This window comes from Ammospiza caudacuta, chromosome Z (assembly GCF_027887145.1).
Source record: "Ammospiza caudacuta isolate bAmmCau1 chromosome Z, bAmmCau1.pri, whole genome shotgun sequence".
Lineage (NCBI taxonomy): Eukaryota > Metazoa > Chordata > Aves > Passeriformes > Passerellidae > Ammospiza > Ammospiza caudacuta.
Window position 1 is genome coordinate 14,639,901 of NC_080632.1, and position 72,089 is coordinate 14,711,989.

The 72,089-nt window shown below is 41.3% G+C and overlaps 2 protein-coding genes across 2 annotated transcripts; one reads left to right on the plus strand and one right to left on the minus strand.

Moving 5' to 3' along the window:
* Positions 1–4,796: 4,796 nt before the first annotated feature.
* ALDH7A1 (aldehyde dehydrogenase 7 family member A1) lies at positions 4,797–20,749 on the minus strand. Its single transcript, XM_058823374.1, has 18 exons — positions 20,540–20,749; positions 20,383–20,436; positions 19,319–19,384; positions 17,658–17,738; positions 15,226–15,349; positions 14,483–14,615; positions 13,858–13,902; positions 13,457–13,534; positions 12,489–12,586; positions 11,461–11,502; positions 9,747–9,841; positions 8,810–8,894; positions 8,424–8,530; positions 7,613–7,729; positions 7,079–7,176; positions 6,845–6,918; positions 6,023–6,098; positions 4,797–5,288 (listed from the first exon to the last, which is right to left on the minus strand). Exons 1-18 carry the CDS (start codon positions 20,717–20,719, stop codon positions 5,234–5,236), a joined length of 1,608 nt encoding a protein of 535 aa, XP_058679357.1. The 5' UTR covers positions 20,720–20,749; the 3' UTR covers positions 4,797–5,233.
* A 34,165-nt stretch (positions 20,750–54,914) lies between these two features.
* Positions 54,915–71,887, plus strand: FEM1C (fem-1 homolog C). Its single transcript, XM_058823477.1, has 2 exons — positions 54,915–55,632; positions 65,708–71,887. The coding sequence occupies exons 1-2, from the start codon at positions 55,089–55,091 to the stop codon at positions 67,015–67,017; spliced, it is 1,854 nt and encodes a 617-aa protein (XP_058679460.1). The 5' UTR covers positions 54,915–55,088; the 3' UTR covers positions 67,018–71,887.
* The last annotated feature ends 202 nt before the right edge of the window (positions 71,888–72,089 follow it).

A 72,089-nucleotide genomic window follows, 5' to 3' on the forward strand; every position in this document is an offset into this window, starting at 1 on the left:
CTAGAATCCTGCTTGTGCCTTTCTCATTTGCTTCCCCATCATCAGTATCTCATAATCTTTTCTGGTGATTTTGAATTCCTCATCCTCACTTTAAAGGCCCTTTCACTTTCTGCAGCTAATAATGAGTTGGTGTCTTCCAACATATTCTCCAGCAAAATTAAGGTGCTTTTCAGACTTTGCAGGGAGTCACTTCAGCATATCAGGCAGGGAAAAATAAATAAATCAGTAACACAGCTAACTAAAAAATATGAGAAGAAAATAAGCCATCAAAACAGAGTCACAGCAGCCAGTGTTGGTTACGCCAAACTAAAGTCCTCATGCTGGATTTTTAACCTACAAGGACTCACAACAACAGCAAATCTTCAGAGCATAGTTTGACTTACACTGTTTCATGAAACATCACCATAACTTTATTCTGCTATTTGCTCTGCTTTAAAGCAACACCATAAATCAACTGTCATCCAAGTCAAACTGAGAAGAGGAATGTGGCAAACAGATAGGCCCCATCTCTCCCACACACAATCACTAGCTCATACAGTTGTACGTGAATACAGACAAATAGGAGCTAGGAAGAGGTTTATATTCTCAGATTCTACAGGAATCCTGAACACTTCTTGTGGTACATGTGTTAAACAAAGTATCAGCAGTTGTGGTAAAAAATTTAGTTAGACAAACTACAACTCAAGGAGAGGCATGTGCTACACTTTTTAGACTTGTTTCTTGTCCAGCTGCCACATTGGACTGAGCCGTTTTATTATAGCTCAGTTTAATCAGGCCAGTGACTGAGTAGCCTTATAAATCCACAGAAGACAGGAGGCAATACCACTTAGTAACAGTTTGTGGATTAACCAAAAATCCTTAGAAGCAAGAGAGCTTATATTTATCCTGTTCCTTCTGAATCTCCCATTTTTAAACTCACCTGCTGCCATTTCATTCCCTCTGTGAGGCCGCTCAGCAAGCAGGCAGGTGATGTTAGTTGGCTTCGCTGTCACAGCTAAGGAGGTTTGGACACCTGTAGGGAGGGTGTCAGGGAAGCGTGAAACACAATTGCCACACACTGACAGCTTTTCAGACCCTAATGTAATGAAAGGATGTGCCTTTCTCTGAAATTCAGAGATCTAACTTGAGCTGTTTGTTTCCTGTAAGTCCATCTTGAAATCAGGCTGCAGGAAAACAGCTGTAATGCCAGAGAACACCAGCATTCTACTGAGTAAAGGAGGCATTAAACCATTTGTTCTTCCTGGCTGAAACACTATTATTTTTAACCTTTGGCTTTTGGAGTTAATGTTTTATATAACAATTGCACTAATCAACTGAGGCTTTTGCAGAATAGAGTGTATTTAATTACTAGCTCAGAGGCAGCAGTCCCAGATGTACTGGAACATAAAAAGCATTCAGACAAAGAGGTCTGTGTTCTACACAGCTGGCTAGCAAATGCAAAGGCTGCCCTTGGGCAGGCCTTAGCCTGGCCAACAGCGACACCGGGAGGAACACAAAAGTTTTTAAAAAGGCTCTGCTATGCAAGTCCCTGTCCAAAATGCATATGCATTTTCTTATTATTTGGAGGAAAGTAATCAGCTGTATGGAAAATCAGTGCTAATAATTTAGCAGAAATGAAAGACTGTTAACCAGTATTTACCTTTGTACCAGCTATCCATAGGGCAACCATGTCCAAAATGTGAGCCAAGACACTTACTTCAAGCAACACTTCAGTGGCAGCAGATGTTTGCACACTGAAAGCAATTAGTTTCCATTAGTTTTCAAACACCAAGCATGTACCACATGAGAGCATGGTTGCTGATTAAGGAATACCAAAGAGAAGATACTAAAAAAAAATCCTTACTAAGTCACAGTTTTGTACTCAAGAATTTGATTCTGTGTGATTAAGTCATTTTACCCCTATATTATAAGCCTTAATTATTTTTCTGCTTCCCCCTGAAAAATAAGAGGACACACTTGTGCAATACATAGCCTACACATTAGTGCAGGACCAAGAATGACAGCGATTCAAAAGAAAATCCAGGCAAAGTCTCCTTACTCTCATGTAATTTACACTTTTTCACATAGTTACTAATGAAATCAATGCAGAGACACGAACGGGTTAGTACACGTAATGAGTCTTGAATGCAGCACCTAAACACATGATTTCTCATACAGAAATATAGATGTCACAAATCAAAAGCTCTGGCAGCCATGTGGTTTTGAACTCATTCAGCAACAACACAGAATGATGAAAACACCAGATGAAAATAACGTGATATAACATGAATGGGCTGGTGTATTACTGCTGAAAGAAAATGGTGAACACTTTCCCTGTTGATTTAAATTCAACACTGCAGGACCACTTTTTGCAAAGTCCCAAGCTGGGACCCACTACTGGCAAGTAGTGTTCTTGGTTTCTGAAAATCATCACCTCTGCAAGAAGCTGTGATAGGACACAACAGGATAGAAGAAAAGCCGCCTACATCTCCCATTCTCACATTTCATTAAAAATCAATTTCTCTGTTTATCAGCAAAAATATTAATAGAATTTTCATCTTTCTTCAGGTAATAATATGGCAAGAAGAAAGGAAGTTACTTGTAAGACTGTTCCCATCAAGGTCATTTCACAGTAAGCAATACTGTGCTAACAAATGAATTATTGATCACGTGTCATTTAACACTTGTTATTCACTGGTGTTACACACTCAGTGGTAATTAAGTTTATGCAACAGTGGAAGACGCTGATAGAATTTGTATTAAAACTGCAAGTCCATTATGTTGAACATACCAGTAGCTCCAAGACACACATTTTATGAATTCTCAAAATTGCTTTCCCTGGGTGAGATAATCCACTGACAGCTAATGCAGTTCACAATCTCCTGAGTGGACTTTCCAAATTAAAGCAGAAATTGAGAAACTGTGTTCTTATAGTATCTTTAAACCTCCTTAGTTCATTACTTCATCATAACGATAACTATTTGTAGGCACCTGCATGCCTGCCAAAGCATATTACAGTCTGCTGCAGCCTTTAAAAGATGCTCTTCCCAGAGCCACTTCATAGGAAGTCATTCAGCAAACCAATTCTAGTCGGATTGTTCATCACCACATGTAAGGAATTCAAAGCTGTCTGGAAAGAGAAGCAGCACTATGATTACCTGCTCTGATGCCACATTTGCAGTCCAGTGTCAGCACAGATAACACATCTTTGGAATAGTAATTCCCATACTTTGCAAAAGTGGGGCTGAGTTTGTAACCTACTTATAGAGAGCTCATTCTCTGCCGATATAGCATGGATCTAACCCACTTACTCCTGACACACAGAAGCAGTTACACAAGCACTTCACGCCGAGTCCCTGTAAGGCTACCCTTACAAAAGCTTGCATCGAAGGAGGAATTATGTATCAAGTTGTCAAGTTAGCCTTCAGAAGTTTAGTGTGTTTGCTATGCAGCCACCTCTTGATCACATTTGTACGTTTATTCCATTCATATTAGTTTGCACATGAAGATTTGAAGACCAGTCAAACACCAGACTCACCATACCAGTTTTGTTCTTTTCATGAGCTGAATTCCCATACCTGAAGCCAGGTGGCAGAATCAACCTTATTTCTGTAAATTAAACAACTGGACTTGTGAGATAGTTTTACCCTAAAAAGAGCTTCTATTTTCAAGAAAAAAATCAGATGCAACATGAGGCTATCCAAAAACTATTATAAGCAGCAAGAAAAGAGAATTCTTGAACTAATTTCCCATTGTTAAGAGTTTCATAGTAACATTCAGTACCACAGAATAACATTAAAGAGTACAATTTTTATAAATTGGTGGTATTTGCTAAGCAATTATATTTGGGAATTGAATTGCTTCTCTGTCATATCTGCTAGTGATTATCTGCCTGTTTAGGGTACACCATTTCACTCTGTGTGCTAAGGTACAACATTCTTTAATGAAATGTTCAGACACAAAGAAGTAGAGGAGAGAATACTCCTGGTAGTAAGCGATTCAGTAAGAAAAAAAGCTTTGGCTACCTAATGTCTGATTTACAGAACACCAAAATACCTTATATTACATCTGTGTATAACACAGATGTAAAATTTAAAATACTATGCACTTTAAAATTAAACACACAGCTGAAAGGAGACCAACTAGCATTGTGGTGTGGTGGACCTTCAATCCAGTTCAAATGGCATTGTCATCAAAAGAACATCAAAATAAATCAATAGTCAAATCAGATTCCTAGAATCTGAGCCCATAATAAACAGTTCTGTCACATTCAGAGATAGTGGAAATTTGCTATATGACATTGAGAAGAAATCCCCACAAAAAATACATTATGATTCTCAGCTCTGTGGAAAGCTAAAATCAATCTAATAGCACTGTGTCTTTTCTCATCCTGAGTCCTGAGCAAGGTTCCTAAATGAGATGTTGTTGCCTGTAGTCTCCAGTGGCCAAAAGAAACTCTCATTTGAGGTGAAACACAAGTAAACAATATGTCTTTCCCTAGAAAAGTATTTCCTCCGACTGCATCTCCAGGTCTCATCTCCAGCCAGTCTGCTTGTAGGGTATCACACCCTGATATGGACAACCTGAATTGGCTGTAACCCCTTCAAGTGTTAAATGAGATTCCAAGACACTACAGTAGACCTCCATCTCCCAACATATGCTGAAAGTCTCCTTTCTGAAGGAGAGGCAGGAAAACTAAAGCAGAACTTTTAGCCCAATGATTCTTTTCCCAGCTAGAAACTTAGTGTGTGAAAATAAATAGTCCTCTGAATATTCCTGCTCAAAACCAGTGAATAAAACAAATGAGAAGCCCAAGATATTTCACAAAATGTACCTTTATTTATTCATTGAAAAATAGCCCTGTACTGCAGCCCAAATATCCCCCAGTAACAGGTACTGCAGGAAACTTGGCACACAGCTTGAAACACAGATGTAGCTGGAAATACCAGCAAAAGGTGGGGACGGGATAGAGGCAGTGTTAGTACTGAAATACAGTGTTAAGGCAACAGGTTATGCAGGCCACCTGGACCCAAGGTGGTTAGTTTTAGTCACCCTCCCTTCCTCCCAAAGACCACAGACTTCTCATCTGAAGACAAAATTAGTAAATACATTCATAGAAAGTGAAGCAACTAAAGAGCAGCTGATTTTCTGACAGAATTGGTTTCATATAATTAATTTTTATCCCCATGATGCTTAGGAGCTGCTTGATGCAGAAATTCTAGGATGGTTCATAGCACAGCCATTCATAAGGTGGTTACTGAAACTTGATTCCTTGAGCCAAGGGCAAATCTTTGCTGTAGTTGATTGTACTGAAAGAGAAACAATTTATAGACCAGACTTAATCACTGAGACAGACTGTGCAGTCCACTTGATATGTAAAAGCTGTTATATCTAAACTTCTCCAAAGCAGTATGCCTACTTAAAATTATGAACTAACTTTACTCCAGTTTTCAATATAGTAACCATGTACAGGAAAAGACAACATTTGCCATTTTCTCTTCCTTTATGGAGGATCTTACTTCTCTTTATGTATTTAATCTCTTACTAGGAGAATGTCCAGATAGAAAAATCAAGGTGGGATTTCTCACGTTCATAAGTCTTTGCATGGGAAAAAAAAAGATAGCACAGGTAAGAGCTATGGAAGTCAGCAGAGAACGCTAATGCTCATCCACTATTGGCTGTCAGGAGATTTGTGGATAGATAACCAACATATATAGCTGAATCGCCTACCAGAGGCAATAGTGGTGGCCCCTCACTGTGGTTGCAACTCAGAGTATTTCCTGACAAGTTTCAGGATGAATTTAAAATCAACCAATGGTGGGGGAACCCCAAAACCACCTAATTTTTTTCCTTTGAAAAGTTAAAAAAAATGTCTTTATAAAAACCCTCCAAATCTTCTTCGGCTATGAATGTGAAGAAAAGGCAATTACACTTAGAGATGGTTATCTCACATTCAGTAAAGATAGTAGCCTTGTAGCAAAGATTTATATGTTTTGCACTTTGGGAAGTTCATCTGTAATTTAAATTTATTTGTCTGTCTTACCAAGTAGACCGTCTCATGTAAAGTTTCCATGAATCACTTCCAGATTCTCTTCCCCCGCCAGTGTGCTTTTCACCACCTGTAGCAAAAACATTTTAAATTAAAACCTATTTTTGGATATGGCAATCTGGACTAATTCCAGAAGGTAAGACATTTTTATAAAAAAACATGGGAAAAACTATCCCTTTTCCTTGTCCCATATGTCAATTAAATTACCATCCCACACAACACACACAGTAGCTCTCTCCTCATGCTTGATGTAAAAAAAATATCTCCCTGGAGTTCAAAATCCCATCATGGTGGCACTAGAGGACCTTGTTTTAAAAACATTTCTCTTAACACAAGACAAGAGTACAAGAATGTGCTGGTTCTTGTACTGCTTAAATGATAAGGTTAATGCTTCTTCCACCCTCTTAGTTCCCTAAGTATATAAAAAAAGAGAAAAAAAGGCAAAATTTTTTATTATAAGATTTTCTCACAAAAATGCTACATGCCATACATCTTATATAAACTTACCAATGTACACAGAATTGCCCATGATTGTTTTAATTAAAACTTTTATAAAGTTTTCCACCTGGCCATATCTTTAAATACCTCCAGAATATATATCTGAGTAACATTCCTTTGATGGAGAGGAGGACAAGGAAATAACACATGGAATTTTTAAAAACCTACTACAGCTATTTTTAAAAGTTTAAATCTAACTACTGCTAGTCAATATCTGTTTTCTGCTAAAGCAGTATGATTCAAAATTAACTTTGATTTCATCACATTTAGTCATTTAAATTGACTGATTAAAACCTTGACAAAGGACAAGTAACATACCAAAAGCACCTCCAATCTCAGCTCCACTGGTTGGGATGTTAACATTCACAATGCCACAGTCAGATCCCTTTGGCCTACAAAGATAAGGTACAATTCCTCCTTAGGATCAGGAAAGGTTCCCTCCCTAAAATGAGGTCTGTAAATGCTCAACTAGCATTATGTAGATGTTTACAAAAGACATGAAAGACTAATCTTTTGTACCTCAGGAAAGTAAAAAAATAATTTAAATTATACCCTAGCCAGCGGAAAATCCTTCCCAAATCCTTGGTAAAGATACTGCTGGAAAGACCTTGTTTTACTTCATTATTCCAGGCAAAAACCTCCTCTTCCTCCTAGAAGAAGCACGTGTCAACGGTTAAGCCATGACCATCCAAAGCAAAGCAGTTACAAAGAAGCTCTGTGAGAAAAAACCCAACAATTCACAGCAATAATGCAAATGTACAGAAGGGCACTGGGCAAATACACATGTGCCACGTCAGCAATACCTGCACTGCTGCAGAACACAGTCTGCTTTTGAACAGATGTGAACAGTATCAACCATGAACACTAACAACAGAAACCTGTTCCTGTATCTCATTGTAGCTCCAGTGCTCTTCACAGAAACGGAGCTACACATTGAGTTGAACAGTGGCTCTCTCACAGCGCAGAACAAAAGCAACCACTTCTTGAGGGGCTGGGACAACTGTATAGACGTGACACATCTCTGATTTCTCTCTTGTGACTCTACTGTTACCATCCTTGACACTTGTTTCACCAGTGTTATTTTACCTTAAATTTCAGCACATACAATATGGGGGCAAACGTCTCAGTGTGGACAATGGGCGCGTTATGAGGAAGGCCAGTCACAATGGTTGGTTCCACATAGTTCCCAGGGCGATTTATAACCTTCAAAATAAATAAAAAATAACCAAGTAAGTTCCAATCAGAATCCAGCTTAACATTGGTGTAGGAAAGGAATCTTTCATGGTCTGACCACTACAGTTGAGAAATCAGAAACAGAAGGCCAGACAGGATAAATAACTTAAATTTTACTTATTTAAGTACTTAAAATATAGAAGCACAACTTATGTCCACTAAAGATATAATCAAGTTGTAATGTCTAGCAGCTGAAACTTCCTTTTTCCTGCTTGTAAGCTACTCAGAATTTTAAAGTATATAGAAGTTGCCAATGAAAGACAAGAAGCCCCAGAACAATCAGTCAATTAGAATTAAACATCCTATATGATGAAGATGTACAAGTGGTTGTCTTGTATCTCCAGTATTTCCTCAAGCTAGATATTGTGAGGGACAGAACTGCAATTTTCCTTTGTTACATGTTTGACATTCACCGTTTACATTGGCTTTTTTTTATTTTCACTATCACTTGCAATTGGGGAGTGGTGTAAGACCAGCTTCCAAGCAGAATTGCCTTTACCCTGAAGACAGGATTCCAATTCAAACAATTCTCAATCTGACTAACCTAACATCCTGTAGTGGCTGACAGGACAAGCTGAAGTACAAGTTTGGCCTAAGCCATCATGTTACTGTTTTTTTTTTCCTAGAGCACAAACTGTAGCAGTGAAAATAAAAGTTAAGTCACCTTTCCGCCACAGACCACAGAGCCACCTTGTTGTTTTGCTTGTTCTACTGCATCAAGGAACATTTTCACTGCTTCTTTGGTATGAAGAGGCCCATACAGAGTGTCAGCTGAAAAAAGATTCAGAAGCATACTTTCATCAAAACTGTGTATGTTTGCAAATATTCTTATCTTAGAATTAACTGTTTAATCTGTCCAGGATGAGCAGTATTACCCAGATTGTTCATTTTCCTTTCTGAGTCTGTATTCTAACTGAAACCAGCAATTTCCACCCCCTGGTATATTGCTAAACTTAGATAATTTGGATCTATAATCACTTCAGAATTTAAACAGAAAGAAACCAACAGCAACTTGTTTCCTAAACCCGTGAGACGGAAATAGCTACTTACAATCCCATGGATCACCGATGCGGACCTGGGCATAGGCCTTGGCAAGCTTTGCCACCACCTCATCATGGATGCTTTCATGGAGAAACTAAAACATGGTAAGAAAGTTGTAAGACAGGGCAGCCTATGTAACTACTCCTCAGGTACTACTGCACTTTGAAGGGGGCTGAATGAAAGAATGGAAACACTGTTGTTCATATTCAGCAAATCCCAAAATTAAAAAGAGACAGAGGCCAAGGCCTCTGAAATAGCACAAATAGCAGAAAATGAAGATGTAAAACCTTCATGATAAAAATTTAAAACAAGCCAAGTAACAAAAATCTGTTTTAATTTTACCCCATCTCAGATCAGTACTATCAATGTGCGCTGTAAACATTTCAATTTAGGGTTCTAGAACAAACGCTCCAGAAATTTTATTGCTCCAGTTTGAGGAATCGCTGCCCATCCAATACACCTGAATCAATTTACCCACATCCATTTTACCTAATATTTCCTGAATTAACCTAACAGTGACAAGATGGACACTGACACTATAACACTGTTGAACTTGTTGAAAATGATTGGTTAAGAATTAATAACAAAGCAGGTAACACACACACTCTTGCTTTGCTGCAATATAAACACTGAACCAAAATTTGTAGCAGTCACAAGCAAAGCTCTGGCAATGAAAACAGAAATACAGAACTTTGCCAAGTACTATTTTCCTGACTTAAAGCACATTTAGAAATACATACAAAGAAACTGTTTAGAGCTAGAATTACACTGGAATGAAACTATGTTCTTATTTTCCTAACATACTTTTTTTGACAAAATAAAAGCGTGTTTCAAATATTATTTGTTGCTTTTCACAATATTAGGAATTGTTAGTCATTTTCTCAGCCAATCTGGAATTAAGTTAAAATTCAGAGCTACCCAAACGAGACCACACACATTTACTCACCAGCCTTCTAGCAGTTGTGCACCGCTGACCTGCTGTTCCCACAGCAGCAAATAGAGCAGACGGAATGACTAGGTTCAGATCTGCGTCTTCAAACACTTAAAAAAAAATTAAAATATGAGCATGTTACTGGAGTAAACAGGCAGTTCACAAGACTTAAGATGCTAAACAATATTAGAAACTGACAGGTTGGTCATGAACCTTTAGGAATAGTTGCACAAGTTGGAACAGTTGCACAGCATGGTAAGATACAAAGAAACACCTTGAAACTCCTACTATTTCTCTGCAGCTGGAATCAGACACATGCAATTGGAACTGTAGGTTTGAACTACTGAAGGGAGCCTTTTGCAATAAAGTTTGCAAATAATTCTAGCTTCCTTTTAATCCAGGAAACCACAAGCAATTTCTTGCCATTTCTCCAATCTCTCACTAAGAAGTTTATCAGCATAAAGTAACAATCATAAAGTGTATCCACATGGCCTTGCAAAAAGCACAGCTAAAACACACAGGGGTACAGTAATATAAAATGTACAATGAGTTGAACAAATACATCTGGCTAGAAGACATTGAGATGTTTTATAAAGCTCAAACGATCCCCAAAATATCACTTGGCTTAACCAGTCCCAAAAAAAGTCTCTTAAGCATCCAAAATCTTTAGGAAGGTTGGGATGAAGACCAGCCAAACAATGAATATGTGATCATTCAAAGTCAATTCCAAAAAAAGCAGGACTTCAACATTAAAAAATAAACAATTTTCAAAGCATAAAACAAGTTTATACTGCTGGCTACAAAGCAGCATAGAAAAAAAGAAGGACCTGCTCAAATGTGATTTTCAAAAGAGTAGATGACGTAGCATCATGTTTGTACTTCAAAAGAGTATATATATGTAAATAAGCACATTTGTCCAGAATATGAGAAAAGTGAAACAAAAGGCAACAGCACAACAGGACAGCAATTTAGGTATTAATTGAGCTTATATATTCTTTTGGCAATGTTGCTCAGCCTTGTAGTATTTGTTGTTTTTCTAGGAACTGGATCATACCCTAAGGAACTTAAACCTGAAAAATAAATACCTTTATGCTTTTCTTTCAAGTATCATAAGGACCTTATACTTTACATATATATATATATATATATATATATATATATATATATATATACACTTATGCTCTAAAATGCTTAAAGTGTAGTGTTCACAAGATAATATATAAAGTGCAGACCAGCATTTCCCAGGAAAATGGTGGAGTTGTTATGGATGGAAGCATCCAGAAGGTATGAGGCACATGGGGACATTGTTTACTGATGAATATGCTGTTGCTGGGTTAAGAGCTAAAGTCAATCTTAAAGGTCTTTCCCAACCTTAATGATTCTACAACTAAAAGTATCCTATAATCAAACTCGCTTAGTTTAACATTGTCCACAACCCATTATTGAAGCTTACTGCTTCTCTCATTCCATTCTCCTCTTCAACACTGATTACTTATGAGACCTTGGAATCTTACTCTTTGTCTTAAAACACTGCTCCCTCCACAATACCAAAGACAGAAAAATCCCACAACATTCTATTATTCTACACAAACTAGATGTACTTTTAAAAGCCCAGGGCTGGGGGGGAACAAATAAAAGAAACAGAAAAAAAGTGACAATTAGCTATGAATATTTGCATACTAGCTTCCAAATATAATCTATGGGACTAAATTTCTACAGCACATATTACCAATAATGGCATTGTTTCCTCCCAATTCCAGCAGGCTTCGACCTAATGAAAAACACAAAATAAGTTATACCATAGCCACAAGTATTCCCTGTACCTCAATGAGACTACCTCTAACTAGAGCTAAGCTTCATGAAACATATTTTTAAGGATAAACAAAACATTTTAGAGATCACAGTCTAGACAAAGCAGAAAATTACACCAAATACTACATCTATCACATGTCATGAAGATACATGCACAGCAGTTATGGCATAATGAAGTTTAAAAAGATAGGCAAAAAAATAGCACTGGAAAGAAAAAAAATTGAAACAGGAAAAAGTTGCGGCATAAATAGTATGACATAGATAAAGAATAAGGTCCTACAAAGATCAAAATGCACATAAAATTTAACTAAGCTAATTTATTTCCCTGGCAACTGTTTATCTACAATCTGAGACAAAAAATAACAACCTGCATCTGGGTGAATATTTGCTACCTGTTCTGGTTTCTGGGGGGGCTTTTTTACACTTGCATGCACTTCAAATGTATAAAACAAAAAAAATATGTTTGCAAGGTGCTGCTCATAAACTAAGAAGTAAGAATCTAGCAGCTGAGATTCTTGCCTGTACACTTTTAAATATTTGCAACAAAAACAGCACCTCCAAAATCATCATTGTATTTATCAGGAGTAAAAGGTGAGAGGGACTGTATTCATGTATTCTATTCACATTGGTAAAAGACCATAAGCCCTGGTTGTTCACCCTAAAAATCTCCATACAACTAAATACTAATGGACACCACTACACCTCTCCTCACATTAATTGTAAGACTATAGATTTGCAGAAAAACTGAAAAAAAATCTGAATTGTAACAGAACTAACTGAAAATGCCATATGTATCTACAAGCAGTTTGAAATCCCCATTTATCCAAGACAAAAAAAAAAAAAGTAACACAGCTGAAAACTGTGTTACTGTTATTTTAAAATCTTATGGGGCACTGCTGCCTTCACCAAACATGGAAATAAATAGAGAGGAACCCACACACTCACCAAATCTCTCCTGAACCATAAGTGCTACTTGTTTGCCCACTTTTGTGCTGCCAGTGAAGGACAAGAGGTCCATTCTCTCATCTCTAGCCATTGCTGTCCTGCACAATGGGACACAAAGCACTGTGCTCAACAAAAGAAATGCAGACAGAAAAGCAGCTTGCACCTTCCACATACATCAGCTTCAACCAGGGAGAGCTTTAAAGCCAGAGTTTCTTTGAAACATCAGGCAACTGAGCTAATGGCAGGAAAGCTTCCCCTTAGCCAGAAAAAAAGGAACAAGGCTGTTTCCATGCACCTTTTCAGGCCAAAAAAGCATCACCTGCACTAACACTGACATTCAGTCTAAAGTATATTGTGAGATTAGTTCCAGTTGTTATGATCCACAAGAAAACATGCAAATCTATGACTTTTTTTAATGTTTGCCATATGCTTTGCCTTCTCTTAAAATACTCAAAAGATATATCTGAATATACATTTGTACTGGGGATTTCCTCATGGTAAAAATCAAGCAAAGTGATTTAGATTGTACAGCTTCCAAGCTGTACAATAGATGTACACAGATATACATCTATGAGCAACTGCAGAGTTCTGCACAAACATGGAAAAGGGGAATTATTCTCCTCCACAACTAATCTAAAAGTCACTATACATTGAAAACTCTCAAGAACGTGGTAAGGGAACCTAATATTAGCTGTACTCTTTGGGTGTAAGCATATGCAGAAGTGGAATATAAACTTAGTCATGCCTCTTCATTAAATATCTGACAAGTTCTTTGTTTGCAGCTGATCTCACAACAGCAAGTAGACATATGTATTATATTTAATGGAGGACTAGAGCCAGAGTTTCAGACCAGCTGATAAAAATCATGGCAACATGTGCATTCCGAGAGATTAGAATAACTTCACAAGTACCTCAAGAATATTTTTTCCTTTTATAAACGTTCACAAAACACAAGAAATATTACCTACCCAATGTCTGCTCCACCACAAACCAGAGAGCAGATTGCTCCAGGCAACTTGTTATCCTCCAAGACTTTTGCAATTATCCTGGAATCAAAGATGTAAAAATGTTAGAGATTTCTGACACGTGCAAATGGGGAATGAACCATTAGAACTGTCTGGGGGTTTTGGGGTAGTAGTGGTTTGGGGTAATTGTTCTCAGGAGTTAATATTAGATCTACAAAACTTAGTAATTACCTATTTTAAGGGGCCTACTTTTATTTAGCATTTTAAAATAAATGTTATGGGTAATGCACAGTAAGTATTTAAAATGTTGATATAAAGTAACAATAAACCTAAAGGAAGTATTGCTATGAAATTCATTCTTTGGAGAAGTTCTCCTTTTGAAGATCAAAGAAACCAGAACTCACTTTGTAACAGCAACACTAACAAGGGATGTTGTAGGAGCACCCTTCCTAGAAAGCGAAAAAAAAATTTACATTATCTTCTTATTTAATTATTTAAGAATAAGAAATAATTCAAATAAGCAATTTTTAGGGTCTCTGATCTACAGCACACTTTGGTTAGGCTAGTTTTGAGGTACAAATTAGGACAGGAACTCAAGAATTTTCTTCTACAGCTGAGCATTCAGAACTTCTACTGAAATCCATGTAGACAATGGCTAGGTCAGACTTTAGAATGAAGGAGGTAGATGAAATCAAAGTAGGAGATGGGAGAGAAAGTAAAGCTACTTATTTAGATTTTTAATCTTAGCTGTACCAACTTGGAATATATTAACTACCACTGCTGCAAGCCCTCACTGTGGGTTGTTAATTCATAGGCCATTTGGCTAAGTCCTGGATGGATCTGCACCATAGTACCTCAAAAAAGAGGTTACCACAAAATTAAAAAAAGCTCTGACTAAAAATTATTTACACCTACCCTAGACAGAATCAAATAGCCAGAAACACTTGACACTCAATAGCAATTTCATGCTTGAGTTAATAGCTTTCCAATTTATGAAAACTGTTATCAAGGTGGACAGCTAGCTCTTACCAGAGGCAAGCATTTCCACAGATCATTGCAATCGCGCTGTTCCACCCATAAACTGCCACGGGGAAGTTGAAGGCTGTGATGACTCCCACCAGCCCAACAGGATTCCACTGCTCTATAAGGGCATGGCCAGGTCCTGAAAGCAAAGCCACAACATAATACAGTTTTCATCCATTTAATGTCTGGGGTTTTTCTAAAAAGGGAAAATATGTAAGCAAGAAGCCTAGCATCACTCTTCAGTCCACCACAGCCTTAGCTTGCAAAGAGCTGTGTTATTTGTGTTCTGCAGCTTACCTGGATCAAGGTTAGCTAGATTGTGCAAAAAGCTAATGATCTGACAACATAAAGTTTTATTTTAAACGTAATGATGACTTGTGGTAATCAATAACTGACAAGGAGGTCTCTCCTTTCTAAGTACACTTCAAAACTTTTTACATACTTTTCTCTACCACCTTTCATCAATTAAAAAACCAAAGAGAATCTAATGTTTCAAAGAACAGAGAAAGTGGATGGACTGACTTGCTTATCTGTCACTTCATTAGGTACTTCAATAGCTGGCACTACTGCCCACCACATGTATTCCTAAAGCTCCCTAAATAACACACAGAACAGAGATCTTGATGCACTACAAGACCATATATTTAAGTAACACCTCCATATCTGAATTTCTTTAAAGAAAAAAAACACCAAACACCAAACAAAAAACCAAAAAACTCCACAAACAAAACAAAAAAACACATACTTACTTTCTGAAGGCAAAATAGGTCCACCAATCATTCGGGACAAACCAACAGCATAGTCACAGACATCAACATACTCCTGCACTTCCCCAACACCCTCGACAAAAATCTTTCCCATTTCTAAAGAGACCTGAAAAAATTCAGAGTAAGACAAACTTTTTTACAAAATTCCCGTGGATCCCTAATATATTTTGTCTCCACTTAATGTCAAGTGTGTCTACTGACCAAGTAAGATTTTAACACACACTTTTTCATTAGGAGATTCACCTCTTCCCCAGTTATTCAGAACTTAAGGAAACAACACACTAGACAACCGGACAAGGGTCATATCCCAATACAACAGGAAGAAATTAGAAAAGGAAATTCATGGAGAAAAATTTTTAAAAAACTATTGAAAGGAAGATCCAATACTAAGGATATGTTTTGATCAACAATACCCTGGATTTACATCCGCAGGCTTGCCTACATTGTGGGCCAGACAAGGAACAAGTTGAAAAAGAGGGATTACTCTGCTCCAGCAAAAGAAAACAGCCACTTACGTTTTTCATATACAAACTACTCATTTTACAATATTTCAAAGCAAATTTGAAAGATTTCATTTGCAGACACTGCTGAAAATGCTTTTACATATTTAGTATTTTAGTAACCTGGGATATTTAGGATCAATTTATTGATTTTTTTTTTCCTGAAGTTGACCTTAAACTACATTCTTCTCTTAAAATTATGTTAGACTTACTCCATTGAAATATATCAGTGAGAATAATCTGGTATTTGAAGATATCGCCATCCAGAAACGGGAAAATCTCAAAATTTGGGAGCTGAAAAATCACCTACTTATCTCCATGCAGTTTGTGGTCATGCTCTGACAGCTAGATGTGGACTTCAGGCAGATAACACCTGCCACTTTATAGTGATGACTGTATTTTAAAAAGGCTGTTAAATGATGCATGAGGTTCAAAGGATTTCCACAGGATTTTTCTCTCCATGTGAAAGTTAACACAAAGGCAACTAACCGTACTTCTCTGATGCCTGTGGTTATCTCAAGACAGAAGGAACAGTCCTTATCTGTGACCAAAAACAGAGCAGCATCCGACACATCTACTAAGAAACACAGCAGTGGCTCTGTAGGTGCAGTAGAAACACCTGGATACTTCACCAGGGCATGGCAAGGTGAGGCTGGAAATTTCCTACAGTGTTTGAGAAAGATGAGTTTCTATACAGCTCCTTTTTACATATCCTAAAGCCAGGCAAAGTCCTAAAACCTGAATACCTACTGCACTTCTTTCACCCTGAAATTCATCTCCAATCCTAGCAGAGCTGAACACACATATTATCTGTTTGGGAAAACTAAGAAAATATGGCAAGAAGCCATAAGTTTTGGTCAAGAATAGAGAACAAACTTCTGTAGGTCCACACTCATCAGGGAAGCTCTACTGTTTTTGAATACAGAAGTATGTTAGCACTCTAATTCCACAACAGAAACTGTGCTGAGGAGACAACATCAAGGGAAAGAGAACAAGGTTTTGAAGGTTAACAATATGGGCTTGACTACACAAGGAGTTATTCACTGACAGCTGTTTCTGAACAGCAGCACAGACAGGCAAGTCCTGCAAAAAGAAAGTGGAAGTTCCCCACTTGACTCCTTTTCTTCCCTAGCAAGAAAAGAGTAAAGCAAGAGTTTTAAAGGAGTGGTCCTTCAGCCTTTATGCCCTGCACGGCACTGCTAGATCATCTCATTAAGACCATCTCAACTTCTGAAGCCTCATGTTTCCACATGTCACTTGGCAAAGTCCTACAGATCATCAGAAATAGCTCAAAGCTAAAAGCTCTGTATTAAGGGAAGGTCTTTTTCAAGATACTTTTAGTATGAGAAAGTGCCCTATCTGACAAACAGGAGGGAAAATAGCAGGGCAACAGTTGTAACACTCATCCCAGAGAAGCCCACAATAAATTTTCTTTTCCTATTACACATTGTCAATTCACAGAATCACAGAATACCCTGAGCTCAAAGGGACCCACAGGGATCAAGTCCAGCTCCTGGCCAAGCACTCTCTCCAGGAATCACACCATGTGCCTGAGAGCATTGCCCAAATGCCTCCTGAATTCTGTCAGGCTTGGTGCTGTGACCACTTTCCTGGGGAGCCTGTTCAGTGCCCAAACATCCTCTGGGTGAAGAGCCTTTTCTTAACAAGTAACCAAACTCTCAGCTGACACAGCTTCATGCCATTTCTATGCCATAATAATTTTTTTCTTCTTTTTAAAATTAAAAGGTAATTAGGCAAGCTAATGGAACTAACAGCAATTACTTAACAATTACTAAGGTTAGTATTGCAGAGAAAACTTAGTGTTACTGAAAAAAAGCAGTTTTGAAATACCGCTCACCCTCATTCCCCATTCCACCTCCCAAAAAATGTGGGCTACTTCTGAAAATACCTTACCAAGCTTCCTAGAACTTTGATTTTTTGTCTCAGGGCATCACCAATCTGTCGCACTATTTCTCCACGTTTAGGTGCAGGGATCTAGTCAAAAGAAAACAGAAGAATCTATGTGAGATTGAAAATCTGTAACTACTGCTGTATATATACTTCTAGTTTTCTGTCCTTGTAGTAAGCAAGCACTGATTGCTGTGCTTTTTTGCTTATCTTCTGAAGACACTGTTACTTGTTCATTTTTATCATGTGCCCTGCTTTACAAGAAGCTGTTTTCTGCCTCAGGGACTGATAGCAGTACAAACATTTTGTCTGTTCAAAACTTCAGTTTCACTAAATATTGCCAAAAGCATTCAGATTACTTCTATTACTTCTGTTCAACTACATCAGCCCCAATGCAACCAATCAGCTGCATCTCAAGAAATAAGCATTTTTCATAAAAGTGCACTTAATGGTTTCTGAGCCTTGAAGTGTACTTAATAACACACTTTCAAACTTCCTTTTAGTATGACATTTACCTTGTTAGCAGAAATTAAGACACACAAAAAACTCAATCATGAAAATATTAAGCTCATACACCTACTCTTAATATATTTTTTTAATGTGGAACCAGTATGGTAAATAATAATCCATAGCCAAGATCAATTTGCAAACTATATGCTAGCAGTTCTCTATTAGAAACAAGACTGAGGAAAAATGCATAAACCATGCAAGCATATCTCTTTACAGACAGTATCTTTTCAAATAAGCTCATTACAAACAGCAAAGTTCACAAATTAATAACAAATAGCTTTGAGGAAAAGCCTTCAAGAAACATTTGACGTGTTGATTCTTTATCTGTTGGATTGCTTTCAGGTTATTGCCGAAAGTGTTAAGAGTTACCAACATTATACTCACAAATTGTAACAAAAAACCACTAACATATCCTGAGGAAGCTGTTTTGTTTATCCTAAACTTTGTTGTCTTCAGACGAGGTAAACTACTTTGCTGGCTAAAACACAGAGTGCACATCGCCTTTTGAAATCCAAAGGAACAACAGGTAGCTGTAAGAACCAAGCCTGGCACAGCCATCAACAGAATGGGTGCTGGCTGGGCACGGCTGGTAGGTCTGCGTGGGGAACTACAGCTTGCTAAGGAAAAACAGCTCAGCTGTTATATACAACGTAACACTAATGCTTTTGAACCACACAGCTGTTCTGTGAAATACCAACACCGCAGGTGAAACAAAACCCCCCGTGCTTATAACCAGCAGTTTTTCCCACACCAGGGAACAAGAAGATGAACAGAAGTTACTCCTCCAAGTACTCCACAGATCTCTCCCAGAAGAGGGGGTGACAGGAAGTGAAACATGCACAGGGACAGTTTACTTGCTACACGGTTTCTGAACTTCACCAGACCTGTTGGCAACAGCACACGGGCACAAGCCTTGGTAAATCTGCCAGGGTTTTCAAAACAAACATATCCCACAAGTCAATGTCCTCATCTTTGTACCTCAATGGCATCACACACACAAACTATCTGGGTTTGTTTCTTCAGGTCCCCATTGCAGATTTTTGCGCTAATGCACCACACACAGTATAAACACATTTTTACACCTTCACTTTATGGGGCAATTAATAGCCTGTCTCTGCCAGAGATCTGTAATAAAAGAGAAATCTCCATTTACTTACATCAGCCCAGACCTTCCATGCCTCTTTAGCCTTCTTTACTGTTTCTTCATAATCCTCCAAATTACCCTGCATGAAGAAGCACATCAAAGTAAGGAAAATCAAATCCCCAAAAGAAATGCCACAAAAAAGCTTCTGCATCCAACTCAAGATATTTTTATAGAGTGTACTTGCACTACAGGATGCGACTTTTATAGAATGCCTGTAACTTGACACAATTTGGATCCAATATTACAAATTGTCTAAAGCCACTGTCAATGAAAAGCACATATGCTACCTAAATTAAAAAAAAAAAAAAAAAACAACAAAACACCACCCAAAACAAAAACAAACATAAAAAAAGAAAGAAAAAAAAACCACAAGCAGAAATTTTCATTCAGGTGTTTGAGGAAGCTCAATATAGAATAACTGTTTTATATATGTTTGTATCTAGACATACATACACACATATATAAATATGTCCTACTCCATCAGCATCACTGGACATCAAGGGTTAGATGAGTCCTAATACACAAAAGGAGTAGATTACTATTCTTTTACTGTAAGAATAGTGCTATTCTTACAGTAAAAACATTCACAAATTTACTACTTGAATGTCACGTTGGTCTCCCAACTACCTGCTCCCAGGCCTCTCATCCCTACTAAATAGGCACAATCTGCCCCTATTCTGCAACTTCCCTCAGGACAAACGAAAAGGGAAGGGCGGAGCCCTGGCTCTTCCCAACAACGCTTGCAAGAGTGCGAGGCGGAGGGCTGGAGGTCAAGTTAAAAAAAAAAAAGAAAAAAAAAAAAGAAAAAGAAAAAAAAAACGGGCAAACAGACTGTTTTTCTTCCCAGGAAAGCCGCAGGCATATTGCCAGCAGTAGGCCCTGGCTGCGACGAGCACCAGCGGCCGCCCTGGACTCAACACCCCACGGACCCTGATGTGGAATCGGGAGTTTGGTGCCCTTTGCTATCGGGTGGCGGGCAGGGGCAGCGCCCAAACCAAGGCCCCAGAACGCCCCGCTCCGGTGACAGGGCCCGCGGGCAGCTCCCGCCGCGCCGGTGCTGCCCCCGGCCGCGCTCACCTGCCGGACGCTGGCGATGGGCTCGTTGTTGGCGGGGCAGTACGTGGTCACCACCTAGAGCAGGACGAGAGCGGTGAGCGGCAGGGCCCCTTCCCCCGGGGCACGGGGCGCGACCCCCGAGGCCCCGCCGCCCCCCACCCCCGCGGCCGCCCCGCACCTGCCCGCGGCCGCCCCAGCGCCCGTTGTACACGCCCGGGTTCTCCTCCTGCAGCCCCAGCTCCCGCAGCCACGCGTAGCGCTCCTGGTTGATCAGCAGCGTGGACATGGCGGCGGCCGGCGGCGACCCTGCCCTCGGCAGCGGCAGCAGCGCAACGAAGGCGCGCCGAAGCCCCAGCATGGCCGGCGGCCGCCAGCGCGAGGGGACGGGGCAATGGCGGCCGCGCCCCGCCCGCCCGCGGCCATTGGCGGCGCCGTACTCGCGCCCCCCGCCCCGCCCCGCCTGGCCCCGGCCCCGCTGGCGGGTCTGGCCGCGCCGAGCCCCCTGGCCGGGACCCCTGACCCGGCCTGACCGAGCCTCCCTGACCGGGCCTCCCCTGACCCGGCCTCCCTGACCCGGCCCCCCTGGCCGGGACCCCTGGCCCGGCCTCCCTGACCGGGCCTGATCGAGCCTCCCTGACCGGGCCTCTCCTGGCCGGGACCCCTGACCCGGCCCCCCCTGACCCGGCCCCCCTGACCCGGCCTGACCGAGTGTCCCTGACCGGGCCTCCCCTTCCCCGCACTGGCAGCACAGCTCAGCCCGTGTGCTGTCCGAAATCCCCCCACACTCTGCTGCTTTTCAAGAAGGGACGACTGAGATGGGACCTCATCAATGTCTATGAGTTTCTGAATGGAGGGTGGCAAGAGGACAGAGCCAGGCTCTGCTCAGTAGTGGCAAGCAACAGGATGAGAGTCAACAGGTAGAAACTGGTGATGGAGAAGTTCCACTTGATCATGAGGAAGAATTTTCTGTGCAGGGGGCTAAATCCTGGAACAGATTGCCCAGGGAGAGTTGGAGTCTCTCTCGCTAGAGATACTCAATAACCATCTGGAGGCAAATCTGAGCCACGTGCCCTGGGATGACCCCACTTAAACAGTCAGGTTGGACCAGATGACCCACTGTGCTCCCTTCCAATGCAATCCATTCTGTGGTTCTGTGTGATTCCATATGCCCTTCCAGAGCGGCAGGGGCAGAGACGTCCCCAAGTCAGGTGTTTCTAATTGCTGCAGAAAATAAGAAAAAGGGGCATCAATACAAGGGAAAAAACATGTAGCTGTCCTTACGCAACAATAGTAGTATGTGGGAGTATGCATAATTCTTTCTGCTCTCCAATACCATGCCTGAATGTCAGTTAAAAATCTCAGTGTCTTTGGTTTCTGAGCCAGCCACTTTATCTACATGCCAGTTTGTGAAATTACAACATTTTTTTCCCCCATATGCAGGACTGACACACTTACTTGATATGCACTCACCATGCAAAACTGGAAGTGGTTTCTGTCCCATATTTTTACTGTAATTACACTTCAGTGGCTTTGAAAATTTAAATGACTCATTGTGATAATGAAATATTGCTCATTTTCAGGGATCCAATATTTTCTGAATGACCAAACCTATGAGGAATAAACCTCAATACTAAGATTGAAATGTCTCAGCTTATAGGATAGAACATACTCATAGGATAGAAAAGAAATGCCACTGCTCTTAAAAATGCCATTGTTTACTTTTTGGTTTTCCACAGCTAAACACTTTTCCTTGATGTGAATTGCATTAAGCATAAATAGTAATTTTCTCTTTAAGAAATGGTTGTTCAAGTAAATCTTTCAAGTGAAAAATATTTTTGGATGATGTAAAGAACTTAGGAGTAAAAAAATAATCTTGGCAAGGTTCAAGAGCTGGCTTTGCCTTTGTCTTTGCTGCGTGCTAAATCAGATTGTCTCTTTTACTTGTAAAATGTATTTGGACATTATAAAACTTGTATCAAAAAGGTGGCAATGTTTTCTTTCTGCAGACCTTCACCTTTTTTGGCCTTATATACCTTTACATAATCAAACTGGTGTTTCACAACCACATAGCTGCAACCCATGCACTGTGTTCTAGCAAGAAAGTGGGACTCTCAGGGCAGTAGCTGGGGCATGGGAGCTGAGTTTCGGTTCCACAGTCTCTTCTCACCATAAGCAGGCAGTTCTCTAGCAACAGCTGCACACAGCTATTGGTGCTGTAGCTACTGGTTGAGCCACAGAGAAAATCTGAAACCCTGGCACTGTGCCTGACTTGGCTCTGTTCATATTTTTTGCTCTAAAGCATCCAAGCAGATGAAAATATCACTGTCACAGGTGGTGCCAAAGTTCTTTCTGGAGGGACCTGGGGCCAGCTTGTCTGCAAGCAGCCAGTGATGATGACGCAGGGCTAAGGCTAACTGTGCAGCTCACATGGGAGTTAACCAGCCACTGCATGAACGTGTGCTTAGGTCTGCATTCAACCTTAGTGTGGGGCCCAAGCTTTTTTTCTTCCTGCTGTGTCCAGTCCAGGTCCACATCTAAACCTAGGTATGTCTTCAGAAGTTGCATACACAATGGGGTGTGAATTCAGGGCAGTGTCTGAAATAAAGAACATACACAATGTGTGCTCTGTCCCACAACTGCAGAGCAAGGCTAATCACAGGGGAGTTTGCAGGATATAAAAACATTGTGCAACAGCCACATACATGGAGGTGGGAGTGGGAGGAGAAGCCCCGCATCACATTACTGAATGTTGGTTTTTTTCTATTTGTTCTACATGGGCATCCTGACCTTGATATTTTTAATCTTTATTAGTCAGAGTTTTAGAGAGAAATTATCTGTCTATGTTAAATTTACTTTGCTTTGTGATCATGCTAACATGACAATTTGCATTCTCCCTTACTTAGATGTATTGTATCCACCATTGAGAGCACATCTTGAAATTTGTGATATTTTTTAAAACTGATCATGAAATATTATTCTGCCATAAGGTTATAATTAAGTTTGCTAAAATTTTCACTTCAAACAAAGCGTTCAAGCAATATGAAAAGATTAATTTCAGTGATGCTTGTGAAAGTTGGTAGAAATATGTTTTCACCTTGTCTATCAAAGTTTCCTTCTTTCCAGATCTGATCAGCTGAGCATTGCTGCAGGAGTTTTTGGCTCCAGTTTAGGGTAAGAAATGTAGTCAAAGGGGCTTGGAAAGGGAGGCAGTTCAGCAGTATCCCAAGAGACAGACTTTGAATCCCATGAAACTGTACTCTTGGGTTCTGGATTGACTACGGGGCTCTTCAGATGTAATTCTTCTTTCCTCTTTGCTTATTTTGTCATCTGTAGGAAAAGGTTCAAGTTCCTTGCATCTTTAAAGCAATATCCAAGGAGCAGTACTTGGACACAAAGAGGGTGGAGGCCAAATGTCCATGTTCAGGAGGTCCCAGAGCCTTTACACTTTTGTGAATATAGAACAACTTCAACACAGCTTCAACACAGTACAAGCAATTCAAACAAGAGGAGTGGAGAGGAAAAGGAGGAAAGCTTCCAAAACATTCTTAAAATTTTACTTCCTTTCACATATTTTTACAGCAGGACAGAGCCTTGCCTCAGAGCAGCAGGCTCCTCTGCCCTGTTCACATGACTGTGATTGCAGTTCATTTTCAGAAGGAACTGTGTATTTTTCTCAGTGGTATTACATAAGGAATTCAAAGAACTATAGTGATTCATGCTCTCAAAATAGTCAAATCTGCAGGGGGGAAAGCATACAACAAAATGTCTCTCTTGACCTGAGATATTTCAAATCAGTGCTTTTCACTTTTGTAGTTTGTCAGTCACTCATATTTTGAAGTTTCCTATTTACACTGCACTGAAAGTGATAACTGCTAGAAATCACTTCAATCCTAAGAAATAGGCATATATGTTGTATATCCCATAAAGACAAAATGGTTTGAGGTTTTAGGAAACAACAACAAGCCCAACAAGGTATCTTGTCATGTGCACAATGCAACAAGGAACTTAGCATGCTCAAAAACAAATTTTGCGTATTTAGCTCCAAGTTACAGTGCAATGGGCAACATTATCTTATCTGGCAACAATCAGCAATGTTCAATGCAAGAAGTGATCAGAAGATCACTTCAGTGAGATCTGAGGCTGAAAAGGAAGTTGGTTCAGCAACAACCTCTGCACTCTGGCTTGTCCTCTTTCCATGTTGTCCATGCACTGGTAACCAGTGAGTTGCAGTCATTCCATTTAAAATGAAAGCATCCTTGGATGCAGCTTGATGACCTATACCAAAACAAGTTCCTCTACCTTTTCTGTAGCCTTTTCCACCTGCAGAAGGCAGTAAATAACCATCATTAGAACCATTTCATCTCTAAGGAAATGGAAATCCAGAGAAGTTGCTTCACACACTAATGAGGGAAATCCCTTTGGACTTAAGTTTCAATCTGGTATTTAGCCCTCAGGCCTTGCTACTGTATAATTATCAGTGTCTTGTTGTGTTACAGCTCTAGAGTTCTCATATAGACCTCAACTGTACTAAAAGCACTTTCTTCTTTGCAAATAACAGGCTCTTAGTAATGTAAAAACGACTAGCAAACCCACCTTGCACACACTTGGCAAACCCTTGGGCACACACATGGGAGTCATGTATATCTTGACACTGATGGGTGGAAATAAACGGCGATCAATGATGTATTTTAGTCAGGCTAGCAGCCTGTCTCCAGGTGGGCTCTGCCAGGGATTGATACTGGGTTCCACACTGTTCAACATCTCCAAACTGTCTGATGATGGGATTGAAAGCACCTTCTCTAACTTCACTGCTGATGCCAAATCGGGTAATGAGGTGAATCCATCAGAAGGGAGAGCCATCTTAGAGAGAAGCCCTGACAGACTGAAGGAGTGGGCAGGAAGGAACAGGGCGAAGACAAGTGTGAAGTCCTGCATTGAGGAGATAATCAAAGAACCCAGGACAGGCTAGGATCTGTGTGGTGGGGGAAAAGTCTTGCTGAAAGGGATCAGAGGGTCCTGATGGACAGCAAGCCAGACATGACTCAGCAGTGCACTGCAGCCGCGGCAATGGCGAAAGGCTAGAGAACCTGCCCCATGAAGAAAGACTGAAGGAGTTAGGTCTCTTCTTCAGGGAAAAGAGAAGGCTCAGAGGGGACCTAATCACATTATTTGAGTACTTCTGGGGCATCTGCGAAGATGATGGAGGCTCTCTTCACAAAGTGCTGCATGTAGAGGACAAAAGGCAGTGATACAAGTTGCACTGGGTGAGGGATCATCTTAAGATAAGAAAGACATTTCTTACAACAAGAACAATCCCTAGGGACTTGGTAGAGTTCCCATTGCTGGTGGCTTTCAAGGTGCAATTAGATGAGGTACTAAGTAATCTCTTTTAGGTTCCCTTTCACACAAAAGGACTTAATGATTTTCCAAAGAAGCCCCTTCCATGATTCTCTGGCATATATGGGGTGTGTAATTCTAGAGTTGAATATATGAGCAATGGAGAGAACGACAAGGAGAGGTGCAAAAGAATTTGGAACATATTTGAAAAATTCTGATGGATTTGACATACATTTTGAATAATGCTGAGAACTAGACCACATGGGAGGGGGAAAAAAGGGCAGTGTTTAATATATACATGTGGATCTTTGAACAATTTTGTTATTCACACAGGGCAAGACTGTCCATATAAAGGAGGCATCCTAGAAAGAGTTTAATCATCAATTTTCGTGTTACCACATGAAAAAACCAAACCAAACCAAACCAAACCAAATGAAAAAACAAAACAAAACAAACAAACAAAAAAAATCACAATGAGAAACTGTCCCAGACATCTTTTATGAAAAATCCTTTCCTTAGGATTTTTTCTCCTGAGAAGCTGAGAAGCCTCAGGAACAAAATGTAAACAATGGTTATTTGCTGTTGTGGAATGCAACAGGTGCATCTGTGATTGGCCCATGTTGTTGATTTCTAATTAATGGCCAATCAAAGTCAGCTGGCTCAGACAGAGAGTTCGAGACAGCTGCCTTTCTTATCATTCTTTCCTATTCTATTCTTAGCTAGCCTTCTGAAGAAATCTTTTCTTCTACACTTTTAGTATAGTTTTAATTAATATATATAATAAAATAATAAATCAAGCCTTCTGAAACATAGAGTCAAATCCTCGTCTCTTCCCTCAACCTGAGACCCCTGTGAACACCATCACAAGAAAACTCACAAAAAAAACCCCAAAATTGCCCCTGAAAACCCCCCTGAAAAACCAAAACCAAAAAAAAACCCCAAATAAACAATCAAAAACCCCCAAAAAGCAAAAAACAAGCCAACCAACAAAAACCCCCAAACAAATAAACAACAAACAAACAAACAAAAACAAAAAAAAAATCCCAAAAAAATCCCACTACACCAGATCATAAATTAGTTGGAAAGGTGGAACTTAAAAAACAACAGAAAAAACCCCTGTCTGTTTAAAGGGGCTTACCCGGAAGTTTAAACAGCCAGTGAGGACTTTTGTGCTCCTAATAGGGCTGGGGCCATGAGGTATACATTACATCTACCTGTTGATTAGCGTTTGAGGATAGGAAGCAACAGGCCAGTCACATTCAACATTTTTTCCCATGCTGATAACTTGTGTCTCTTCTCCTGTAGTGTTTATGATAGAAACCTGACTATGAAGGAGTTAAAGAAATTGTGTGAAGAAATTAAATTGTGTAAAGAAATTAAAGAAATTTGTGAAGCCATCATAACAATTTTGCAAAAGTTTATCTCAAGTGTAACTTAGCAGCTCAATGCCTATGCGGGTGGTAAAGTTGCTGTGAAAATAGCAGCTACCCTCTGGGAATGTAATTATTCAGTGCTTTGCAGATTTGCATTTCTTGGTCTTTCAGTAGCATTGCATGATGAGAAAGGTTGGCTGTGCAGCTGATACAAGCATTATCAGAGTTCTCTGTGATACATGTAGAAAATGGCTACAAGGACATTAAAAAATGCAAAACCATAAAAAAGAATCATCCAAATGTTAGCTAACATGAATCTGGATTTCATTATGTCAACTTGCATATTAGAATGACAGGGGTGAGAGAGTTAGGGAAGAGAATTGACATGAATGAAATTAGCAGATATTTGTTCATTACCTGTCTGTTATAAAGGCATTATATCTTTTCATATGTTTGAGATACATATTTAAGTTCAAGCCCAGGAATATGTACAGATAGCAGAAAAAAAAAAAAAAAAAGCATTTATTTATGCTTCAATATCCAGTTCAATCAAAGCCTACAACCTCTGGAGACTTGGCACAAGATCAAAAGAGAAAGGAATTCAAGAGCTCAAATTCCATGTGAAGCTCCAAAGGTTTTGAAGGGCAAAGATCACCTTCCCAGGAAACATGGCTCAGCAGCATCCCTCCTTCTGGATAACATTCCCATGAATATTACCGATTTGGGGCAGAATGGGCCATGTCTGGGAGGCATAGAGGCCTATTGGTATGGAATAGCTCAGTGTTAATTCTTAATTCCAATCTAGAAAAAAACCCTTCCTGTCTTGTTAGAGAGGTGAGGAGTTGTATTTGATCCAGCCAGCATCCTTAGACCAAAAGGACCTGGAAAGCCTAGTCCCATATATAAGTACAGTGGTTACTGATCTTTCTAGGCTGAGAAAAGTATTGCCAGGACTCAACTCTTTTTCCAAAATGGAGGGAAATTATATAACCCTAATTTTTGAAGCTGTTCAGTTGTGCAATATTTTCTTTTTCTAATATACATACCCTCAAAAAGAAAATATCCACTTCTGTACAGTTATATCAGTCAAAGTCATTTTCATGCTGATGCCCAGCAAGACATCCAGGACTAACTAACATTTCATGGCAACTCTGAAATACCTTAAAACTGCTGCCAGCATAGAACTGAAAACACCCAGGGACCACTCAAACACATTGTAAATATAACATTACTTTGATCAATGCATTCCACATTATTGGTTACTGTATAATGAAGTCAACTTAGTACTAACTGTCTGCAACTCAGTTTTATACACAGTGTCAGTTTGTTCAATTCCAACTACTGCAACTGTAACACACCTCCCATTTGGAATTCTAACGAAGTCAGGAGGCAGTCTTAATGGATCAGTGCTTAAATTATATGAGGATTGAGAAACCTGAGCTTCCTAGGGAGACCTGTGAAACAGACTGCCAAAATCAATCAGATCTGTGAGAAATCAGACTTGAGGGTGAGGCCCAGTGACCAGCAGAGATATTTTGGAGTGTTTCATACCTGATGGGAGCAGTTGCATGCTATGTCTTGGACCACCACTTTCTCCTCTTGATGCCTATATAACTTAGGTCTTAAGTTACAAGGTGCTTCTATAGCTTGAGTTATAGGACATCAATATAACCTGATTAATCTATATAACCTGATATCAGTACAATTTGAATCATAACTTTCTATATTAAGTAACATGAATCATGGCCTTTTATATCTATATAAACTGAATCATAACTTTTTATACCTATATAACCTGGTAAAAAATAACTTTCTGTACAATGTGAAGGCTAGTATATATTTAACTAGCTGCTTAATGCTGAATAGACAAAACAGAAGATAAAAACACACCAGGTGGATAGCTTCAGAAACAGATAAGTGTAGTACTAATGAGAAATTGGCAAATGTAAAGCCACTTAGCCAGAAAACAAAGAATTCAGGCAGGTTAGGACCAAGGAACACCATAACTGTGCATATTCCGAAGACAGAACTGAAAAGTTCAGATGCAAAGAAGACTTTGGAAGCCTTCATCAAAGACCCCTGATGACCCCCAAACTGGAGAGGCACAAGTGCAGTGCAGAGAGCTTTTTATAACCATGAGATCATACCATGTAAATTAGCTCCAGCATGTATATGATGATGTTGCAGTGACATAGTGACACGAATCAATACTTACTGTATAAATATACCACAGCACTTGACAAGGGTGGGTGAGCTAGGTGGAGATCTCTCCTCACCACCAGTGCTGCAATAAACAAATACTTGCTCTATAGACACCAGTCTATGGGGATTTATTTCCAGCCTATCTTTCAGGCATCACTCTCCTGCAGCCTAATCTCCAGCCAGTGGTGCTGATGGGCAGGCTTGCGAGCGCAGTTGATGGGTATTTTGCCATCTGGTGGTAGTTCACGGGGAAAGATGTCTGTCACCAACACTCGCTGTCCCGAAGGAAGATAACCAGTGTGCTTGTAGCAACTGCAAAATGGTTTTCAGAAGATTCACGGCAGCACAGAACCACCCAACCCCTGCAGAGACCATTATTTGCCTACCTGCATCTCTTGCATGTTTTTTGCATGCCTGTGGTGGCACTTGAAATGAAAACAGAGAAGCTCACCAGATGTATTTCTCAAACACTGTAGCTACTGTAGGCTATGTGAAAAAAAATTTCAAATAAGAAGGAAGGAGGAGAGAGGGAAAGGGAAAGGGAAAGGGAAAGGGAAAGGGAAAGGGAAAGGGAAAGGGAAAGGGAAAGGGAAAGGGAAAGGGAAAGGGAAAGAAGACCCCTCCCCTCCCCAAACCCTGAACTTAAAGGCATGACTCTTCTGCTGCCTTCCTTCCTCAGAGGTGCTGTCCCTTCCATGTGTGAGAGGGCCTCCTCCCCAGTCCATGGCCTCCTACTCCCAGCATGTTCCCAGGTTCCCCTCTGTAAGGCACTCCATGGTACTGCTGCTGGCCTTGCCATGGGGAGGGATGGGGTAAGATTCAGCACTCACATCTCCACAGGGATCTGAGATTTGCTCTGGTGGGATGTCCTTCTCAGAGAAGGGACATCAGGTACAAGGTCTCACTGGCAATGGTCCTGGTGTCCCCCTGCTGTGTAATACATATTTGTGTTGTGAAGCAGCAGGGACGAGTGGTGTCACATCTGGTGCCAGAGTGAGCCAAGGAGAGCATAGGGTGCCTAAGAACTGCAGGTCCCAGTGCTAACAGCTCGGGCACTGCCAGTGCTGTGGCTGCTGCTCAGCAGACTACAAGAGCAAATATCCTCTGTGCTCTCCCCACAGAAAGCTGCCACTGGGCAAAAACACTTTGTAGTGAGGAATTCCAAATGACATGATAGCTCAGGGGAAGCAGACACCTGCTTCCAAAGGGGAAGGCTCTTCCTCAGCCCAAGGAATTTTTTGGGTGGGATGAGGTGGGACTGGTCTGTGTGGATTGTGGGAGAGGAGTTCTATGGCTTCTTCCTTTCCCAGTTCTGTGGAGGAAAAAACCCCAGAAGGATCTCTTTAGCCTCCAGACTTATTTCTTTTCAATTCAGAAGGGAAATCATTATACGTAGGAGCTTTGTAGCCTGCTTTTGATGGCCCAGACCACTTGTGATGAGCATTGGTGAGCATACACTTGCCAGCTCTAGCACAGATTCAGTTGGTTTTTATGGAATACCTCTCAAGTGATATCAGCAGGATGATATCACAGATCCAAGTCTGTACCGCCAGGAGCCTTTGAAAATCCCAGGCTCCCTTTTGTTAATCCTTTGGCCTGGCTCCCACCTCCAGGCCTACTTGTGCACTTAGTAAATGTCTGCAATAAAGCAAAGATTTTCCTTCAGCACTGATGCCGACTTGTGAGAGTGCATACACTGATGACTGGAGGTAAAGAGCTCTTTGCACAGTGGGCCCACCCCTGGGACACAGGCAAGGATTCTGTGGAGGTCTGGGCCATGGAGTCCTCATGAAGAAGTGGACAGTTTGCTCTTCCCTCTTCTGGAGACACTGGTTGTACACGAGCTTCCTCCTGGCTCATGCTCAAGTGTCCATGCTCTCAACCTGAACCACAAGAACATGGAAATGGGGTGTGAGACCCAAATCATGAAAGCTCTAGTGAGTGAAAATCACCAGCAAATTAACATAAAAACACATCCCTAAGTAAATAAGAGGGAACTGAGGCTAGGAGCCACACATATACAGCTGAAAGCAGGTGCAAGGAGAGGCAGAACTACATCCTCCTATGTATCTCACTGAGTCACGCCATGGGTTAGATTGGAAGAGACCATGGTGGGTTAGCAGCTCCAGCCTCCTTGCTCAAACTGGGTCATCCTCAAGCACACTGTAAAGGATTAAGTCCAGATAGATCTTGATTCTGTCTTGGGACAAGAGTCAGTGTTGGGTTCCTGAGCAATATTATCCCAACTACAAGCTGAAAATATAAGGAATACATCCTTCAAATATAGAAAATTAGAATTTTCCTTGGGTTTTATTCTTATTTTAATCTTAAACACAGCTTTGAAATATTTTATGGATAATAATATTTCTCATACTCTGAGACTACTGGATGGCTTTCATAATGGGAATTTAAAAACATCCTTCTGAGAAGTCTTAAAAGTTATGCACCACTAATTCTCCATCTTCTTAATTTTTCAGAATTGTTCAGTGAAAAATATGATACATATTCTTTTCCTGGGGAATCAAACTAACAGGATCTGTTGGCAAGCCTCTTTGGCAGTGTTATTTCAAATGGTGGTCTCTCTGCATGCTCGAGGAAGGATTACCTGGAGGAAGGAAGCTGACTGGAGGATACTGTTTGTGCTCCTTGGTCAAGGATTTGTGTCAACATGATCTTGTTGGCAGAAGAATGTTCTTAAGGTTGAAACCGCTACTATCCAGAACAAATATGAGGAATGTTTCCTCCGTGGGAAAACCTTCATTATCTGAAAAGGCAAAATGTGCTTTCTTACGCATAAGTGAGATATTGAACATACCAGACACAAAAGATTTGCATGTAGAAAAGTATTCCTCACTAGGTAGGCAGAAACTGGATGTTTGCAGCCTTCTAGAATATGAATGACCTGCGTGCACAGTCTGTGAACACATGGGATCAAAGCAAGATATGTGAGCATAGAGATTTGACTCAACTCAAAGCACATGGAGACTTGGTGAGTTCATTCATTTGAATGAGCCAATCAGCGAGTGTCACACAAGCACTACATCACATCTGGTAACGTAGGAGGTGTGACCCAGAAGTGGAAGTGGCGTAGAGCTCTGACGTCACAGGATGTGACCTAGTGCTCAGGTGGCGCTCACTGATTGGCTCGTTCGAATTAACAAACTCACCAATGAAAAAGGAAAGTCTCCATGTCCTTTGAGTTTTTCATTGGGGAGTTCAGTCATTCATGACTCGGAAATACGAGTTTTTCATTGGCACATTCAAATTGGTGAGTTCGTTCATTTGAACAAGCCAATCAGCGTGACGTCAGATCCCTACATCACTTCCGCTTCCAGGTCACACCTCCTACGTCACCGGATGTGAAGTAGCGCTCTCAGTGCTACTTTTCAGTGACGTAGCGATCTGAAAATCATTTGTAATGATTTTCATTGGTGAGTTCGTTCATTCGAATGAGCCAATCAGTGAGCACCACTCGAGTGCTACGTCACATCCAGTGATGTAGGAGATGTGACCCAGAAGCAGAAGTGACGAATGAGCCGATCAGTGACAAAGAGATCTGAACAATCATTTGTAATGATTTTTATTGGTGAATTCATTCACTCAAATGAGCCAATCAGTGAGTGCCACGCAAACGCTACATCACGTCTGGTGACGTCAGATCCCTATGTCACTTCCACTTACGTGTCACACCTCCGACGTCACATTATTTGTGAGTTCGTTCATTCAAATGAGCCAATCAGCTAGTGCCACACAAGCACTACATCACGTCTGGTGACGTAGGAGGTGTGACCCCTAAGTGGGAGTGATGTAGGGATCTAAGCACTGTTATGTACCTTGCATTTCTTTATCTGCAAAGAGGATCCTGAATGATATGGATTCCTCTTCTTGAAACTAGAGCTGGGAAAAGACTTGTCATGAAAAGCAGATTTCATATTTGCTATAAAGGATTACTGCTATTCACAGGATCCAGTTTCTTTTAGCCCTTTTGACACTGATAACAAAATATAGATATATGTGTACTGCAGATGGAAATTTACAGAGAAGCAATTGAGGTCTTTGAAGTCTGCTCAAATATTGTGCTAGCGACTGAAAAGGAAAAATCATTCCTCTATAGAAACTTCCTTTTGTGGAGGGAGAAGGGACAGATAGCTGGTAGAAGCTCACAATAATGTATAGGAAAGGGTGATGTTTCTTGGTAACATCACCCAAATCAGTTTTCCTTCTCCCCAGTTCCATGGTTCATTGAGTCAATGAACCATAGAAAAGAGAGGAAATCTGATTTCTTAGATGCAAATAATTCTTTCTCCAATGTGTAAAAAGATGCAAATGTTTTCTTATTCTTTGGCACAAGACTCTTTCATTTCTCTGAATGAGCTTGCTTTAATACTTTGCTCTCCTTGACAGAAGCTTCAGTTTTCTCTCCCGGAGGCTGGTTACGTTGCCAAGAGAGGGCAGCAAACAAGCACAGAAACTGCATGCCTGGCCCTATATTAGGTCACATGGGAATATAAGGAATCATTGGGACGGGAGATCTGTGCCTTACTATAATTACTGCCAGCTGCACTTAACCTGCTGTTATTTTGCTTTTACTGCAAAAGCAAACCTCTGAATTTCATTTTTTTTTCTTTCTGTTTTCTTTCAAATAAAATAAATAAGCCCAAACTTCTGTGAAACACTTGAAAATAAATCCTGTGCCATGGAGAGCATGGCTGGACAAACAGCACACACTGCTTGGGGAACGCTGTGTAGAAGGCATGAATCCCATATCTGCCTTTTCATGGTTTTGCAGAGGACTAAATGTGTGTAACAAAATGTACAGCTACACTATATCTTTGTTTCCATGTGTAATACATATCATTGTTCATGCTGTCAGCTGCCTACTCAGGCCTCATTACACATTACACAGGTTTTGATCTCCAACAGGCAGCACTTTCTTTCAAGTCCATCATTCTTTCAATATTCAGAGCCAACTCCTTCATGTGTACTGCTACACAAACAGATCACCACATAGCCTTAAGGACACGCTTATAATGGTATTTATTGAACTGATCTGGGCTGAACCTGCTTTATTAAAAAATAAAGTAACCTGATTTGTTTCAATACAGGTAATTATTTTTACCCCAAAAGGGCCTGCAGTGCTTTGACCTGCAGTGCTTTGACCTGCAGTGCTTTGACCCTGTCTCTGGAGGCAGTTAGTTCTACTGCCCATATTTTTGAGATTACACTAAAACGTAACATTCTCAGCAGATTTTCACTTAATGAGAAAAATGTAATGGCCTGACATGTAAAATTGAGGTAGAAAGGGAAGGTCCATGTGGGCTTTGTGTTACTGCAGGACAAGCTGCTGTTGCTTTTTGAGGTTCTGCTTTTCTAAGGCCAAACATCATTGCTGGCTCTTTACCCATTAATTAGAAAACACCTGAAGTTCTACTGATAAAATGAAACTAAGGACTAGAGCACACTGCTCTAGCACAAGGCTAGAGTTGTGGGAAAACACAAAGTAGTGGATGAATCCTGCCACTTGTTCTGTACTTAGATTTGAACACATTAATGCCAGCTTAACCTTGTGTACGGAAAAAGAAAAGCCTTGGGTCAGACCAAGACCTAGTTTGGAAGACCTTGGCAGGCTTCTCAGAGCAGGAGGTGCTGAGAGAGCATCAACCCCACAGAAAGGTATGCAGACAATTCCAGACCCAGAAGGCCTCCTGTCAGAAATTTCTCTGGCTGGTGAAGGGGAAAAACAATGATCCCACCAGTGACCCTGCTGATTTCTCCTCAGCAGCATGAACTTGCATTTTAAGGGGAAAGAGATTGAAGGAGAGGAGGGGAAGGACAGAGAATGGGAGTGGTGGTGTTATGGCAGGCAAATACTCTTCCCTCTGTAGGTGCCACCACTCATACGTACATGACCTGATTCTGCCTTGCTTGTCCTCTGTAACGTGTGCAAGACACTGGAATCCAGATTAATTTAAAGGCCACTTCAGTTGTATAAATTCCCTGGAGGGTGTGAGCCTTGGCTGCACTTTCATCCTACAGCTAAATTGGTTTGGCAGCTGATGAAAGTGGCAGAGCCCCTTCTGCTCCACTCTCCCCTATGGGGTTTGCTCAGGTCTGCAAGCAGCCTTAGCAGAATTAAAAACTGCAGCTCCTCCAATGTCTTTGCAGAAAGGGAGCAGACTACTGTAAGTTCAGCTTGAACTGTGCAAACAATGATTAAAGAAATAAACAGGAACAAGATAGTGATAGAAAGGCTGGCAATTTGGTTTCTGCAGGTGGTGCACCTTGTATCAAACCCCTCTGAGCTGAGCATTGACTTCTTAATATTGTCAGCAGTTGAACTGACCCTCTGTCTAAGTGTCACTGATTTCAGTCGAGTGAGAGCACAGATCATACTGGGGATGGATAAGCTTACACCCTGCCATCTCTATGCCAACATCTTCAACGCAATACCTCCCTTTACATCACACAAACTACAAGAACAGCTCTGCCCCCCTGGACTTTCCTGCTGGTGGTGGCTGATGGGTCTTTGTGGTAAGTTCTTGTCCCTCTTGCAGGCCAGAGAGCTCAGCACTGAGTTCACCAGTGAAACAGTCTGGGAAATATGAATATCAGTTTTTCTTTCAGCATTTCTGCTTTCTTTCATTTCTGCATGTCTTTTATCCAGTCAAACAAGCTGGTTGTTTAAAGAAAAGCAAAGAATTCCTGTTTCCACAAAAACATTTTTATCACAGAATTACAGAATTGCAGAATATGCTGATTTGGAAGGGACCCACAAGGATCATCAAATCCAACTCCTGGCCCTGCATAATACCATCCCCAAGAATGACATCATGTGCCTGAGAGTGTTGTCCAATGCCTCTTGACCTCCGTCAGGCTGGTGCTGTACCCACTTCCCTGGGGAGCCTGTTCCAGCACGCAACCACTCTCTGGGTGAAGAACTTTTCCTGACATCCAACCTAAACCTTCCCTAATACAGCTTCAGGCCATTTCCCCAGCTCCTGTCACTGTCACCACAGAGCAGAGATCAGTGCCTGCCCCTCCTCTTCCCCTCACAAGGAAGCTGTAACTGCAGTGAGGTCTCCCCTCAGTCTCCATCAGGCTGAACAGACCAAGTGACCTCAGCCACTCCTCACATGACTTCCTCTCAAGGTCCTTCACTATCCTCATGGCCTCCTTTGGACATTCTCTAACAGCTCAATGTCTTTTATTGCAGTGACCAAAACCACACATACTATGCAAGGTGAGGCCACTCCAGCGAAGAGCAGAGTGGGATTATGTGTGTGTCCTTTCTGTAATGGGCAGTAGTAAGTCCAGATATGACACTCTCAGCAGAGAGCAGCAGAAGGCTAATGACTTCAGTACAGGTCTGGGAGACTCCAAGCCAATTAACAAACTATGGGGCTTTTTTGCTGAGATTACAGACCCTCAAAGCAGCATTTCAGAAGTTTGCAGCAGTAATAAGACTATGGGTGTTTGCTCTAAGTTTGGGATTCTGTATGCTGGCGATGATGCAGATGGAGCCATCAACATTCAGAAACTGCTGCAGAATAAATTTTGTGCTAAATCTGGAATAATCTTTGCAGTGCCACCTTGTAATGAATCTGTCTTGGAAAACTTAGGTAATATTGTGAATAGCTCAGCATGGACTATTATGCTATCAACAAAATTTTCTGAATTAATCCCGTTATGGTTTAAGTCCTTTACCTCCCTTGTCAATGCTTTTAACCATATAAATTATAACTCTTCTGAGGCCATTAAGCAGCCTGCTTACCCAGAAACATTTTTGTTTTGCAGGCTGTTAATGTACTGTAAGAGGATAGCCCTGACCTTGAAAAACAAGGGGAGAAAATTTTCCATGACTACATACAGGCAACAGTGATAGATACAGAGGGAGGAAAGATGAAACAGAAACTATAGCATTTGTCATGGTGGAAAACTGTTAAAGCAGACCATGTTTAGAATAAAGCAGAAGTGAAATTCATTGCTATTAATCATGAAGGAAGGTAAACCCTTGACAAAACTAATGATAAAGTTTGGTTAAGGCTTATTAATTAAGTACTGCTGAATGCTTGCCATTTACATAGGCACGCCTGTCACTGTGTCTGCTAAGAGGCACAAGTTGCTGCCAAACTGAAACCTTAGCTATGTACAGCTTTATCTTGTGAGCTCTGGCAGACATTACTGTTTTCCATTAACAATGTACAGCTTTTCACATCTTGTAGCTGAAACTGAAAAACATTAACAGAAGAGGAACTCTTGTCATCAGAATGAAATCAATGCTTTATAAAAGGCTTTCTATGAAATATCTTCGGCTTTGAGAATAGGCCTTTCAAGGATATTTTGGTTTTGTTATATTTGAAGGTTTTTTTCCTATAAAAAAGCATTTGCTGATGTGTTTTCTTATATTGAGAAACATTTTCTGGGATCATTCTGACTAAACCTTCTTTGTCACATTCTTTACAGGAAAATATTAGACAACAATTAAGTTGCAGAAAATAGTGAGAGAGACTGTATTCGTCTGCAATGCAAGTGTTTTGATCTGAGGCCAGAAAAGGAAAACAAGAGAAACAACATCCATTTTGTAGTATTTAGTAAAAATAATTCATGCTATTTATGTATAAAATATTGTCAAATCCAAGCTATATCTCTGACCACCCCAGCTGGGAGCACATTTTTATCCAATTAGTTCCTGGACAACGTTAAGACAATATCAAGCCTGTTAACGTATGAATGGAACCTTCCTGGGCCATGATCACTGACTTCCCTGAAATATCCGGGCCACTCAAGAGTGATCTGCTCATCAGAGATTGCATCTACTACCAGTGCCACCCTTTACATGTGAATACTGACTTCTCCTGAGTGCTCTGACATCATCTGGACACCTGGAATCGGACTTGTGTCTACCCCTGCACATGTATGGCCCCGGTTCTGCATGTGAAGGGACACAAAGGAACATTCAGTCATTTCTGCCCTAGGCAGAATAAACTGTATATAAGCTCGCTGCGAGAAGCTGTTGGGCTGAACCACAGGGGAGACCCTGACACTGTCAGTCTGATCCAGGTTCACCCAGCACCGATCCTGGGGTTGACGCTGCCTTAGCTGTAGTGGTTGTTTTTTGAAATTTTATTTTGCTGACAATCTAATAAATCTTTGTTAAATTTTCTTATAAATTTAGCTTCCGATTTGATCATTTTTAACACTTTGGTGACCCCGACGTGATTTGACACTGGGGGTTCAGGATCCCTTTCCCACCCGGGGGGCACCCCACTGATTTCAGCAGCCTGAGCGGGATTGGATTCTGAAAAACCAATCAAATTCACAAAGAGCCGCAACCGGAGCCACGAACCATAACCGGAGTCGTGAGCCGAAACCAGAACCACAGCCAAGGAAGATAAAGGGCCCACTTCTCAGCAAAGCTCAGAAAGATCTAGAGAGATCTCTGAGACCCAAGGTTTTTTTAACTCGTAAAATGCAACGTGCACGAAGAAATCCATGTGGGAAAAAGAATCGTAAGTATCATGTGGTTGGGTGGAGCGTGATCAGACGCGTGTGTGAGATGTGACTTTGTCACGAGGCAAGTGCAGACCCCAAGATCACAGTTTCACCATCCCACGAGGGACTTGATCAGTCAAGGGGGAAATGCAAGGCTTTTTCAAACATAGGAGACCCGGGCTCGGGGGTAGTCTAGGGGGAAAAACCAGTTACGGTTGGGATCAGGAGGGGAGAGACAAGCCTGGAAAATTCCAGGAACCTGTCCGCCTTCTGAAACCGGAGGAAACAGGTAAGAAAAACAGCCCAAAAAGTCGGCAGAGCAGTTCGCTGTTCAACTGGGTCAGGCTGGCAGCTTTTTGTGAGTCGGAAAACCCGACATCAGAGAGAAAGACGGGACCCACGATGGACATCCTGGCAAAACAAGAGAAGGTAAGAAAAATCATAACATTCCTTTAGAAAATGGGGTTGGGAAAGAGCAGATATCAGAGAAAAGCTCAGGAAAAACCTTCCCAGGTCCCTGGAAGAATTCTACCAGAAATCCCCAGAGATAGTTCCCTGGGGTGGATGCTGGAACACTGGGACAAAAACCCGCGGAGGGTGAGAAAGTCCAAGGAGAAAATGATCCATTTATGTATGGAAAAATGGGGAGGGAGGGAGATTAGAAAATATGTGGTCTGGCCGATATTTGGCACGTTTGAAACCTGGACTTGTGAATCTTTGTTTGACCACGTGGCCAGTTGCAGCCCGCGGGATCCTGAGGATGCCGACATGTGGAGACATGCTTGTTCGGGTCTATACCTGGTACGAGCTCTCCGGCACGCGGCAAAAGCAGGGAAGGAATGGGAACCGTTGGAAAATCTTCCACCCCCTTACCTTGTGTTCCTGCAGCAGCCCTATCCTGTGCACGCACAAGTGGCACCAGGGATGCCTCCCAAAGCAGGGGCTCCACAAGCTCAGGCAACCGCAACGCCGCCACCACCGAATCAGGCAGCGGCATCCACTTTCCCACATGGCCACGCGGCAGCGGCACAGCCACAGCCACAGGTGTCTCTGAAAGTTGAGGAAAGAAAGGTAGACGTCTCTAGGGATGTCTCTCCCCCGGCACGATGAATGAGATGGCGAACAAGGAAGGCGACAGTGGGGGACAGTGGGGATGAGGAGGAAAAACTCGGCATCTATCCCTTACGGGAGATGCCGATGGCTCCGGGGGTTATTGGACACGTGCACACCCCGATTGACACCAGTGATGTGAGGGCGTTCAAAAAGGAAATGGGAAAATTAATGGATGATCCTTTTGGAGTGGCGGAGAGGTTAGATGAATTTTTGGGAACCAGCATATACACCTGTGAGGATCTCCAAGAGATCTTCAGATCGCTGTTTAACAACGAGGAGAGAAACAAGATCTGGTTAGCTGCGATCAAGGATTGAGAAAAACGGAACCCAAACGGGGGGGCCGGGGAGGAGCAGTGGCCAAACCAGAAGCCGTCTTGGGAAGCCCAGACGGAGGAGGGGAGGCAAAAGATGATAAATTTAAGAAATATGGTCATTCAAGGTATCCGGCAAGTGGTACCGAAGGGGCATAACATGATCAAAGTGCTCAGAGAATATCAAGGGAAAGACGAAACCCCCACAGAGTGGCTGGAAAGGCTCTGGAAGGGTCTGAGAATGTACTCAGGAACAGACCCTCATTCCCCGGTGGGAATGGTGCTGTTAAAAACACAGTTTGTGGCGAAATCTTGGGGAGACATTTGGAAAAAGCTAGAGAAAATAGATGGGTGGCAAGAGCAGGTTTGCAAGAATTGCTGCGGGAAGCCCAGAAAAGTGTACATGAGACAGGATGAGGAAAAACAAAAGATTCAAGCCAAGGTTCTGGTGGCAGCACTAAGGGAGGCGCAGAAGCAGGAGCAAGAGAAAGACATGGCAAAAAAGGCGCCGGCAAAGAAATCAGGTCTGTCGCAGGGGAAGGGCTCAGGCAAACAGAGGCAAAATTTTGAATGCTTTTACTGCAAACAGAAGGGGCACATCTGACAGAATTGTCCCAACAAAGCCAAGGACCAGGCAATGTTTCAGGAGGATTAGAGATGTCAGGGCGTTTTCGGTTTGGGGTCTGGAACACTGAGGGAGCCCTTGATAAAACTAAGAGTGAGATGCCACAAGGAAGAAACATGGTTTATGGTAGATTCGGGGGCAGAATGGACAATGGTGCTACAGTTACCAAAGGGGTGCTCTCTGAGCAATGACTCTATGATGGTGACTGGAGCAACAGGAGATCCTTTCAAAGTTCCAATCATAAAAAATGTAGAAATAGACACAGGAAATAGCGCAGCGGAAATATTTTATTGGCCAAGGATGCGGACTTCAATTTGCTGGGGCGGGACATGATGGTTGCCCTGGGGATTGGGTTGGCGGTAGAAAAATCTCAGCTCAAGGTGAGACTTTATAGCCTCACTGTTCCAGACAAGAAAAAAATAGACCCGAGGGTGTGGTATGTTCCAGGGGAAGTTGGGAGGCTGGACATAGAACCAATTTGGGTTGAAATTGAAAGACCAGAAGACCCAATACGGATTAAAAAATATCCCCTCTCCATGGAAGGGAGAAGGGCTTTGAAAGCAGTGACTGATGAATTAATAAACAAAGACACACTGGAGCCGTGTATGTGAAGGCATAACACCTCAATTCTGGTGGTGAAAAAGCAGACGGCACGTTTAGGCTGGTGCAGGACTTGTGGGCTGTGAACCAGAGAACTAAGACTTTGTTCCCCACAGTTTCAAACCATTACACATTGTTGAACAATCTCTCTCCTGAAGACACTTGGTACAGTGTAATTGACTTAAAAGACGCTTTCTGGACCTGCCCTTTCGCTGAGGACAGCCGGGATTATTTCGCGTTTCAGTGGGAAAACCTAGAGATGAACAGAAAGCAGCAACTCAGGTGGACTTCGTTGCCTCAGGGCTTCTTGGATTCTCCAAACTTATTTGGACAGGCAGTTGAACAAGTTTTAAGTGATTTTGTACCCATCAGAGGGACAAAGCTTCTACAGTATGTACATGATTTGTTAGTCGCAGGTCAGGAGGAGGTGGCAGTAAGGGCAAGCACAATTGATCTTTTGAACTTTTTTTGAGAGAAAAGGGGTTGAAGGTTTCAAAGTCAAAGTTGCAGTTCACAGAGCCCGAGGTCAGGTACTTGGGACATTAGTTAACCGAGGGCAAAAGAAACTGGACACAGAAAGGATGTCAGGGATTATTGCCTTGCCATGCCCACAGACAAAAAGGGAGGTCTGGCAGATTTTGGGGTTGTTAGGATACTGCCAGCAGTAGATTGAAAGCTACAGTAAAAAGGTGAAATTTCTCTATGGGAAACTCACCACAGACCGGATCAAATGGACACAAAAAGAAGAAGAATTCAAGAAAATCAAGGAAGCACTCACGGCAGCCGCAGTGCTGAGTCTCCCTGACATGAGAAAACCCTTTCAGTTGTTTGGGATGCTAGCAATCACATGGCACTCTGGGTGTTGACGCAAGACCGGGCAGGGGTCAGGAAACCTGTGGGTTACTTGTCCCAGCTTTTGGACCCACTCAGCAGGGGTTGGCCCATGTGCTTGCAGGCAATTGTGGCTGTGGCTTTGCTAGTAGAGGAAGCAAAGAAGGTCACCTTCGAAGCACCTCTGGTAATATTCGCACCACACAACATGCAGGGCTTACAACAGCAGAAAGCGGACAAATGGTTCACAGATGCAAGGCTGCTGAAGTATGAAAACATTTTGATTCACTCGCAGGACTTAGAATGGAGGACTATGACTGTGCAAAATCCTGCGCAGTTTCTGTTTAGAGAAGCTGCAGCGGAGTTAGTTCATAACTGCGTAGAAGTGGTCGAGTTGCAGACCAAGATCAGGGAGGATTTTGAAGAAGAAGAATTGGACGAGACAAAGAAGTAGTTTGTGGATGAGTCAAGCAGAGTGATTAAAAAAAAAGAAAATCAAGCTACGCAGTCATGGATGGGAGAACGGGAAAAATGATTGAAGCAGGTCACCTGAATGCAAGCTAGTCCACACAAGCATGCGAACTGTACGCAGTTTTGAAGGCATTGAAAAGACTAGAAAGGAAAATGGGATGATTTTTACAGATTCAAAGTATGCCTTTAGAGTAGTTCACATGTTTGGGAAAATTTGAAAAGAAAAGAACTTTCAAACAAAATTTGAAAAGAAAAGAACTGATCAACACGAGAGGAAAGGGATTGATGCACAGGGAGCTAATCCAGCAAATTTTAGAAGCTCTAAGAGGGCTAGAGAAAATTGCAGTGGTCCATGTGAAGAGACACCAGGCAGGAATTCAGTTCCGGACCAGGGGGAGCAACTTAGCAGACCAGAAAGCCAAAACCGCAGCATTGATGCTGGTAAGTACCCCAGAAATTGAAAAGGAAGAAACCTCTGATTATCCTCTTCAGCTCTCCCAAAAAGAGATCAAATGCTATGAGAAAATCAGAAGAAAATTAAAAGAAAGTAAGTAAAAGTTACCTGATTGAAAATAATTGGTTTCCAGAAGTTTTACCAGAAGAATTATGAGAAAATTATACCAATGAACACATTGCGGGGCACAGGCCCTGGCAGAACAATTTTTGAAACTTCTCGGGTGCAAAGGAATTTATGAATTAGCAAGACAAGAAGTACACGGGTGCCTGATTTGTCAAAAAGTAAACAAATCAAGAACCAAACAGGCTGCCCTGGAGAGTATGCTAGTTCTCAAGCATATTTGAACAGATTTAAGACAGTTTTTCAGTGTTTTTTTCTCCTTGTGTACTTGATAGGAGTGCGAGCAGTGAGTCAGTAAGCCAGCCTGCATTAGGTATCACCATAGTTTTGTATTGGTTATATGAAATACAAATGTAAAACAGCACTGGAAACCTTTGCTTTTTCTGGTAGCAGTTAAATTAAACATGATTATTTATTATTTCTGAATACTGAAAATGGACTGTTCCAAATTTAAGGACAGTTAGCTCTGAGCAACAATTAGTTCCTTGCTGAGAAGGCAGTAAGAGGGGCTTTAGTGTCTGGATCAGCATCTATAATATTGCTTATGTTGGTCAGCACCATGCTTGTGGGAGGTACCTGGTGTGCTACCTGGGACAGTTCTTGCATGCGCTGTGATTTCCCATACAATGCTTTGTGCTCTGACTGTTCCTTTTTCTGCAAATGAGGAGAATAACAGCTGTGTATCTCTGTCTCGAGAATTCAGGCCAAGAATCATTTATGGACATACCATGTGCTTCAGCAACGTGCAGGCTGTGCCCTTGTGCTGCAGGAAAGTAAGTTTGCGAGTCAAGGGGCTGCTGGGTGTCCACAGCCCTTGCAAAGCACCCTCAGTGCAGCCAGTCTTGGTGCCTGGGATGGCAGAAAGAGCTGAGCAGAGTGAGAGGGTTTCTCAGGTAGTCACCCCCAGTGTCCCCAGGGCTGTGAGTGGCATCTGTCAACAACAGGCAAGCTGCCTGCAGCAGTTCAGGGTCACTGCAAGCAGGGTGGGTCTGGACCCCTGCTCTTCTCTGCTCTTTGCTCCTCTCTGCTCCCTTTGCCACAGTGGGGTGGCCAGGGCCACCTAAGCTCCTTGAGGAGAGCCACAAGCACTATGAGCAAGGGTGAAGAGTTTCAGCTGTGGGAGGCTTTTGGCATTCCTCTGCCAGTGCTGATTCATTGAAATGCTGTCTACAGTATTTATAACCTTTTTTAATTTTTTCCCCGCAGTGTAAACCTACTTTTTTTCCTGTGATATTTAAAATGGTGGATAAAAGAAAACATGTCTGTAGCATACTGTCTATAAATTACACTAATAGGAGGATTATGCAAAGAAAACAAGGAAAAGAAAATGGGAATATGTCTAAGAGAAATAGGGGTAGATGAGGCCCATCCTGAAATCTCATGCAGACAAACATTTAGAAAAGGAAAAAAAAGGCTTGGACCAAACCTCAGCAACCCAGAGACTCAAGTTCCTGGGCTCCTGACCTGTTGCACTGTTGTTGCTAGTGATTTCTTCCACCTCTACAAAATCATTTCTTCCGTGTGATTCCGGAAGGTACCAGTTGCTTTTCTGGTGAGAGGTCCATACTTGCAGGTAGTATCCTACTGTGTAGTCCTCAGCCAATCTTTTACAGTTGAAGTCCTCTGGTCATTTACACTTCAATGTTATTCTCTTTCAATAGCTAGTTCAGAAAAAAGTGTCCCCACAAGTGAAACTGTCTGCTCATATTGCTGCATAGATCCTTTAAGAATGACACAGACAGCTATCTTGAATACTAAGAGCCTGCAAATAAAAATTACTGTCTCAGTTCAATGCTGAGGTGTGATTCTGGTCGTTATTTACTACTGCCCATCTGCTTGCCACACTTACCAGGACGCTTAGTGTGCTGACCTGCTGGCTGACTACTGCTGCAACTCCAGCCAAATGAAGCTGCTGTTACTTGTCTGAGGCTGTACTCACTGCAGACTGCAGCTCTGCTGTACCTCTCCCAGGCAGCTGCCTTCATGCTACGTGCAGAGGTTCCTGAGCACTGCAGCAGAATGCAGCACTCAAAAGGGTATGCAGGGATACTCTGGCAAAGGGTGGAAACTTGTATCCTTCTAAGAGAGAAGTCTAAGAAACGAGCATTTCATTCAGCTGTGACCTGATCCTGCTCTTGCAGTCATTGATGCTAGAGCTGGAAAAGCAAGCTAAGCAACCCCTGCGTTTGGAATGGTAAAAGAAAAGGAGTTTCAGGGTTTGACTACAAATCAAATATATGGAATTATGTCTAAAGCTGAATAACTGCTCTGCAGGAAAAGCTGAAGAAAACCGTTGCCATGACTATTGCATTTGCAAAGGAGACTCTTTCCCACATCTCAGAGTACTCTACAACCAGCAGCCCCTGTATTGTCTCCTCTCTCTGGAGGCTCCAAATTCTACCTTGATAACGCCTGTGCCCTTTGTGTCTTGGTGGGAGTGAACAAAGGGTCAGAGATGGGGAGAGACCTTGGGGATGCTGAGTGGACTTGAGTGAAAGGATACTGGCCTGGGTGGCACAGGCAAGGCATGGGGCCCACCTGGTTTAACACCAGTGTTTGAAGCAGGTGCTTTATTAATGGCTGTAAATCCAAAGTGCCCAAACAGATGAGGAAAGGTAGTGGTGAGGCCAAAAAGGCTGGGCAAGCAACTTCACACACTGGAAAAATGCCCTCTGGCATCAGCCTCAGCCCCCTCTCCCCAGCAGCTTAGGTGTTCAGAAAGAGAAAAGCGTCTCCCTGCTTTGCCATGCTCAGCTTTTAAATTAAGACAATGATCTTTGTGTCATAGAAGGCTACACATATTTTGTTTAAAAGTCTTGTAGGCATTCTACAACGTAAAGCAGAGCTAACACACTTCATATGCATAAAGGTTTATTTGGCTTTCTTTGCAGATGAACATTTGTGATTTTAAATTTTTCTTTGTTCTGCCTGAAGGCCTACACGGATTTCTGCACTGAGACATATCAACTAGAATAAACCATTTTCTGGGATTTTTTTTTCTCTTAAAAAAAGTACAATTCTATCGCAAAATTTCTGTCATTCATTTTACATGTTTCTCTATCAACCTGATGTGTGGAAAATGGGAAGTCTTGCAGCTGTCACCTTGCCCCACGTTGTATTTATTCCTTAGACAAAGGGCAAGGTAAAAGCAGCCACTCTTCCATCTCAGAAAACCACCAATCTAATTTGGTGTAACCAATAAATGGGAGCAAAAAAAGCAAAACCCAAAGCAGAGATAAGGGAGCTTCTCCTCAGATTTCAGTGGGGATGGTCTGCCTGCACTCCCTGGCTGACAGCCAGAGTTCAGAGGTACCCAAGGTACCAAGGACAGTATCTGGGTACCTAAGGCACTAGTGGCATATATTCCAGAGTTTTATTATTCTTAAATAAGCTAAGGCAATCTGTGGAGAACAACTTTAATGAGGTCAGCACAGTTAGCATTAAAAGCTAAGCAAACTTCCCTACTCTGCTCTGACTGAATCTTCTGAGGCATGCTTGCAAGAAGCCCCAGTAAAATGCACCCAGCTTGCAGAAGAAAATGGAACAGATGCTCATACCCTGCAGCAGTGGAACTGGCAGCCTAGATAAGGAAGGAATTGGTTACGTGAGTGTCTCTTGTAGGCTAACGCAGAAATGTGAAACCCATTGTCAAAGGCAAGTGCTAAGAGTTTGTGGACTTTCCTGAAGCAGGCTGTTTGTCTGTACAGGAGGATGTGGGACAATGCCAAGGGGATAGCTGGCATCAACAGCAGCTCCACAAAGAGAAGAGCTACTGCTGAAATGAGACTAGTCTTATCACCAGACAGGCAGAGAGACACCTCTGCGCAAGGGAACTGAGAAACTCAGTAGCTGAAACCTATGTCATTAAAAAAAACCACCAACCCCCTGCCTCCTAATGTAGACTTAAGCCAGATTTGGAAATAGTTTTTCTGTTGGTCCATGCCCTGTCTTTCTTCAGGGTCAAGCTAGAGCCATCAACCAGAGACAGACAAACGAAAGAGTCCCTAGTCATGATTTAGTAAGAAGCTGCCTCCAGAGAACTCTTCACTAACAGGCCACACGCTCGACTCTGACCAGCTGCTTATGGAAATGGTTAGAAGGCAGAAAATGAGAGCAGAACTTTCCAAAGCATGTAAGCATGTGACAGTGTGCCTGCATACTCACAGACATACCCATGTGGTCAGAAACCACTGGGAATGGGATTCTTTCTGAAAGACAGAATGGTTTCGGGATATATATGGCAGTGTAAAAGGTCAGGGCTAGCCTGAACAGCTCGATGCCTCTGCAGACTTCCAGTGACAGTTACAGCTGCAGCTGAGTGGAATGCAGGGATACTTACAGCACTTGCATCTGAAGCCAAGGACTGAAATACTACCCGCCTGCTCCCAGCCACTCAGCAGCTTCTGTGAGAGCTGTAGCATGTGGCGCGCTGCAGTCCAGACCGTTGCCTAGCACTCATACTCTGTTTTGTTTGCCCTCTCTGATTGTGCTAGCTTAAGATAAATGGAGTATTCATCCAATTACCCCTGGGCACCCCTTTCTACTGCCATCTATTTGAGGAAAAATAGCTTTACCACATGGATGTTTACTTCCAACTTTTTTGAACTCCCTTGAGCCTTTAGAACATTCTGTTCACCCAGAGTGCTCACAAGCTGATCAGCTCTGTTGTTTTTCTCTGCAATTAATTAGCAGATTAATGTGCAAATGCCTGGGAGTTGAATATGCATACTCCCAAGTATCATGATTAGCCTAGTAGGTTTCATTGTAGGTGAAATATCTGTTCTATACTTAGAAAGCAGAGGATGTAATGTATTTTTTATTCCACCCACTGTGGAAATCTTATGAATTCAATAGCTAAAATTCTGTTTATCAACACTGTTGGGCCCATCTTTTCCTTGGCCTGGGAAACGAAACTAACAGTGGAATAATTTGTGTGGTTTTAAAAAAGGCCAGCAAGGGAGACTGTGAGCAGCCTGTTCTGAAAGCTTCATGTCTATAATACACCAGAATGGGTATAGACTGAGGGATGCCGGAGGCTTCTGGTGTCAGAAGGGCATTACCTGAAGTTTAACAGAGCATAAGTATTAGTCAAACCAATCAACTGCAAACTAAATCACAGTACATTCCCAACAGGTCTCTGGTAGATCACACCATGGCAGAGAATTGTTCAATCCCAGCATGACTAGCAAAATGAACATACCTGGCTTTACCAAATAATGGCACACTTAAAGCACCATGAGCTAAACCAGCTAATTTGTAAAGCTAAGCTATTGTTTTGTGCCTTTTTTAAAATCTCTGTCTTAGATAATTGTCAGCTTTAAACCACTGTTCTTGTGAATCTGAGACTATCTTGTATTTTGCAAATGTTGCTTTGGTAGTGAAATTTACTCTGGTAGTTGATTTTGCTACATTTAAATCCTACCTTGAAAATTTACAAGTCTTACTGCTCCAGATCTGCTACGGAGGCTAGGACAGTTTCTACCAGAATGCCATACTGAAGTGGCAATGTATGGTTATACACTGGCTAGCAGGAATGTCTTTGGGTATCTGAATTCAGATGTGCTGGGAATGCATGCCAGGGATTGCCAGGAGAGGGAGAAAATTTTGTTTTCTGGAAGAGAAATTCAGCTTCACAAGCTTGGCAAATACTGTCTTAAAAGCTAGGTGCACCACTGCCGCTGATTTTAAAAATATAAATGTTGAACACCTGAAAATTGCGACCTCTGTCAATGTACGTTCAACCTCTTGAAATAACACCAGGGCAACAGAGAGAGGAAAGGAAATTTGCAACTTGTACATCAAATACCAAAATAATGTGGAAAGCTGCAGGTTAATTAGAATGTATGAAACTTCTGAATTCCTTTAAAATTGACTTATTTATGCCAATTAGAATCCTTGTGTCATGTAGAATAGCATCTGTGTCCTGTAGCATATTTCCATTACTAAACTACTTATGTATTTGAGGGAAATTAATCTATAAATTGTTTCCATTATATGAAAAAATATGCATACAGGCATACAGCTACACAAATGTATAATTTAATAGCTATAAAATTAATATTATCTGTAAAACTTTAATAATCATTATCTGTAAACAAACTTAGATCATTATCTTCTTATTTCCCCGTTTTCATAATACAGAAAAAAATTAGCCAAATATTAGTATGGATAGTTGGGACAAAACCCTGGAAACAGAATGTCATCCTTGCACCCCAGGTTGAATAGGCAGAAATGCTTATTTCTTCATAAGAAAAGGAGCACCTCCTGAGACCAGATTTGTCTGTCTCAGCCTGTGTGCACAGGCAGACTGCAGACAGTTTCTGCTGTGAGTTAAACACCAAGGGACAAGGAAAGCTCACAGCTTGCAGGGGTCAGCAAACAAGCCAAAACTTTTCAGATCCTGCTGACTCACATCTCCAGCCGTCTCATAATTTCTCATGATTTCAACACAATGTGCACAAGTCTGTTTGCTTATATAACAACTAATGATTCAGCTCCCAGAATATTATTGTGAGGATGATAGAAAGAAGAATTTCCAGTTAAAAGAAGAAGCTTTGTCATCTGGCTTGTCCAGAGCGCGCTTCCATATGAAGGGCTGGGGTTTTAGACCAGAAGTTGAACATCGAGGTCATTGATGTCACCTAATGTGAGCAAACACAGTTTAGGAGACTAAGCCTATATATGCAACTACCTCATGTGTACAATCTCCCCAACCTCAGGGTGTGTCTAAGGCACATGGTGCTTGCTCTCTTGAGGGAGAGAGGGGTATTTTCTGATGCAGCATACACAGACTCTGCTCAGGCTTAGCCAAGGTGAGAAGGTTCCTTAGGCCTTCATCCTGGCCCAGGGGGGCAGGTTTGCATCCCCATCCAGCCAATGCAGGAGTCTCCTCCCAGTGTCTGAGCCCCTGGCAACAGACATTTCCAGCACAGGTGTCTCTGCCCTCACAAAGCTCTTCTGCTTCATATGAAAATACATAAATATTCATGGTCAAGAGTAAGTTTCAGTGATTGCATGTAGCATCAGTGGTGGTATCTGTGATACCACTGGGGCTGCCAGAGATGTAGGCAAGTACTGGCAACCAGGAAGGAGCTTTTCTAAGGTAAGCTTGGCAGCAGTTGACAGCAGTTTGCCATCCCTCCCTTGTTGCCCAGTAGTCAATGTACCTCAGGGAAGACCTAGGATCCAGGCTATGCTTGAACAGGTGTTTTGATTTATTGCATAATTTAGCCTTAGCTCACATGCAGGCAGTTGCATAAATGCTTTACGCATCTGTCTGCTCAGCTTGCCATTTGCTCTAGCTCCCCTTTTTGGAAGCCTGCTTGATATAATATCCTATACTGGCTTCCTGACCTGACTCTCAGCCAGGTCTGTGTAGGCAACTGGGTGCCAGTTTAGGGAAGACACAGATTGCAGACGTAACAACACAGAGCAGCTGGAGTGCTTGTCCACCTTGCAAAATGTAACACAGATTTTTCTGAGTTAGCTTGGGGCTTGACAGAAGTATCGTTATGCCGGGGATACCAAATCTTGTATGAACAAAAGTGAGATAAAGAATTTGAAGAGATCACTGTATTAATGCATACATGTGTCTTCTAGTGCCAAAGCTAACAACTGAGATGTGGATTAGATTAGATTTCTCTTTGCTGTGTTGCTGAGCATAGCCTGCCTTGAAGATGAAGAAACCTCTGCACCTTGTGTCACAGGGATAAGGAAGTGAAGGGCTGAAACTGAATACAGCACTTTACAAGCACATCTCTTGCTGAAGTCAGAATCTGACTTCCAAAATATTATCAATGGCAATCTTGAAAACCCTTCAGCTAGTTCATGCCAAGCACTGTCAAGAACTATCTAGTGACCTCTGGGCTTTTCCTTATGGTATTACCATTTGTACACAAAATTAATATAAATTCTTCAATCTAGAATGAGTGATGTGAATGCAACAGTAAAGCACGGGTGTATGAGACAGTGCTACAGAGCTGTGATCCAGACACTGAGGGGACAACTGCTCCACACAAAACCAGAGGTGTCTGCAAGGTGGGTAGCACCTTAGTCCCTTGTGTATGTGACAAATCCCTGCTGCTGTCTACTGTGAACAGCTATGAGGACAAGAACACCCTGAGGGGAGAACTAAGTAATTGCAACACTATTATTTCACTTAACACCATTCTCCACTCACAGCTTTCAAAACCAGAGTGTTTTGAGGAGGGAAACTGCAAAACTGAACAAGCATCAAGACTGACTTACTCTTTTCAATGATATCATTGTGTTTGTGGCACCATCAAAGATCCCAGCCTGAGATCGTGACCCCTCTTCCCCATGGGCATGGGGCCACTTTTCCTACATCTGGCATGGGGCCAAAGAGAGGGGGAGGTAAGACAAATTAAATGGTTGCTGGCAGTGTGCCTGTGACAGATTGACTAGGTATGAATGACTGAAGCTGAAACCTTAAAGTATGGATTGGTATCTCTTATTTTTCATGGTGCCTCTGGTGCACTGGTTCAAAATATTTGCTTTTTACCTCTGGGAAGTTGGGCTTAGGTTCATTCTGGGAGCCAGACAATAACTGCAGTAGGGAAGAGCAGGCTGGGGCCATGCCAGGCTGGCTGTCAGTGCCCCCAGAGCCAGTACTGCCCAGCAAGTGCTTTCTCCACAAGGCAGTATGAAAGTGTGACGTTCATACAACAGCAGTCAGCAGGCAGCCACATAGTCAGACCTCCTTGAGTCCATTACATCATGAGAATGGCCTTCTTAAAATAGAAATAATTCTTGAAGATCTATGTATAATGAGATAGGAAAGAGAAAAGTGGCATCAGGGCACTTAGAGAAGTATAATTCCTGTAAAATTTTCTTCAATAATTAATTTCTCTGCTTAATTCATAGATTACTACCCCTAGTTACTCTAAGGTAGATTTTGGAAATATCAAGGCAGACTTATTATTTGCCACAGGAGGAAGATATTTTTATATAAAGAAGCCTGGTGGCCTGACAGGCAGTGTCTAAAATCTCCATCAATGTGCCTTGTGGTTGCATGCAAGGGTTTATCTTCTGCCATGGTCCAGGCATTACATCTCTGCAGAAGCCACTCCTGTTCCCTTCTGGCCTACTTGACCAATATTCCCCCCCTGGACCCTGTCCCAGGACCTTGGCCTAATTCAGAGCTGGGAGGGGGGTGAGAACAGGCTGTGTTTGACACCCACAGAGGCATTAGTGCACCCCCTGCCCTGTAGTTCGCAAGCCCATCAGTGCTGAGTGCACTGCCTGCCCTGGAACTCCAGCGACTGAAGGGGGAAGGTCAGTCTGGCGTTCATCTCCATGTGCCCTCCAGCACAGAACTGTTCCCTATAACACCTTATTTACATGTGCTGTGATTTACACAGCCCACCATGATTATCAATTAGCTCCCACAACTTTCAAATTATTTTTCTGGCTTGGCAGAGCCTCCCTATCAGCATATTACTTTTGATGCTAAGGACGCCCTTTCATCTGTTAATTTTGTTTCCAATTGCTGTTGACTACACCTGGCAACTCTCTTCAAATAAATCCTCCGTTCCACTGAAATTTACTGAAAATGTTCTCTTTTCTTCTTTCTCCCACTTCCTTTTAATTGAGCATTTTCACACAGTTAGGTCTTTTAATGCATCTCCACAAATCAATACCACCACTTTCTCTAAAATGTTGATGTCTTTATTCTAATTTCCCATCAGTTTCTTATGGTCTTTCTTCATCTGACTCTTGCAGACCAAACATGCAGCAGCCTGTGCATCATATTGCCTGCACTAGGTACAAAGGGAAAAAGGGCCACCCAGACTCTGTTACATTCCAATTACAAATTGAACTGTTCTCTCTCTCTCTCCTTTTCTTTTCCCTTTTTTTTTTTTTTTTTGGAGTGCTTACAAGCCTTCTCTGATTTTTTTTTTCTGCATGTGGCTCCTGTCTGAGGCTTCCAGGTAACATACTCAGGTGTGACAGAATTTACGAGTTTTTTAGGAGTTTTCTCTCTATTATCATAGGAACACAATAAATGCCACATTCTAAGCTTGTAGCAAGCCATGTGCAATCTCAATCGAGAAAGGCAAATTTTGCACCAGACAGCAACATCGTCCAGAACCAGATCCTTGTCTGCGCTGCAAAAATTGGACTTTTAATCAATTTTTTTTAAATTCATGAAGCACATATGCACAGAATCACAGAATCATAAAATAGGTACGGAAGTGATCTCTGGAGACCACGGACTTCAATCTCTCCACCAAAGCAGGGTCAACTCCAGCAGGTTACACAGGGATGCATCCAGGTGGGTTTGGAATGCCTCCAGAGCAGGAGACTCCACAATCCCCCTGAGCGGCCTGTTCCAGGGCTCTGCCACCCTCAGTGCAAAGTTCTTCCTCAGGCTGAGGTGGAATTTCTTGTGTTGTAGTTTATGTCTATTACTCCTCGTACTACCGCTAGGCACTACTGAAAATAATCTGGCAGCATCCTTTTGGCACCCGACTTTGAGATATTTGTACGCATTAATGAGACCCCCTCTCAGCCTCCTCCGAACTACACTAGCCCAGTTCCCGCAGTCCCTCCTCGTACGGGAGATGCTCCTGATCCCAGAGGATCCATGTGATCTCTGCCCCCCGCTCCCGCAACTCCTGGTCTTCCTTGCGCTGCGGAGCACAGGACGGGACCCAGCAGTGCCGGTACAGCACAGATGTGTCCGTACAAAGCCCACGGCGTGTCTCTGAAGAGCATTCCCGAAGTACCTCTGTGGGATCCTGTGGGATCCTGTGGGACCCTCGCGCCCCCCGCACACCCGGGCCCCGCGCTTCTCCTCCCGGCGCCCCCTAGCGGCCGCCTGTGCCCACACCGCGCCCTCCAGCGGCGGCGTAGTCCCGCCCCCGGGCGCGCGGGGCGTAGCTCTGATTGGCCGCGGCGGGGCCGCCCCGCCCCCTGCGCAGGGCCGGCCCTGGCGGCGGGGCCCGGCTGTCATGGAGGCGCCGGACGGAGCGCGGGCAGCGGCGGCGGGCGCGTCCCTCTGAGGGCGGCGGCGGCGGCGGGAGACGGCCCGGACCGCCCCGGGAAGGTAGCGCGTGGCCTGGCGGGCCTTGTCGGCCGGCTCCGAGCACGGCGGCCGCGGGGGTTGGGTGCCGTGCGGGAAAGGAGGGAGGGGGATGGGGCTGCGGGGCTCTGGGCGCAGCGGGTCCGGCGGTGAGGCGAGCGGAGGGCTTGGGCTCTCTCCGGCGTCCGGGGCTTGGCCGGAATGCGGCCGTCGCCTTCCCCGCCCGGCTGCCTTGGAGGTGCGTGTCTGCGGGTGTTCCGGCGGGAACCGGGGGCTCTGTACTCGGGATACGCCCCGAAAGGAGTCGGGGGTGCAGCTGACGGAGGCGCTCGGGAGAAGAGGATCGTTCTGTGTCCGGCGTGGATAACGCGCTGGTGGGATCAGCCCCCTCCTCCCCGTAGCTTTCCTCAGGGGCCACGGCGCGGCCCGGGAGAGCCCCAAGGAATGCAGCTGGACACCGGCGCGCCACAGCAGCGACTTGTTTGGGTGTAGCTGTGGGAAAATACAATGCGGTTGCTTGTTTGCGAAGTAGGAGGTGAAAACATCGAGAATTCTCCTTTTTTCAGATTTGTGATAAGCACAGCCTGCGCTTCGTCAGGACCCTGTTTGGAGTCTCCATGTTGTCCTATCTGGATGAAACTTATCTGAGAAGAACGTGGGGACATTCTGTTTGGGCTAAGCACTTCCAGTAAAGTCTTGGCTGAAAAATTCAGGTGTGTATCCATCGGGAAGCAAGAGAGGTAAAGGCTAAATGGATCTAAAGACAGCAGTCTTCAACGCTGCTCGTGATGGCAAGCTGCGGCTCCTTTCCAAGCTACTGGCAAGCAAAACAAGGGAAGAGGTGGCCCAACTGATGTCAGAAAAAACCAATGGTGCCACGCCACTTCTCATGGCAGCCCGCTATGGTCACCTCGACATGGTGGAATACTTGTTGGACCATTGCTCTGCCTCGATAGAGGTTGGTGGCTCGGTGAATTTTGATGGTGAGACCATCGAGGGAGCTCCGCCGCTGTGGGCAGCATCGGCCGCCGGCCACTTGAAGGTTGTCCAGTGTCTGTTGGATCATGGTGCGTCTGTCAACAACACAACGCTGACAAATTCAACGCCTCTTAGAGCTGCCTGTTTTGATGGTCACCTGGAAATAGTCAAGTACCTTGTGGAGCACAAAGCAGACCTGGAAGTATCAAACCGTCACGGGCATACGTGCTTGATGATCTCATGTTACAAAGGCCACAAAGAAATAGCTCAGTATTTGCTTGAAAAAGGAGCGGATGTGAACAGAAAAAGTGTTAAAGGTAAGTTAGTTTTTTCACTTTCATTGTGGTAAATAGAGGTAAAGTTACTGATTTACTTCATAAAGAGCCTGACATCAAAAAAATTCTTCTGTTCTCATAAAGCATAATATATTAAGCGTTTATAACTATGTTTTTACTTTTTCTTTTTAATTTGCTGTTTTTTAACGTGGATTATAAAATCGTTTAAATTGATACATTTTAATCTTAAATCCCTAATTCTTAAAAGACTTAGTCGTGTGAAGTGTCACATTTATGCATGTGTTAAAAGCTAATAAAGTTGCTGAAACACACTCTTTGTAGTAGGTTGGTCTGGCAACATACTCAGAAACATAAGCATGTGTTCTTGGTTTTCGTAGTAATTCTTAAGAAACCAAGTGTGCTGTATATAAAACTGATCTGTGCCAGTAAGGCTGATCTAAGGAAATATGCATAAAGGAGAAGAATTACTTTCTGCATTCAAAAATAAATAACCACTTTCCTCTTCACCCACTCTCTCCAAATTACTCAGTAATTTTATACCTTTTTCTGTGTTAGTAAGCAAAAATATATATTAGGATTGAAGAAATGAAGATGCAGGTGACTGTGATCTCAGCAGAAGGGCTTCCAGTGGCTCACAGATCTCAAACCCTTTTGCCCCTGTTTACAATTGCTCTGGTGTTACCACACAAATTAAAGATTTCTGGCCTTTTTTCCTGTGATCATCATTAGTTGAACATACAAATTTTCTATCACATATCAGACTTGTATTTAGTTGTGCTATTAGCCTGAAAAGCACACCAGTTGCTTCAATTTACAGCTAATTTTTTATCTCACTGAGCCAGGATTATGTTTCATCAGATTTTAGGTTTTTTAATATATATAAATACATATAAAAACTAATCTGCTAGCAGTTGTTTTGTAGCATAATACTTCTGCTGCCTTTTTCAGGTTAATTACATTTGTAACTGTATACTGTACCTTTCAGTTATTGGTGTTAAAATATCCTTTGTGTTTAAATTGTTGTATGATACTGGTAAATACCAAATGTGAGAGTAATCTTTAGAAAAGCTGCTAATATGCCTTAAATATGGTTAAATATGCCTTTTCTCAGCAAATCATGCAAATATGTGGGTTTAGCGTAAAGAAAGCTAAACTACAGATTTGTCGTGGAGGTGGGCAGAGCAAAATAAATCTTCCTTTGTAAGGGTTTGAGGTTGCTCATGAATCATCATGGACTTGTGGTAGGATAAAAATGTCATTTTTCTAAATAACATTCTGGGAATAGCAAGCTAAATATAAAGTGTGTAAGCAACGGAAAACTTGGGGTTTAGTTTTAAAGCTACCATTTATATGATAGGTGTGAACCAAGCAATGCTCTTAAATACTTGATTTAATTGGGAAAAAGATGTAATTCTGCAGCTCTTTTTCTCCCTCATTTTGCGTTGGCGGAGTAGGCTTTACCTTACTCATCCTTTTTATTCACTTTATTAGTGAATTAGCATTATTTGTGTTTGTTTAAATGACTGGGGATTTTCTCAGTGGTGTCAATTATCTTAATTCCTTTCTATTTCCTTTAGTTTCTGTGTGACTTGCATCTAGGCAGACAAGCAAAGGTTCTTAAAGTAGATAAATGATCCTTAATTTAAAAAGTTGGATTGGATATGGTTCAGTTCATTAAAACTCATTTTACACTTGAAACTGTCATGTGTACAACTGGATGTGTGTACGTAATAGCTGTCTGTTGGTAATGTGTGGAAGTCCCCTCTGGTAAGACAGGAGCATATTTTTGGTATCTTTAAGAAGTTTTATCTCTGAAGTTACTGAATAAGCAGTGGTGAGGTCAAGCAAGCAAGCAGGAAAGTACTATAAACCCTGAACGTCATTTGCAGAAAGGCAGAAGAACTGAGGACAATTGGTAGCTGTAAGTATTGTAACAGTGGCTGAGATTCAGCAGGTAACCTCCTCAGCTGTGTTTTGCAAAAATGCTATTGTTTTTAAAATTAGTCAAACAATATTCATTCTGCATTGTCACCCTCCCCCTCAAAGAATCTTGTGTATTACTTTCAGTTTCTACTCCTCCCTGCTGTGTCCTAAATAGCTGACAGATTGTCCTGTGCTTGTAGCAGGAAGATAACAGAGCGTCTGAGTGTTCTGCTCCCCAGTAGTAAGAGTTGCTGCCCTTTTATGTGAGTTCTGTTTAGACAGGCGCCTTCCTGGGCCTTGTATAGAGAAGCCTGTTCTTTCCTGAAAAATGTAAAAAAAAATATTGTTGCATTTAAAATTGCATACTCCTTAAAAGAGCAGAACTATTCAGTTGAGTTGCTGTTGTGGGAGATTTCTGTAGATCCTTTTTCACATCCTTAGAGCTTGTGTGAGCATGAGGGGCAGAATTACTTGACCTATGTCTTGTGGTTTTCCACTGGATTTTCATATTGCAAAATATCACGTAATACGTATATTAAACTTCCTGAATATATAGATATGAAAATGTTTCAGAGTGTTGACAGTTCCAGGGAGAAATCTGAATACTTTGATAGGAAAAAATAGATTCATTCACATGCATCTAAATGTATGAAAGAGTAGGTGAAAACATGTGGTGAAATCTTGCTTCTAAAATGCAGAATCCCACAGCTGTGTTTTGGACTATGGAAATTCAGAGGTCAGAGGTTCTTGAGAAAGTTGTGAAAGTATGGAAGTACAGCCAGGAAATTAAGATGTTCATAAAGATTTCAGAGTGTGTCAGGTAAGATGCTGCACTGAGGTAAATGAGGTGAAGTGTAAGTCTGGAAGTGTCACCTGGTGGGTGGTGCTGAAGAGGGATGTTTGGGTAAATGAATCCTCAACTGTGAAAGATGGCCAGTGGTTCTGAATTTAAAGTACGAGCCTGTGATGGTATTTGTTTCCACTGTTTTGCAGATCTGAACTTTCTCACAGTTTCCCTGAGCTTCTATGTAGGATTTAGGCAGCAGAACTGTAAACAAAGGATATTTTAAAAAGTATTTTAGTTTACATGAACAGTGTAAGTGATGGGGACAAACTGATAGGTGGGGTAGGAAGGGTGGGTGGGTTTTATTATTTTGTAATGGTGGAAAACAGCAAAGATATCTACAGATAGGAAGCAGCCTAAGCAATACTTCACAAAGTGAATTAATTTACCACTGTCTCTGATTCATAGTTTTCACCAGTGTTCTGCTGTCATGGTTTAATGCCAGCCAGCAGCCAAGCCCCAGACAGCTGCTTGCTCACTTCCCCACCAGTGAGACCAGGAACAGAACACTCGTGGCTTGAGATAAGGACAGCTTAATAAGGAAAACAAAAGCAGAGCACACAAGCAAAGCAAAATGAGGAATTCACCACTTCCCATGGGTAGTCCTGCTCCACAAGAGCAGGTCTCCATCATGTGTAACACTTACCTCAGAAGACAAACACCATCACTCCAAATGGTCCACCTTTTCTCTTTCTTCCCCTCAGCTTTATGTCCTGAGCATGATGTCACAGGGTCTGCAAATCCCTTTGGTCAGTTTGGGTCACCTGTCCCAGCTGTGTCTCCTCCCAGCCTCTCATGAACCCCCAACTTCTCACCAGTGTGGCAGCACAAACAGCAGAAAAGGCCTTGGCTCTGTGTAAGCCCTGCTGAGCAACAACAAAAACATCTCTGTGTTATCAACCCTGTGCTCAGCACAAATCCAAAACACATCCCCATGCCAGCCACTGTGAAGAAAATGAATTCTACCCCAGCTGAAACCAGCGGAACAACTCCTCATTTAAGAAGCTCAAATTAAAAATAAAGTTTAACAAGTTTCACTTGTAGTTAATGATCTCTCAGATGGCAAGTTTTTATGCTGTTCCTAAAAGTAGGACGAGTGTGGGTAATGTTAGAGTAGCAGAAACACAACTTTTTTCAGAAGGTGGAATCCTAGAACTAAAACCTCAAATGAAGCACAGTTTTGTCTCTGTGCCAGATGAGGAGCATGTTCTGTGTCAGCTGCATGCCCTTTTCTGTTCTGCTGCACTATGAAGCCTGCCTGTGATTTGTTGTTAGGGTGGTGCCACCTTACTATTACCTTCAGAACAGACCACCGCATTCTCAAAGACAGTGTTTCGCTGATGTGCCCGGTGTTCATTTGGTGATGTGTAGGCAGGGAAATGTTTACTCTCTTAATACAAGTGTCAGTCATTTTAAGGATTCCAGATTCCAGATTTGGGCTCTTTGAGGCTATCTTTTTTGATTTTTTTTTTTATTAAAGGTACAATATTTCATGTAAGTTCCCCATTGAAATATTTTTCATTCAGACTGATTGTAAAGAAATCTTATACTTCTGCTTCAGTATCAGACAGGGCAGTTAAGATCTTGCATTTTGAAAATTTGCAGTGCACATTTTAATAGCTTGTGTTTATACTTTATTCTCCTCTGCCAGATTTGCAGAAAGGAAGGGAAAAAAATCCATTATTGCAGCAATAAGTGAGTTAGATCATGGATAAAATATGCATGTGCTGGTAGCCAGGATGGGTCAAACGCAAGGGAATTGTTACCTTTTTTCAAAATACATGCTTAAGAGGCAGCTGTTTTACCTGAAGATAGCTGTAAGTCTTTCCATTGCTCAGTGGCCTGGTCTGCGGTCTCTCTCTTCTAAGTGCTTTCTGTGGTTTTGTTAGTGGTTTTCACCAACTCTGCCCGCCTTTTGTAGTTAAAAGACTCATCAGCTAGCCTTAAGTCTGGTTTTTCTCGTCCAGAGTATTAGAAGATCAGAATTTTGTTTCTAAGAACTGCTGGCCAAGGCATTCTCTTACTTTTCTCTTGAGATATGCACAGGAGTGTTTATTTGCATAAAAAAAAGGAATACTGTGATTCTTCAAATCTACTGTCACAGTATTTAATATTTTTGTAAAATAATATGGTAAACAAGGTTTGTTGACCTTGGACTTTGTTTCCTTATTTTGGGAAGTATAGAAGAATGCAAACTTCTGTCTCTATGGGTATTGTATCAAGGGCTAGTGCTAGTTCAGTATTGTTGTTAGTAAGGGGTACTGAAAGATGTGACCTCAAACCTGCTCGTAAGGGAAAAAATATTTTACAGACGTAGCAGACCCAGAAGTAGGGGAATTATGGAGAATCATGCTATTTCCTTTATGACAAGTGTGGTCTAGTATGTGTTAAAAATAATTAATTTTATTGTGCTATAAACATTAAGGAGTCTTGACAGGTTTCTTTTCTTCTGAAGGTGTTTGTCTTCTCTGCTTGGCAAGGTTCATAGTATCACTGAGGGAGCAGGGAAGGGATAAAAAAATCCCCAAGCAAAGGTCTTTGGGGTTTTTTTCTGCTTGTTGTTGTTGCTTTTTTGATTATTTTTTAAAATTCTCCCAGTGAATAAACACTTGCTCTAAAAGTGTGCTGTGTCTTTTTTTTGGGGGGGGGGATGGTTTGCTTTTTTCCCTTTTTTGGTAGGTATTACATGGTACCAGGGCTCTGAAACTCATAGATGTTTTGTTTGTGACTGTGTGTGGAAACTGAGCTTCAGGAGGAATGTCGAAGTTAAATAAGGAAGATAAAGATACAATTTAAGTTTAATTCTAACTAAAAAGTTTTTGTTTAAATTACATCATAATGTAATGTTCATAATACAAGTTCTCTTGAAGTATTTCAGTGAGCAAGACAGCAATTAGTCCCTTACATCGTATGGAAATTCCATTAAAATAAATTGTTGAGATTAGCAGTTCTTTGCATTTGTTAGTTAGTTTCTTGAAGGAAAGACATTTCGTTTTTATTCACTATGCACACTGAGAGTTAGGATGTGTAACAGTTTTCTTATGCATTGTCCATGTTTGGATCTATCTGGCAATACTTTTAAATCAGTAAAGACTCTTGGAAGACTGAATTACTTCAAGTGCTGTGGTAGAAAAAGAAATGAATGTTACATGAAAAATTTCACTTTATAAGTGATCACTTCATTTGTAAGGCTGCAAAAATGTATACAGGTGGTTAATGTACACACTAGTCAGTCATTTAAATTAAATACTTTTATTTCTTTTGTTTTTAATGATCTTGGATAGAAATTCAGATTGGTGATAAGTTTTAATGTAAGTTTTACAACGTGTAAATTTGATAAAGCATTTTGGAAGTATTAGGAAGTGGATGCACTTAATTGGTTGCAAATCAAGTCAAATCACTTTCTGTGTCATGGCTTCATTTTCTTCCATTCCCTTGTCACAAGCTATCAGTCTATTTTGGGAATTACTTGCTTTTGACATAGAAAAGCCTGCCCTCCTTATGAATTTGAATACCCACCCCCACTCCAGCAAGCTTTTGGAAGCACTGGGTAGTTAGTTTTGTGATACATGAAATGTTTCTGAAATGTTCAGAACTCCTTTTAAAGGAGTCCTGTTAACAAAAGAGTAAAGTGTGAAGATACAATGCCAACTAGCCATACCTTTTTCTGTACTTTGTATCTGCAAGATTTAGAAGGACTGGAGTTGGGGTTATGGAGAAGTTACTAGGTAATATGAATGGTAAAGTTTTATCCGGATAAAAGCTGTTTGTAAGCACTATTGTAGCAATACAATAGAGTGACACTTAATATTTAGCAGAGAAGTATCCGAACTACCGGAATCATCTGCAGTCCAGTCTTTTCTCCTTTGCAAGGAGGAGCCTTTTATGTTATGGTAACAAGAGCTATCTGTGATGTGTGATTGAATTCCTGCCGGTCATTTTACAGTTGACTTTTAAAAATAGATTAAACCTACTTTACAATAATCATTCCTATCTTAAAAAAATTAATTTGACCAAACCCATCATATATGTCTCTTTGAAAATTACTTGTCAAAGGAAATGACTTTCAAATTACTTTTGCTTTTTTTTGGCATTTTTCCTTCTTAATACAGCAATAGATATAACATTGCTTTCTAGTTTGTTACTGAATAGATAATGTTACAAAAATTAAATTAATTTCTGAATTGTTTTCAGCCACTATTTATCACTATAGATGATATGGTCACTATAGACACTATAGACAGTGTAATGTTTTGAAATGGATGAGTTAATTCACGGAATAGTGGTTATCTGCTGTGTTTATTTGAACTGTTCAGTTCCTGGTCAGTTTGTGGTGAATGTATAGCCTTTGATTTGCACACTAAGGCCCCTCTCATGTTTTGTTTCAAATTCTTAAGGCTGGGGTTTATGTTTGGGTTTTTCTTAAAGTTGACAACTCTCAACTATCTTTTTACTCCTAAACACTTTTCAATGGAAACTTGTGTTTCTTACAAAGTATTCTTCCCACATGTATATGTACCATCCAATCAAACTTCAGTGAGGTGCAGCCGCTGCATAAAAATTAGTAGTGATGGCCTCACATTATTAGTTGATACATGACATAATTTAAGCTGTGGTTATTTTCATTCTAAGGGCTACTGCAGTTTAAACAACTGGAAAATTACACTACTTCTGATAAGCTGTTAAACTGAAATCAGTATTTGTAATACCAATAAAAAACCCTAAATTGTTTTAAATTTAAATAATCCAGTTGGAAAGAGCATGAAATTCCTTGGAGTCTTAAGCATATTTCCACGTGTTCTATATAGCTGCATTGTAAATTAATGGCATACAGACTGCTGGATTTAGTTTACATGGACAATGGCCAAGCTTATTTTGTGTGGATTTTTATTAGTCACAGTGTGTATGCCTGCTGATTGATAAAATAGTGTCAAAAGCAGCATTACGTGGTGATGGATCTGCAGTATGTAATATGCATAGCTGGCACTGTTGTGGTTGTCAAAAGTAGCAAAATATATATTAATAGCTGTGAAACAGAAGTAAGAATTTGGATGTTACTGATATCTTTTGGCTTATTTGTCTTTAATGTGCTTTTATGTTACTATTTTTTAAATATATTAAAAATGTTCATTTGAAGGTAGAGACAGCTGCCAGTTGCAGAGCTCTGCCATGAAGGATAGTGTATGGAGTTGAGTACCCCCTGAAACATTAACTGTGTTAACTGCTGGCTCAGCCAAAGCCCATGTGCATCTGGTTTTGCCTTTATCAATAGATACAGAACTGAAGATGGTCTGAGGGACCAGCCATTCTTTAGTTTTGAATTAACTGCTGTAGTTTCATTTTAACTAGACTTCCAGCAGCATAGCAAGAAGAATAAGTGTATGTGTATTAGTAAGTTTGTATATACGTCTGTGTTTGACATCTTCCACTCTTAGGAATATCAAGGTCTTGTCCTTTCTCAGATGGCATATTGACATTTTTCTAAAGATGGAGAGAATTTTAGCTGATAAGCTATGTATGCCAAATTCGCCAACTTTCAATCCACCTCTGCTCCTGCAACTGAAAATTTGTTAGTCTAGGTAGAGATTGTAGTGTGGCCAAACCTATAACTTACTTAGTGCTATTAATGTTAAAAATTGCGTGAGGTATTAGAAAGGTGGAAAATCACTTCCCTTTTTATGAACTGGGTTTAACTTTATGAATCTTGATCTAGCAGGTAGTTTCATGTGCCACTTTGTGTTGAGATGTCGTCCTCAGTTTACTTGTTAGTAAATGATTGTAAAATCACTGGCCATTATTCAGAAATGTTTCAGGAAAAGACAATTTTGAAATTTAAGTTCACTGTCAATAAATGAAGCAATCTGGTATTTTTAAGGGTTTTTTTCCTTAAAATGTTTGAATTTTGCTCTTAAAATATGATTCAGGGGACAAACTATTTTCGTACCTCTGGTATAATTGCAAAAACCTGAGTCATAAGCTTTAGAAAGTAACTTTTTACTCATGTTTTATATGAATTTGATTAGCGTGTCAGCTAGATTTGATAGCCCCATTCACTGCAATCCTTTGAGCTGGGTCCTTCAGACAGTTCTGCACCCAGTGCACAATGACCCTACTCATCCCACACTTGGATAACTTGTCCAGAAGGATGTTGTGGGGACAATATAAAAGCCAAAAAAGGCAAAACTCACTAAAAGGCAAAAATCCCACAGCCACTATCTTTCCTTCATCTGATGGATGGGTGACCTTATTCTAGAAGCATATCAAATTAGTTAAAACAGGACTTTTTCCTTGTCAACCCAAGGTGATAGTACCTAATGATTGCATTGTTCTTTAAATGCCTTACAGTAGCATTCAGTACAATCTTCTCCATAATTTTTCTGAGTGTTGAGGTGAGACTAACAGGTCTTTAGCTTCCTGGGTAATCCCTCTTTCCCTTCTTATAAAATGAAATAACATTGGTTAGCTTCTATTCAGTAGGGACCTCCCCATACTCCCAAGACATTTGGTAGCTGGTGGAGAGGAGTGGTGCCCTCACAAACATCAACTTCTTCAGTACTCAGGTAAATCCCATCAGATCTCATGGACTTGTGAACTGCTACATCTAGTCCCTGAGAAGAGTCTAAACAAATGGGAAGTCCCTATTCCTGAGGTCATCCTCTAAATCCAGGGCAGAAGGCAGTTTATCTCTATTATTAAAGACTGAGGCAAAGGAAAGCATTCAGTGTCTCTACACTTCTTCACCCTTAATAGAAAGATGACCATCTTCACTAAGTATCAGAATCGTATTTTCTTTAGACCTCCTCTTGCTACTTTGAAAATCCTTCTTGTTGTCTGACACAATACCAGTCAGTTTCAACTCCAATTGAGCTTTGGCCTTTTGCATCTTGTCCCCTTCATACATGAATCACAGCTCTGTCAAATTCCTGCAAAGCCTAACCTGTTTCCAGACAGCATACCATTTATTTTGCCTCCTGAGCCCCAAGAGGAGTTCTCTGTCCAGTCAAACTGGTCTCCTGTCCTGTTTGCTTGACTTTGGATACAATGGAATAGCCAATTACTGTGCTTTTATGTAGTGAATAATTCCCTTTTAATTCTGGTGTGGGTTTTTTTCTTAAACCTGTTTAATTTTTTCAGATAAAAATATCAAATATTTTGATTTTTATAACTGTGTGGCAGCCTTGTTTTCATGGTACACAAATGGAGAAAAAAATTGCTATTTCAAAACCATTAATATTTGGGGGTTTTAAACTTTTTTTTTAACCAATTAGCATGGTGGGATTTGGACTGTAATTTGATATGATTTGTGTAATTGTGTTTCTTCTCTTTCAGGAAATACAGCACTACATGACTGTGCAGAATCTGGAAGTTTGGAGATCATGAAGATGCTTCTCAAATATTGTGCTAAAATGGAAAAGGATGGTTATGGAATGACTCCCCTTCTGTCTGCCAGTGTGACAGGCCACACAAATATAGTGGACTTTCTGACCCAGCATGTACAGACCAGTAAGGCTGAGCGCATAAATGCTCTGGAACTTCTAGGAGCAACATTTGTGGACAAAAAGAGAGATCTGCTTGGTGCTTTGAAATACTGGAAAAGAGCTATGGAAATGAGATACAGTGATAGGACTAATATCCTCAGCAAACCTGTGCCACAAACACTAATTATGGCTTATGATTATGCTAAAGAGGTAAACAGCTCAGAAGAGCTAGAAAATCTTATTGCAGACCCAGATGAAATGAGAATGCAAGCATTATTAATTAGAGAACGTATTCTTGGCCCTTCACACCCAGACACATCCTACTATATTAGATACAGAGGTGCTGTGTATGCAGACTCTGGAAACTTCAAGCGTTGCATTAATTTATGGAAGTATGCTTTGGACATGCAGCAGAGCAATCTTGATCCTCTAAGCCCCATGACAGCCAGCAGTTTGCTATCATTTGCTGAACTTTTCTCCTTCATGCTTCAGGATAGGGCAAAAGGCCTGCTAGGCACTACTGTCACTTTTGATGATCTGATGGGTATACTGTGCAAAAGCGTTCTTGAAATAGAACGGGCCATGAAACAAACCCAATGTCTTCCTGATCCAGTACAGCTGAACAAAGCTCTTTCCATCATTTTGCATTTAATTTGCTTGTTGGAGAAAGTACCTTGCAGCTCAGAACAGGAACATTTTAAGAAACAAACTATTTACAAGTTTCTTAAGCTTCAGCCTAGAGGAAAGAATAACTTCAGTCCACTTCACCTTGCTGTTGACAATAATACTACATGTGTCGGTCGCTACCCAGTTTGTAAATTCCCCTCTCTACAGGTTACTGCTATCCTGGTGGAATGTGGTGCTGATGTAAATGTCAGAGACTCTGATAACAACAGTCCATTACACATTGCTGCACTGAACAACCATCCAGACATCATGAATCTTCTTATCAAGTCAGGTTCACATTTCGATGCCACAAACTCATGTAAACAAACAGCTAGTGATTTGCTGGATGAGAAGGAAATAGCAAAGAATTTAATCCAGCCCATAAATCATACTACTTTGCAGTGTCTTGCTGCTCGTGTTATAGTGAATCATAACATATCCTATGCAGGGCATATCCCTGAAAAACTAGAGAACTTTGTTTTGCTCCATAGATGATAGTGTGGCGTTCCAGAGTACTGTTCTTGAAGCACGACATGGTGATATTTTCCTTGAGCACCATTGTGTTACACCAGCGTTCCTTTAGCTTGCTCCATTTTGCTCTCGTTGCCTAGTGTTGTTAGCATCAGATTTGCAGAGTTGGTTACCCAGTATTTAATATGAATATGCCATATAATATATTTTGTGGATTATTTAGAAATGTAATGCCATATTTAGACTTTAAATTGTCTGCCAAAGGCTTGTCTTTTCTGGTCTTATTTGCCTGTTGGGTGTTTGGGACTGAGTTGAGTATTTTCCACTGATGTCTTTTTACTATAACTGTTATGTGGATTTTATACAGTTGGAAGGTCATCTTTTTTTGGTTTTGCTTGAGCGTTTCTACTCCTACTCTCTTCTTTTTCTATGGACTCATTGCTAAACTGTGCAAGTTGTATGGACTTGTTAACATTTGCAACTACCATAAGTGCTTTTATCTTCTCTATGCACTGGCTTAAACATGACTGTTGTGTGTGAGCATATTTCTATGCATCACTTGGCCAATTTCAACTTAAATGCCAATCTTGTTTTGCAGTTTGTTTAAAGCTCTCTTGAGAATGCTGTCTTCATAGCATGATGAATTTTGGAGTTATTTATCAGCTCTCCAAACTTGGGTTTGACTTTTTGACTGCTTTAACTGAGGTTGCTTTCATTTTGATCCTCTGGAATTTTTTCGTAAACTGGGGAGAAGAAAATCTTGCTTTTTCTGATTGTAGTCCACTTGAACTTTAAATCTGAAAAGTGTTCTGTTGCATCGTGCAGCTGGGGGAAGAGTCCTCATGGTGTACAAGTGACGCCTTCCCCTCTGCACTGTCTTGCTTGTGCCAGTTATGTGACTAGATGTGAAGTTTGCTCAAAGTTTAACCTCAAACCTTAATGATACACTTTTATGAGACATAGATCAAATATATGCTCTGCTTTAAAATCTGCAAATCAGCTTTAGCTTACAAAAGAAAACTAAAGCATGTTGATGGCATGATGTTTATCAGTCCAGATGTAGACATCATATAGTATAGTAAGTGGCTGTCTGCCAGGGTATTGAAAGTTCTATAGCAGTGTCCTTTTTTTTTCTTCATTTTAAGTATCTTTATAAATACTTGCATGGACTTTTCATCTCTGCTATGTCAGTTGTACTTAACAAAAGCAGAAGTTCTGTTGTGTATATAGCTCCTATTAAAGTACCTATTTTTTATAATATTTGCACAACAGCTTAGCTTTTGCAACAGAAAGGGCTCTTTTGACTTGATAAGAAGTCTATAAATGAAGATCATAAATGCGAGTGTGATTCAGGTAATTAATATAATTCAGCACTTTACTGTTGATTAATAGTAGGATTTATTATGGCACATTAGCCCTAAAATGTCTTAAAGTGAAATTAATTTCTGTTGGATAGGATACAGTTTACTTGCAAATTTAGTCGTCTAGCATTTTGGGTATTTTTGGCTTAATGTTTCATATCAGTTGTGGGTAGTAAGTGTACCTATGGGGTTCTTGCTCCAGAAATCTAACAACTGGTTTTATGCCTTTGTCAGAGATAAGAGATGTTTAGAATCCAAATTGGTTAGGTTAGGAGGGTCTTTGTAATACTTTAATTTTTAGGTTGATGTTAGAACACTTTTGTTATTTATGGTTGAACTTGAGGAAGAACATGTCTTGGGAGCACATAAGAACAGCCCTTCCTTGTTCTTGTTCTGTTTTGGCATTCCTGCCAGTGTATGGCAGTGTACAGGTGCCTACTAGCTTAGCCATTTTTGCAAAAAATTATGGGGATGTTTTTAAGCAAAGATATGTTGAAAGCAGTGCTGTTTGTGTGTTGTCACTACCAGACTTGCTGTTTTGAAGCAATTTTCTCTGGTTTGTCCCTTGCTGTGTCTATGTTGTATACTATTACAAGAATCATAGAATCATTTAGGTTGGAAAAGATCCTTAAGATCATTGAGTCCAACCCTTAACCCAGCACTGCCAAGTCCAGCGCTAAACCATGTCCTTAAGTGCCACATCTACACGTGTTTCAAATACCTCCAGCCATGGTGACTCAGCTGCTTCCTTTGGACAGCCTGTTACATTGGTTAACCACTCTTTCCACTAAGGAGTTTTTCCTGGTATCCAATCTGTATCTCCTCTAATTCAGCTTGAGGCCATTTCTCCTTGTATTGCTTGTTACTTGGGAGAAGAGGCCAACCCCTGCGTTGTGAAGTAATTGTAGAGAGTTGTAAGTTCTCCACTGAACCTCCTTCTCTCCAGGCTGAACAACCCCAGCTCCATTGGCTACTCCTCATCGGACTTGTGATCCAAACCCTTCCCCAGCTCCACTGCCCTTCCTTGGACATGCTCTGGCACCTTGGTGTCTTTGATATAATGAGGGACCCAAAACTGAACACAGCACTTGAGGCATGGCTTCACTGTACAGGGGACAATCACTGCCCTGGTCCTGCTGGCCACATTATTGCTGATACTGGCCAGATGCAGGTTTTTCTGGCATCACACAAGACTAAACTCTGGTCAATTGACTGAATTGCTGTGATTTGCAGTGCTTAGGACACGTGCCACTCAGCTTTTTATTTGTGAGGACGTGTAGTTTGGTTTTTGAATATATACATTTTAATGCTTTTCTGCTGCTCTTTAGATGGGGATAATCAGCAAATGATACTATACTAGAATTATACATCAAGTCATAAAAATAATTATTTTTGTATAGGTCTCAGAGAAAAGGATTTTTAGAGTTTTTTACTTTGGAATCTGTCCTGCTCTTTGGTGGTTTTAGTTTTAATTCCTGTCTTTATAACTGACATTTAGCCTGTTTAAGATTTGTTGGTTGGTTGTTCAGCCTGAGGAAGAGAAGGCTGCAGGGAGACCTTGTATAGGACCTTCCAGTACCTAAAGGAGGCTACAAAAGAGCTGGAGAGAGACTTTTTACAAAGTCGTGGGGTGGAGGGACAAGGGAGAATGGCTTTAAACAGAGAAGGGTGAGATTTAGCTTTGATATAAGGAAGAAATTGTTTACTCTGAACATGGTGAGGCACTGGCAAAGGTTGTCCAGAGGAGTTGTGGATGCCCCGTTACTGGAAGTGTTCAAGGCAAGACTGCATGGGGCTCTGGTCCAGTGGAAGGCGTCTGCACATGACAGAGAGGTTGGAACTAGGTGGTCTTTAAAGTCCCTTCCAACCCAAATCATTCTATGATTTATGATTATTAGTTCAGAAATATAATGTAAAATTTTTTAATGTTAGCAATTTTTTAAATGGAAAGCATTCCCAAAAGTGAAAGCATATCACTATTAGTTCTATGTAAATCTAGTGAATATTGCTACAAGAAAGGCTTACTGTGTTAGCTGCTCTTTAGAAACAAAACAGGCTATTATAAATGCTGATTTATTGCACGAATTTCTGTGTAAATATCTACTGATATGCATCAGTCTGAAGGATTTATCACCTCCATGCTGAATTTAATTTTTCATGGTGATGAAGCTCTCTGCTGAAGAGAGCTTATCTTGCCAGGTTACTTAGACTTAGGTGACCTGGCAGATGAATTCATGCATTTTTGGCCACTTTGCATTTAGACCTATGTGTTTACACTACTTTGTTTTATTTATCTTAATTTTAATTTTGTAATATTTTTAACTCATTCTTTTACCATTTATCTCCCTATTTGGCTTTTTTTTCTGATGAACACACTGCTTCTGAGCTACTGACACAGACAAATGCTGAGAACACTGCAGAAATAATTATATGCCCTGCAGAGATGAAACAAGTTTTAAATTGATTAAACAGCTTACAGGTATTCCCCCTAGAGACAAAGGAACTGATACCTCCTTGCTTGGTATCAGTTGAGACCTCTAAGCTGCATTTTTTAGTGAAGGGGATAAATGCACAGAGCAGCTTTTCTTCTGATAGTTGTGGGTTTCAACTGAAGTACTTCAACAAGGAAGATGAAAAATATTCTCATTTAAAAAAATTAAAATTATGTTCCTATTTTTGTATCACTTAGGCTGGTGACAAGATTCCAGCTGTCTGCAGTGTCTCTCTTCTCTTTGTTAGGTGCAGTGTAAAGACATTTTCTGAAATGCAAGGCAACATTGTGGTTATTTTTCCATATATACTTCACAACACTCCCTGGATAGGAAGTAGTCTTGTGTTGTTCCTAAGTTCACAAAGAGCTGTCTTTTAACAACTGTTTTGCAACTGGTTAAAATTAACCTCTTTCTATTTTTACAAACACTACTTTAAAGAAAGTAATGCAGTGCTATAGCAAAATCCTTAAAGGAGGATTTGTAATTAGATAAAAACCTTTTGAGGAAAAGTGTGCCTTGCGTCAGTTTTGTATCAGCTGCAAGGTGACAGTGGAAGGATATGGCTGCTCTTGAAATAGCTTTGAAATGCTTTGAAATATAGAGTGGAATGACTGTTATACTCTAAAATGTTGAGAAGCATGAAAAAGTTGACTAAACACTAATTTTACCTTCTGTGAATAAAATGACGCCAACTGGTATTTAACGCTTCAAAGTAATTTTGGTAATTTTGATGAGAGACATACTAGACTGCTCATATTTCTTGCTTTTGAGTGTAAAAGTAACTGTTGAGCCCTCAGTGAGGGCAGAGTGAAAAGCTGTTGTTGGTTTGATTTTAAATAATGTTGTATTTGTGTTCCATTCTATTGCAAAGACTTCCTATGCAGGGCTAGCTCCATGTATGGAAATATTGCAGTTTCTTTTTTACGTGAAGTAATTTAGCTTTAACAGTAATGTAAAAAAGGAATAACAAGCATATTTCTCTGCTCCTACTCTCTTTAGGCTCCAAATGCAGATTACATTAAAAATATGTTTTGGAAAACACCTGTCCGAGTGTATATATGTGTTTTCTCTAGGGTATTGCAGTACTGGTTGGTAAACTACTTTTCTTGTTGAGTAGCTAAATGTAAATGCTGCAGCTCCAACCTTCCTGTGACTAAGAATTGTGCCTTAAGCTAAAAAGTCATATCTCATGCTCTTTCTTTCTATGAAATTATGGTCTGGCAAAGCCTTTACATTTCACTGG

Excerpts from the sequence above, each read along its gene's own strand:
- FEM1C (XM_058823477.1), top strand. The coding sequence starts at position 55,089 with ATGGATCTAAAGACAGCAGTCTTCAACGCTGCTCGTGATGGCAAGCTG. Across the intron at positions 55,633-65,707 it reads GAACAGAAAAAGTGTTAAAG|GAAATACAGCACTACATGAC; the intron begins GTAAGTTAGTTT and ends CTTCTCTTTCAG.
- ALDH7A1 (XM_058823374.1), bottom strand. The coding sequence starts at position 20,719 with ATGCTGGGGCTTCGGCGCGCCTTCGTTGCGCTGCTGCCGCTGCCGAGG. Across the intron at positions 17,739-19,318 it reads CATGGAAGGTCTGGGCTGAT|ATCCCTGCACCTAAACGTGG; the intron begins GTAAGTAAATGG and ends TCTTTTGACTAG. Across the intron at positions 12,587-13,456 it reads TGTGGTGGAGCAGACATTGG|GACAGCAATGGCTAGAGATG; the intron begins GTAGGTAATATT and ends CCCATTGTGCAG.